Consider the following 72,089-nt stretch of genomic DNA (forward strand, 5'->3'; position numbering starts at 1 on the left):
TTTAGTCTCAATATTTTTTTTAATTTTTATAGTTTTTTCTGAGATAATAAAAAAAAATCATGAGAATCACCAATTATGCTGAGCCAGCATAGTTAGCTTGGTTGGTAGCGGGTCTGCCCTGTAATCGCTAGGCCGCGGGTTCGATTCCCGCCTTATATCAAATATCTTGGAAAAAAAAACTTGTAAGATAGGTACATTACCAGAAGAATATTCAAGCCCACATAAATGACAGAAAACAGGAGGGACTTGGAGGTGTCCAGAGACAAAATGGAGAACAGCCAGTCGAACGAGAAAAGAAACGGTAACCCTAGGGAGGAAATTTTGAGCGATGTCACCACACACAGCACAGTGTTTACCTGGAACCACAAACAGGGGAAGCAAATAATAGTACAAACGTAAATAACAGGAGCTCCAACTTACTTTACTTTCCGTGTACTCTTCCCTCTCAATAGATCTTGCTTCTCCAGAAGTTGAAGACGTAGATCGCTTTCTCATTTGCCTCAAGATACATAATTATGCATAACTCATACGTACTAAACGCATTGGTTTTATTTGGTAGGTTCGTGGAATCTTGGTAGGTTCCTACATTGGTAGGTTCGAGAAATCTTTTAATCAACCATTTCTTAAATTCGGAAGTTACAATTCACACATCTACTGATGCCCGATAGCAAAGTATCGTAAGTTCGAGTATATTTATTGTTCTTTGAGGGCAATATTGTCCACCATCCTTTTAATTAGTTTTATATTAATATGTATGTATAGGAAAAGAACAAAAGATAAATTACCTATACACCCCAATGACTTATAGTAACCGTGAAACCGAAAATTAGTCTTGAAATCAGTGTACAACCTACACGTATCGTTCTAACCAACGAGTGTACCTACATCCTACTAATCAACTTACTATTAGCAAAATGGTGACAGGACAAAAGAAAGTGAAGAACAATCCTCTTTGAATATTTAGAAAACAAAAGTGGCGCGTTTCATACATGCTTTTGTCCCACAAGTACAACGTCTGAAAAGAAATAGAAACATAACATTAGACAGAATATTTGGCAGGATATGAGGAGTTACTACGTGACCTATTGCAGATTAATACTGATTTGTAAATATTGAGAACAAAGTTCTGAGGGACCACAATCAATCTTTAGTTAGAAGTAGCAAAGTTGGATCGTCTTTTCCTTTCGCAAATTTCAGGTGGTAATGGGGAAACGGTACAATGCCAGGCAATGTTCTATTTCCCACCCTTCCCAACATGAAAATTGCGAAAACGCGACTTTATTCGAGCATTCTACACATTACAACATTACATATCAGTAGAAATGGTTCTTGAAGGTCGTACAAAGGGTAAAGTTATTTCAATTGTTTGACCTGCTATCTAACAAAATGAGCTAAAAAGTTTATGTCAAAATACCCGCCCACTCGCTAGAAAAAAAATAAAAGGCCCTTATCAAGGAACAAAAAGTTTGACAACTAGGGTGAAAGTTTCAGTCCTAGAAAATAAAATAGTTACAACAAAAAAGTGGAAAACTTTTTATCGCAAGCCTTTGTATTGTTGTTCTTAGTTTTCGACTTTTATTACTTGTAAAAAAAAGAGTTTTTTTTTATAGTAAATATAAAATAAATAAATAACCTGACTGACCGAATAGATGATATGATGATAGATTATCACATTGCGTACCAAGCCCATTTCACGAAAATTCCCCAAAATCCCAAGTATATTTTGAAAAAATCACCTTTTCTTTCCTGAAGAACCACGTCTAGCAGATATGGTAGACAGTTCTGAATTGGTATTCATTTTAGTTATTCAGATTTATTAATACTACGGAAGTGTGACTATCTAGCAAATTTGCTAGACATGGTATGTGATACCTTTAAATGTCGCCGATACGACGAGGCAGGATTATTGAAATCCTTCAACACTACCATCAATGACAATGTAATTTATGTATATTTATGTCATTAATGTAGTCTTTGAAATCTAATCCCCATGGGGAAGACTCTGTTGACTTTGTGACATCTAATAGTTATGTACCTACATACATACAATGTACATTGTACATGTATGAAGGGTTGAATGGTAGAGATTATTCTAGGCCACCTAGGCAATAATTTAACCCTTTGTTTGTAATTTCTTGCGTGTGTTTGTGTACATAGAATTATACCTAACCAATAAAAAGTCGTAAATAAATAATTATGTTGTATAATGAGTTATTTTTAGTCAGCTGTCTGATGTTGGATCCTAGGAGCTCATCGAGTATACGGCTATACGGTCTATTACAGACCACTACACACTTCCGTTCCGTTTTAATGGATAATAAAGCTTCCTATGTATAGGACAACTCTGCTCGTGTTCTTTTGTCTGACGTTTTATTTCGAACAAATTCTCGCTTATCTTATTAGCTCGAAAAGGTTGGTTAGGAAGGTACTCCTATCTGCTAAACCTTACGTATACATATCTTCATACTCTTCATAGGCATTATTATTTATATTTTTCTTCGCTGAAGAAGGAGAAGGAAGGAACCTTCTCCTTCTTCAGCGTTTCAAACCATCAGGCTATTACGGTCTATTACAGACCACTACACACTTCCGTTCCGTTTTAATGGATAATAAAGCTTTCTATGTATAGGACAACTCTGCTCGTGTTCTTTTGTCTGACGTTTTATTTCGAACAAATTCTCGCTTATCTTATTAGCTTGAAAAGGTTGGTTAGGTACCTTCCTATCTGCTAAACCTTACGTATACATATCTTCATACTCTTCATAGGCATTATTTTATTATATTTTTCTTCGCTGAAGAAGGAGAAGGAAGAACCTTCTCCTTCTTCAGCGTTTCAAGCCATCAGTTTCAAACAGAACACTCCGGTTAAGCAAACATCGGGTTTGGTACTGTAAACTTTGGGGTCGAGTGGATTGGAACATATCACATGCCTTCAGGCACACTATGTTTCAAGGGTCTAGGTTTTCCTTGCCGTTGGGATCAATTTACTTTTAGGTGAGAGGAGCTAGTGGCATCAGCCAATTGGTGTTCCATCCTGCAAGGTACAGTAGTCATTGAAGAATTTAATTTGAAGAAACTTACCAAATGGAATTTTAATTGTGTTAAGCATAAATACTTGTCACAAATGTCGTTTCCTGCTTAACGCACTACGCTAAACTTTATGACTTGACTTGGACTTGAACCACCAACCTCCAGGTTCCGAAGTCCAACGCGCTAACGACTACACCACAGAGGTTGGCGAAGAAACTTACCAATGTAAAAGGCAACGGTGAAAGCCAAGTGAACAACGTATAATGGATAGGAGGTCTCTGTTTGGAAGAGAAGTAGGTGTAGAAGAGAAGCCAGACCCCCGTCACGATGTGCAGGTAGTGAAGACTTAGCGCCACGGCTGAGCAAGAGTCTGTACTGCGGGTTGACTGGAAGAAGAAATAACGAGGGGCATCGTGAGTAAGGAATATATTACTGGCGCAGTCAAGTAGGAGGAAAAACCTACATCACATGATAGAAAATAACCGAGACCCCGCAGAAACGACATTATTTATTCACATTTTACAGCGCCTTATCGGAAAAAAATCTGGTGTGAACATCGCACGACTTTCTATTACATTTGCGGAATACGTATTGGGACAAAAAAAGTCCCCAGCCGCCTATGGCGATTGAATTTTGGTGTAAAAAAAAACTATATGAGATGAGAAAAAATAATACATTCAAACAGAGCCAGCGAACAATTTCGGAGCAAATATCCAAATATCTACAAGGGAGAGAAGGTCGCTTTCCTCTAAATAGGAACCGTATTTCCTGCACGTATGGTCACCCACTATACTCGACAAATAAAGATAAAAGTAACAGAATGGGAGCAACAGGAAAGTACCTTGGCACTCGAAAGATGGCGAGGGGAAGCAAATAATAGTACAAATATAAATGATAGTAGCTCCAACTTTACTTTCCGTGTACTCCTCCCTCTCAATAGTCTCAATAGATCTTGCTTCTCCAGAAGTTGGAGACGTAGATCGCTTTCTCATTTGCCTCAAAATACATACTTAATTATGTATAACTCATACGTACTAAACACAATGGTGTTATTTGGTAGGTTCGAGGAATCTTGGTAGGTTCCTACATTGGTAGATTATGTATAACTCATACGTACTAAACACAATGGTGTTATTTGGTAGGTTCGAGGAATCTTGGTAGGTTCCTACATTGGTAGGTTCGAGAAATCTTTTAATCAACCATTTGTTAAATTAGGAATTTACAATTCACACATCTACTGATGCCCAATAGCTAAGTATCGTAAGTTCGAGTATATTTATTGTTCTTTGAGGGCAATATTGTCCACCATCCTTTTAATTAGTTTTATATTAATATGTATAGGAAAAGAACAAAAGGATAAATTACCCATACACCCCAATGACTTATAGTGCTTAGTGCTTATTTATACTGCTCGAATAGGACTGAAAAGTCCCTTTACTCCAGCAGTGGGCTACTACTATTACTGTGGTCAAATTCTCAAATTATATTGAGGATAAAATTCCATACCTCGGCTGGGATTGAACCCACGCCCTCCTGTTTACCAGGCGAGCGCCTTGACCACTACACCACCGAACAATAGAGGATAAGGAAAGTAAAAAGTGGCGTGGCGTGTTTCATCAATGACCGAATGGGAGATTTTTAATCCCCTAAACCGTGAAACCGAAAATTAGTCTTGAAATCAGTGTACAACCTACACGTATCGGTCTAACCAACGAGTGTACCTACATCCTACTAATCAACTTACTATTAGCAAAATGGTGACAGGACAAAAGAAAGTGAAGAACAATCCTCTTTGAATATTTAGAAAACAAAAGTGGCGCGTTTCATACATGCTTTTGTCCCACAAGTACAACGTCTGAAAAGAAATAGAAACATAACATTAGACAGAATATTTGGCAGGATATGAGGAGTTACTACGTGACCTATTGCAGATTAATACTGATTTGTAAATATTGAGAACAAAGTTCTGAGGGACCACAATCAATCTTTAGTTAGAAGTAGCAAAGTTGGATCGTCTTTTCCTTTCGCAAATTTCAGGTGGTAATGGGGAAACGGTACAATGCCAGGCAATGTTCTATTTCCCACCCTTCCCAACATGAAAAGCGTCTGGAAAGAAAAGAAATACAAACATATCATTAGACATAATATTTGGCAGGATATGAGGATCTACTACGTGACCTATTTAATTGCAGATTAATACTGTAAATAGTGTATATAACATTTTATGTTTATGTTAGCACACTTTAATAAATGTTAATAAAAAAAAAAAAAAAATACTGTAAATATTGAGAACAAAGTTCTGACGGACCAAAATCTTTAGTTATAAGTAGCAAAGTTGGATCATCTTTTCCTTTTGCAAATTTCAGGTGGTACATAATAGGGAAACGGTACAATGCCAGGCAATGTTCTATTTCCCACTCTTACCACCATGAAAATCGCGAAAGGGAAATGCGACTTTATTCGAGCATTCTACACATTACAACATTACATATCAGTAGAAATGGTTCTTGAAGGTCGTACAAAGGGTAAAGTTATTTCAATTGTTTGACCTGCTATCTAACAAAATGAGCTAAAAAGTTCATGTCAAAATACCCGCCCACTTGCTAGAAAAAAAGGCCCTTATCAAGGAACAAAAAGTTTGACAACTAGGGTGAAAGTTTCAGTCCTAGAAAATAAAATAGTTACAACAAAAAAGTGGAAAACTTTTTATCGCAAGCCTTTGTATTGTTGTTCTTAGTTTTCGACTTTTATTACTTGTAAAAAAAAGAGTTTTTTTTTATAGTAAATATAAAATAAATAAATAACCTGACTGACCGAATAGATGATATGATGATAGATTATCACATTGCGTACCAAGCCCATTTCACGAAAATTCCCCAAAATCCCAAGTATATTTTGAAAAAATCACCTTTTCTTTCCTGAAGAACCACGTCTAGCAGATATGGTAGACAGTTCTGAATTGGTATTCATTTTAGTTATTCAGATTTATTAATACTACGGAAGTGTGACTATCTAGCAAATTTGCTAGACATGGTATGTGATACCTTTAAATGTCGCCGATACGACGAGGCAGGATTATTGAAATCCTTCAACACTACCATCAATGACAATGTAATTTATGTATATTTATGTCATTAATGTAGTCTTTGAAATCTTTGCATATTACATGGGACGTAAACATTTCCAATTAAAATCGCTAGGCGGTAAAAAAAAAAAGTCAATATTGCACATTAGGTACTTGTTCGTCTGAGATTCCGTTTGTCTGCACACCTCAGCCTCTACATTATATCCGAAATTGAATACCCTGAATAAATTAAATCAGTTAAATGACGTATTCTCTCATAAAGTCTCTCGAAAAGTACTATCGTGCTCTATCAGCACCGCCTTGGAAAACGAAAACTTTATTTACCTTTGAATTCTTTATCGCATAGTTTCCGAAAATTCTCCCTCTTTTTTTGTCTTTCCTTTTTCTTGTTCAAGAGTGAAAGTTTTTCCAAGAGGGTAATAGAAAGATAAAGGAGTTTATATGAGTTTTCTTTTCCCCTTCTTTCGGGTGTGTTTTGCTGTTTGGTGAGAAAACAAACATTTTCCGAAGGAATTTTGTTTTCCGGTGAATCGTAAATTTAACTGGAAAACACACACAGGTATTATCTTGTTCTCTTTATTTATGCCTTGTATTATCTGATGTTGGATCCTAGGAGCTCATCGAGTATACAACTATACGGTCTATTACAGACCACTATACACACTTCAGTTCCGTTTTAATGGATAATAAAGCTTTCTATGTATAGGACAACTCTGCTCGTGTTCTTTTGTTTGACGTTTTATTTCGAACAAATTCTCGCTTATCTTATTAGCTTGAAAAGGTTGGTTAGGAAGGGTTTACTCCTATCTGCTAAACCTTACGTATACATATCTCTTCATAGGCATTATTATTTATATTTTTCTTCGCTGAAGAAGGAGAAGGAAGGAACCTTCTCCTTCTTCAGCGTTTCAAACCATCAGTTTCAAACAGAACACTCCGGTTAAGCAAATATCGGGTTTGGTACATAAACTTTGGGGTCGAGTGGATTTGAACATATCACATGCCTTCAGGCACACTATGTTTCAAGGGTCTAGGTTTTCCTTGCCGTTGGGATCAACTTACTTATAGGTGAGAGGAGCTAGTGGCATCAGCCAATTGGTGCTCCATCCTGCAAGGTACAGTAGTCATTGAGGAATTGAATTTGAAGGAACTTACCAAATGGAATTTTAATTGTGTTAAGCATAAATGCTTGTCACAAATGTCGTTTCCTGCTTAACGCACTACGCTAAACTTTATAGGTGAGAGGAGCTAGTGGCATCAGCCAATTGGTGCTCCATCCTGTAAGGTACAGTAGTCATTGAGGAATTTAATTTGAAGAAACTTACCAAATGGAATTTTAATTGTGTTAAGCATAAATGCTTGTCACAAATGTCGTTTCCTGCTTAACGCACTACGCTAAACTTTATGACTTGACTTGGACTTGAACCACCAACCTCCAGGTTCCGAAGTCCAACGCGCTAACGACTACACCACAGAGGTTGGCGAAGAAACTTACCAATGTAAAAGGCAACGGTGAAAGCCAAGTGAACAACGTATAATGGATAGGAGGTCTCTGTTTGGAAGAGAAGTAGGTGTAGAAGAGAAGCCAGACCCCCGTCACGATGTGCAGGTAGTGAAGACTTAGCGCCACGGCTGAGCAAGAGTCTGTACTGCGGGTTGACTGGAAGAAGAAATAACGAGGGGCATCGTGAGTAAGGAATATATTACTGGCGCAGTCAAGTAGGAGGAAAAACCTACATCACATGATAGAAAATAACCGAGACCCCGCAGAAACGACATTATTTATTCACATTTTACAGCGCCTTATCGGAAAAAAATCTGGTGTGAACATCGCACGACTTTCTATTACATTTGCGGAATACGTATTTGGACAAAAAAAAAGTCCCCAGCCGCCTATGGCGGTCGATTTTTGGTGTAAAAAAAAGAAAAAAAAAAACATATGAGATGAGAAAAAAAAAATACATTCAAATAGCGTCAAGGCCTAGACATTTTGTTAACCCAAGATCTAGACTCCTAGACACTTTGTTAATAACCCCAGGCCTAGACCTCGGGACATGCCATTGAAATCTTTATCAAATGAGTTTTAACCGCTAATTTAATTCATACGTCATTTCAGTATCTAACAGGAGATTTAAAATACTATACATAGTTTATTACATAAATAATAGATAATACATAGTAACTACGTGTGCGTTAGAATATAGTATGATTTCGAAACCTCTATAACAATTGTCATTCCGGTAAAGGACATGTCATGTCATGTCCTTTACCATAAAAGAATGAGCAAGTGGAAAAGCTCAAAGACAGATAGGAGAAACAAAAAAGCCTTGTGAAGAGGAGAGAAGTACAAATGTCGAGAATGTGGTAAAGGACATGACATGACATGTCCTTTACCGGAATGACAATTGTTATAGAGGTTTCGAAATCATACTATATTCTAACGCACACGTAGTTACTATGTATTATCTATTATTTATGTAATAAACTATGTATAGTATTTTAAATCTCCTGTTAGATACTGAAATGACGTATGAATTAAATTAGCGGTTAAAACTCATTTGATAAAGATTTCAATGGCATGTCCCGAGGTCTAGGCCTGGGGTTATTAACAAAGTGTCTAGGAGTCTAGATCTTGGGTTAACAAAATGTCTAGGCCTTGGGTTAACAGAATGTCTAGGCCTGGGATTAACAGAGGGTTTACGTGGTTAATAAACAAGTTCTCAAGTTTAGCAAGACGATAGAGACGGCAGAGTAATATCTTTCTTGTCTTTCCGCTACGTCACAAAATCTTTTGGTTTCAGATTTCTCCCATTTATCTCTTTTCCTTTTCCCTTCTCTATTACACCCATCAGCACATTTCAGTCAAAAATCTAAATTATGAGACTCGGGCTTTTATCATTTCTTTCTACGCTAATTTTAATTTAAACTTTTTGTGGTGAAGCCAAAGGAGACGCTTCATAATTTTGAAATTAGCAGGTGTGGCGCTACAGAATATAATGCCTTCTGTAATTGTAGGTAATACAGTCGAACCTGTCTAAGTGGGAAACTCTAAGTGGGAATTACTTTTTCTAGATACTTGGTCCGGAGCCTCTGTAAGTGGGAAAGGTTGCCATTTTCCTAGTTCCGGAGCCTTCTGCGGACCTCTGTAAGTGGGAATTTGTAGGAAACTAGTAACCCTGAATGACATATTCCTCTTCCTCCAAACCAGTGTTCACATTTACCTCTATAAGTGGGAATAGGAAAATGGCAATCTCCGTAAGTAGGACACTTTTTAACTGGGAAACCTGGATAAGTGGGAAAAAATTGTTTGTCCCTTGGATTCCCACTTAGGCAGGATCGACTGTATGTAAGTATTATCATCAACTTTCATGACCACAATTAATACCAAAATATTGCAAAAAAAAAAAAAAAAAAAAAAAATTGACACTTGGCACAAATCATTTGTTCTTCTTTTCTCTCTGTAAGTTCTTCCAAACATCAGTACCTATATCTGACCTTCCTGAGCAATAACTGCAATACAATATGCTGGAGTGAATGGACACCAACGCAAATACACCTTCTAGTCTTTCTAGTGCCTCAAGATTTCTTGTGTACCTCTTATGACAGCTTGGTTAGATTTCTTTTATTTCTTCCTTTTCCTTATTTGTTTTTTTTTTTTTATTATTTATTTATTTATTTATTTACGACGTGTACTTTATTGATCCTTTATGCATAAAAAGAAAACATCATCACAATCACCATCAACACATTAGGGATAGGGAACCCCTGCCCCATCTTCCATGTTCAAGCTTCTAGTCTTGTAACGGCTCCCACACAGGCTATTACAAATGTTTCAATTACCAACTTTCTTCACATGAAAATTTTCATTATTGCATAAAACCAATTGAATATGTAATTATTATTATATTTCGCACGGCTCTGATTTCTGCCAAACCCAGAGAGGAAGCAAGGTCTTCTGATGCGACGAAAAAAAGTATGATGAATGACAAAATGAAAATTCCAAGACTGTTTTTTTTTTTTTTTTTTTTTTTTGTTATTATTTCATGAGTTATCATTTCATTGCCAGAGTTATCATTTCATGAGAATACAATGTTGCCAATGCTCCAGCATCCCAGGAGCCTCAACACCGGATGTCTGTCGGGTTGCTCTCCATTCCTTTTAGAATCCATTTTGTTTCCAGGTGAATTTGTATGACGTCATTCCTAGCACAGATGGAAGACCGGGCAGAGTCGTAGTAGTACATATTTTATGAGATTGCAACTTGCAACGGACAGTGGCGGCTTGAGTGGAATTAGAGGAAAAGCTTTGGTTCGATGAAAGGATTTTTTAAGTGACACTAGAAATACTAGGATTCCAAATAATCTTTCTCACTATAGGATAAAAATTGGTTGTGTATTAAGCAAAAGTTGCAAAGTACCAAAGGCAATTCAGTGCTACATACATAATAACGAATGAAAGTAAGCTCACTAGAAGTCGTAAAGATGTAACCAACTGAAATGAAAGTATGGAATATTATCCTCAAACCCCAGGCGTCTGAAATAAAGTAAGCTACGTCTCCTTCAATTAGTAAATATTACCTTTTAATCCACTAACTTGCTATTTTTTCTTACTTTTTTTCAGCAAATGTTTTTATCGTTAAACTTTTCCGAGGAAAAATTTGAGTCTGTCTTGGATTTTAGTTATACTTACAGAACTAGGTAATACGAGCATACAATTTTGTTTGTTTGTTTGTTTGTTTGTTTGTTTTTTTTTTTTTTTTTTTCTCACAAACTTGAGCTTGGAGTAAAAGAAAACCAGGATCGGCAAAGGTGCGAGAGGGAGGAAGGGTATAAATGAAAATTTAGCAAAATATCTTCTCCTTTTTCAAGTTTTAAGTACTTAATACTTTTGTTTTTCCAGACATAAGACTACCATTAGCAAGAAGACAATTTCCATTTTGTTTAGAACATACCTAATATCCGTTTACTCGTACATACTTAAATGTACAAAAATGCTCTGTACGACGGTTCGAGTATCTTCCTGAAATATAGCTTAAAAAGTGTAATAATATTACTTTTAGAAACTGGGAAACTTTTTTCACAACTCCAGCTACCTCTCCTTATTACAAAAAATAAAGAACGAGAAAGAAGAGCTTCAATCTATTCCTCACTGAATAAACTTTATGCAATACTAACAAGACTTATGTAGTCTCCAGTTATTTTAATTTATAGCCAAAACAAATGGGTTCGAGTATATTATACGGTGTTTGCTCGGTGTGGTTTTTGGGGAGGCCGTACAAAGTACAAACCTAAGTCCTGTGTGAACCTAATGGAAGGGCTATATAGCTCAAATTCGCATTCCAAAAAGCTTTGAATGAGGCAGGTTCGAGTTCAAACCCTAAACGGGACATTTTTTTCCATGTTGTGTGATGTGTTTTGTTGTCACTCTATAGTGAAAGCTTCTGCATATCACAATGAGGTTAAATACCATAGTGTTGAAACGAAAGTTTTACACGTGATTGTCTTTTTTCAGAAATGACCTTGTTTTTAAAATAAGAGCTTCGTATGGAAATCCATTTCGCAGGTTCCAAAGTTTAATTCGAAAACTTTCCAGTTTCAATGTGCACTTCATACAAGGTGGTGCTTATGCCATTTGAACTTCTGATCTCTGTATTTTCACTTTCTTTTTTTTTCTTGAACATTTATCAGGCCGATTTTTTTCTTACAATGTTATAACATGTTTTAGCTTCTCAAAATGTGACCCTTCGTATAATCTTTCTCAATTAAGTGAGATTTTTTTTTTACTTTCTATTATAAAGTAATTATTTTTCATCAGTGAAAAAGCAAGTGATACAGTTTTTTGGAACACCCTGTTGGATAAAACTTGAACATTTATCAGGCCGATTTTTTTCTTACAATGTTTTAACATGTTTTAGCTTCTCAAAATGTGACCCTTCGTATAATCTTTCTCAATTAAGTGAGATTTTTTTTACTTTCTATTATAAAGTAATTATTTTTCATCAGTGAAAAAGCAAGTGATACAGTTTTTTGGAACACCCTGTTGGATAAAACGTATGGGTTTGCAATATGACAAAAATGAAATGTAATAACCGATTTAATTAAAATTGCAACGGTTTCACACCATTACAGAGCAGGGGTGAAATCAAAAGTTTATGCTGAAAGCACATTAGCTTTGGGACATTGAATTTAGTGCGAGAAACTTTCAAACTCGTAGGTACTTCTGTAGAATAGTATTTATTTACTCCTAGAATTCAGAGCACTATTCAAGAAATTGAGCTCTTGAGCTCAGGATCAAGACTAAAAAACATCAAGCAATTGGGAATACTAAAATAGATAATATCAAAATTTTCTGACAAAAACACAGCACCAAAAGATTTCTCAAGGAGCTTATTCGCTCAGTGTTCAATTCTCGGTAATCCAGAACTTTTAACCGGGATTGTAAAGGTTGGTGTGAAAAAGAAACACATCTATCATTCGACCAATGGCACAGGATACCTCATATAAATAATTGGGAGTCATGAAAGCACAGAGACGGTCAGGAGGAAAGTAAAGACCCGGATTGAAAACAAATCCACCTAATACTAAAGGTGACATTTTGAAAGCATTAGAAGATTTACGTACTCTCCTTATCTGTCCCAAGTTATCTTTTATCCTGGACACATGCCCTCATTCTGTTTTCCTTGTTTATGCTGGTGTGATAACACTGGCATCTTTTTTTCGTATGTGTAGATTTTCTCCTTCTTTTACCTTCGTTTGCTACTTCCTCTAATGTTCTCCTTAGGGAGAGACAGCTTTACTAATGTATTGTTTTTTCTTTTAACTTTGACTGAGTAGGTATACACCTCCATAGGTATATACCGACATAGGTGAAGGTAGGTTTCTTTCGTACTTTATTGGCATTTTGTCCTTTTCCGATAATATTGCTCAACTTGGAACTCTGCAAATCAAAAAAAAATTTCAAATGATGCTTATGCTCGAAACATTCAAAAGACAAGGTTCACATTTATATGTCATAAAGCTCGGAATAAAATTGGTGCGACAAGAGTATGATTTTTTTTTATTTTTATTTATTTTTTTGCGTGTGTGTTGTTTTTCTTATTCCTAGGTATACGGTGGGAAATGTGTGATAAGACCATTTCATTCATGGAAACATTTTCTGATTCGGTCCTTAAAGTCACACGGTTCTGAGACTTCTGAGTTTAGTTTTATGAGCAAGGCGAATACACCTTCTTTATAGTGCCAGTATAGGACTTAATGAGTACCTTTACTATAGGCATGGGCCATGGCGCCATGGCGCCTATCTAACGAACACGGAAAGTAAAGTGCAGTCTAAACAAGGGTTATTTACAGAGAGGAAAAAAATAGCCAATCCCAAAAGGGAATTTAGCTACAAAGGCTTTTGGAACTCTGCTGATTTCGACATGTCTTCCCAGGACTTATGCACTTGATCTACGCGTCTGGTATTGTGACTAGTTCTCGAGTGACTTGTTTCCACCATGTCCACACCGAAAGTTTATTAAAACTTTGGGGGCTTTCCTTCTTGTTTGAACCTCCTTCCTCTTCTTCATTGTTAACATGGGTAATAAATTTTCCTCCACACTTGACTTCTCTTGTTTCTTCTTACGAGCCGTGTGAGCGAAGAACAACAACTTGTGTTATAATCTCCTCTTCCTAATGAAATTCCGCTTGAAATAATGTACAGCGTGGTAGCTTCAGGCTAGCTTCGTGTTGTCTTGTTCACATCTCTGGAATTTCATTATGTTGTATGGGAAACTGAGGACATTATGTAGGCATGGGATTATTGTATTATGAAGGAGACATAGGAGCTTTCTCCTCAAGTAAAGAACTGCTACATTAGCAGTTATGGGGATTAGAAGAATTCACCCAAGATATAATCTCGGCTTGCGTCAACAACATCCCTCGTTCAAATCCACAAAACGCTAAACCTCGAGTACCTTGGTGGAATGAGGACTGTTATAAAGCAATCAAAGAGAAGAATAAATGCTATAGAAGATATAAACGGACCTTATCAGCTGAAGATTCTATCTCCTTCAAGAGAGGAGGACATTATGTAGGCATGGGATTATTGTATTATGAAGGAGACATAGGAGCTTTCTCCTCAAGTAAAGAACTGCTACATTAGCAGTTATGGGGATTAGAAGAATTCACCCAAGATATAATCTCCGCTTGCGTCAACAACATCCCTCGTTCAAATCCACAAAACGCTAAACCTCGAGTACCTTGGTGGAATGAGGAATGTTATAAAGCAATCAAAGAGAAGAATAAATGCTATAGAAGATATAAACGGACCTTATCAGCTGAAGATTCTATCTCCTTCAAGAGAGCTCGTGCAATATGCAGAAAAACAGTTTGGAAGGCCAAGAAAGAATCATGGCGAAACTTTATTGGATCTATAAACATGAATACATCAAGTAAAGAAGCATGGTGCAAAGTTAAAAGAATCCTTGGCAAGAAATCAGAACAGATCGGCATCCCTTCCCTGTGTATTGGCTCGGCCCATATCACAGATAAGAAACAGATAGCAGACATATTAGTGGAAAAATTTCACAGTAATTCCGACCTCTCTCAACACGGTGAAGTTTTTCGTTCAAATAAAGAGGAAGCCGAAAACCACCCGTTTGAGATCTCAACTGATAATTCTGCTCCTTATAATGCTCCTATCACTCTAAAAGAAATTGAACGTGTGCTGTTAAAAAGGAAAAATTCAGCCCCAGGAATGGATCAGATCTCCTACGTAATGTTAAAAAAGTTACCTAAATCTTCACTGTTAATATTAAATAGAATATACAATCGAATCTGGTACAAGGGACAGATTCCGCAGAGATGGAAACAATTTGTTTTATCTCCCATTCCTAAGCCAAACAGAAACTTGGAATCCCCCGACAACTACAGACCGATTACATTAGCCTCCTGTCTATTTAAAATTCTGGAAAAAATAGTTAATGATCGTCTGTATTGTACGCTGGACAGTCGGAACTTCTTCAACAAAATTCAGTGCGGCTTCCGAAAGCAACATAATACAACTGATGCCCTGGTCCACCTGGAAAACAACATTCGAGATGCACTCATAAACAATGAACATTGTGTTGCTGTAAGTCTAGATTTATTACGTGCTTACGAAACCACCTGGATATACCGAGTATTAAAAATCCTTCAGGATCAAAACCTCCACGGAAATCTCGTCAGAGAACGAACCTTTTCCGATTAGGATAAAGTTCGCCTCGGGCAGGAATCAAATAAGCGACCTCACTTTTACAAGACAGGCGTGCTGTAAATCTCCCTTGTCATCTTTCTCTTTATATATCTATATCTTTATATCTCTATACCCCCAAAAAGTTAGAGAAAACCCCCAAAAAGTTAGAGAAATAGCTTAGGGGATGAAACCATGACTGTATAGTTTTTTAAGAAAAATAAATGAACAATTCAATTCAATTCAATTCTCTCTCCACATTAAAGTAATCGTGAAACTTGCTTTTACCAGACCTTGATAGAGAAGGAGCTGAAGAGGAAAGAGAGAGAGAGAAGGAGGGACATAGGAGAGAGAGAAAGATAAGGAGGGACATAGGAAAGAGAGGGAGGGAGGGAGAGAGAAGGAGGGACATAGGAGAGAGAGAGAGGGAGAGAGATAGAAAAAGAGAGAGATAAGGAGGGACATAGGAGAGAGAGAAAGATAAGGAGGGACATAGGAGAGAGGGAGAGAGATAGAAAAAAGGAGAGATAAGGAGGGACATAGGAGAGAGGTGGAGATAAACGAAACAAAAACTTGATTCGTATCAACATGATACATAGAAAAGATACATACATTTTACATACCTATGTACATAGACAAACGTACATACATACAATACTTTTCTTTTTTCCACCTAAGGGAGAAAAAAACCCATGGCGGTTACAGTATATGTTATTAGAGAAAAAGGTTTCTATTTGGTTTTAATGAAGAGAGAGAAAGAAAGAGAGAGAGAGAGAGAGAGAGAGAGAGAAAGAGAGAGAAAGAGAGAGAGATGATGGAGTCCTGGGTTCGGGGTACGAAGGGGACAAAACTTTTTCCCATCAACTTTATGCCCCCCCCCCCCCATTTGTGCTCTTTCACTCAACCAAAAAAGCTTTGTTCCTTTTTTTTAGTGGATAACCCCCCCCCCCTCATTTGTCCTCTTTCACTCAACCAAAAAAGCTTTGTTCCTTTTTTTTAGTGGATGTGGCAACGTGCTCTTTCAATCTCTCTCTCTCTCTCCCTCTGATGACCAAACCCCCTCTTTGTCTCTCTCTCTCTCACCTCTCTTTCTTCCTCTTCCTCTCTCTCTCTCACTCTCTCTCTCACTGATTGGTTATTTCAGTTGTATGTGACAGGTACTGTACATAACAGTACACCAATATTAAATTATCAAACTGTCGAAAGTTGTTGAGGTTACAAAATGCGTGTACCAGATTGAGATGGAAATTTGTTATACATATGTTAGCATCCATATATTTGCTGTACCTACATATGTTGTTACACTTATACATAATATGTCATCCAAATGAACATTCTTACAATCTAACAGCGATACACGCAGGTAGGTGTATAACTTTTTTTTGACAATATTAGCATCAGGACGAAAACTTTTGCAAGAGGTAACAGAGATGGTTAAACATGAATGACTTGACCTGGACTCGAACCACAAACTCCTGATTCGAAGTTCACCACGTCATTAATTCTGGAAACTAACCTTAACTTTGAGAGCCGCAATCCCATGAAGCCGATTCGGGGCGAACCACGCCGCAGGCGAATTTTCGAAAATTTTGGTCTACACTCCTCAGATTTCGGTCTCATGGAAATTCTGATATTCAGAAGAAAAAGATCAACAAGTATGAACCATGGTTGGAGAGCCGCACAAAATAATTTTGTGCGGTTATTGTCTCACGAGCCACGTTACGGCCACCCCTAGATCAAAGTAACGCAGAAAAAGTCGAGACAAATAAAATTACGGAATGCCTTTGGCAAGTTGAATATAATAATGAAAAATGATAAAGACAAAAGTAGATGAACGTTTCCAAATCGTTTGCTCTCTGTAATAATGCGAATACTCTTCGTAATTAATTAGATATTCTATAAAGATTCTGCGCCATAGCAGGGCCGTATACGTATCCTTGCGTTCCTGGAATATCGCTCCCTACCCCCTCTGGGCCCCCAGGGGCAAACTAATGGAAAATCGAACTCGTGGAAAAACAAACTACGCCAACAAAACAAAATGGTTAAACAATTAGTACGAAAGGAAAAGACAAACGACCGTCTCAAGAGAAGATTTACTTTGAAAGCCCCCGTATAGTTCTTGTACTTTCCATTTCGACACTACAAATAAATAATAGATGATGAGCCATGACTTTTCCGAAATATCTTTTCGCTTTCAGCAATTCACATCTAATTTTAGCCCAAACAAAATGTGTCGTTGGCAATTTAAAAGGTTCAAGGCAACGTGTACCTGAAGACCTAAGGTTTGATTCTTACTGGAGATGTGTAAAGAGTGAGCGAATTATGTATTCGCTCACTCTCTGATATAGGAAGTTGGGTGTAGATAGCACACGACTTTCTATATTGGCTTTAGAATACATTAGGTACATATTTGAAGATTTTATCCTACAATCCTACATACATTACATGCATTGAGAATCACAGTCAAATGCCATCTATCCCTCCCTCTTTGTTTCCATTTCTTCCTGTCTTCGTCTCTCTCCCCTGACACTGAAGAGGTTGTAAGGACAGAGATAATGAATCCATCTTTTCATATTTTTTTGTCGAGGAAAACCCGTTGATAAAGAACTTCTCTCTTCAGTGAACTACTAAGTCAACGAGTCAGATCCTAAAACATGAAACTCACTCTTCAACTCCCTAAGTATGATATCTAAGTCAACGAGTCAGATCCTAAAACATGAAACTCACTCTTCAACTCCCTAAGTATGATATAGATAGAGAGTTGAGATCTGACTCATTGACTGAGTAGTCCATTGAAAAGGTAGTTCTTTTTTTATCGCTCACTCTTTACACATGTCTAATTGAGGAGTTTGACGCAAAAACGACTTATAAACCATGTAAGTCTTATGACCTAAAAGTCGTTTTTCTGACTCCTCAATGCTTACCTGTACGCCCAGCATGTACAGCAGGTTAGAAGCGACCAGGGCCACTTCTAGGTTGATGAGGACAAAACAGGACTGATGTGACTTGAGCTTACATATGATGCCAGACAGCACGAGGAGTTGTGCGACCAAACCACCGACAGCGCCTACTATCACTATCTGACGACCTGGAGGAATAAGGAAAGCGGTCAGGTAGGTATGTAGGGAATTTGGTATTTTTCAACAAAATCTTCTAGTTTTGAGTATGCCACATATGTGCCTTCAAATTCACGCAGGTTTGACAGACCTTCTTACAGGACCCATAGTTAGGTACTTATTTAGTATTGAGGTTGGAAGTGTATTTTGACCAAACTTTACTGAAAAAGCCAACTCTTTTAGAGTCAGTGGTACCCAAACTTGTAAAGAGGTTTGACCAAACTTTACTGAAAAAGCCAACTCTTTTAGAGTCAGTGGTACCCAAACTTGTAAAATTATTTCGGGTTCAAAACTCAAGGGCAGTGCCCACCATACCTGCATCAGGTTGGTCTGGTTGTGACGGCCCAAAGTAGACATACATGACGTTATCAATGAGGTCGTGATCATGCAAGTCAGGGTCTGCCAAAATGGTGTCCGGTATGGGGAAGTTGTCGTAGATGGTCTCACTGGCGAAATCTGAAACCAAGAAAAAAGTATAGGGGATTTCACAACACACGGAGAGAAAAACTAGGGAGCCGGAAGCCTAACCGAGTGACTGGGTGCCGGCACTCTAATATTGAACTCTACATATAGGTACCTAAAGTGAGGGACACACCACCCCATTAACTCCATTTTTTTGACTTGCACATTGCATACATCAGTAAATACACGGCGTTCATTAAAAAAAAATCACTATTTTACAATAATAAATGGAGAGAAAAACTAGGGAGTCGGAAGCCTAACCGAGTGACTGGGTGCCGGCACTCTAATATTGAACTTTACATATAGGTACCTTAAGTGAGGGACACACCACCCCTTTAACTCCATTTTTTTGACTTGCACATTGCATACATCAGTAAATACACGGCGTTCATTAAAAAAAAATCACTATTTTAACAAATAATAAAGGCCAGGGGAAAATAAAAAAGTCCAACAAAAATCAATGACCTGTAACTTTTCGGAAAAAAATCTCCCAATATTTCACCGGATATGTCAAAGTCCTGTATCCTAGTGCGTTCAATCATGTCCATCAAACTTTTATACTCCCTGATCGAACACAAAGGTGTTGAAATCCAACAACTTGCCCTAATGCACTTTCCATGTCACTATATTTAAACGTCATCTGCGTTGTGACACCTTGCTTCCCATTCATTACCTATGATTATCTGTATACCTACTTCCTATGTACCTATATTACCTGTCTGGCTCCTATCTATTCATTATGTGAGGGCGTAGACCCTAGGAGTTCCCTTTCTCCAACGTACATAAAGTTCGTATTCAGACTCTCTAGTCTCTACCTCTTTGAATGAAAAAAAAAGTAAAAATAATAATAAAAATTAACTTTCGTTTTCAGAGGACTGACTACTCAGTCAATGAACTCTCTAAAGAGTCAACTTTTCATCTTTTCAACAACTCTCTAAAGAGTCTGAAGGTAAAAGGAGTTGCCATAGTGTCTTAGCTTGAGCTGACAAGCTTGGCGGGCCGCAAGTTGAGTGCTGCACTGAAGGCCTTGTTTTGTGGTTAACTTCAGGAGCCTTTTATTTTATTATGAGTGTCCTCCAACGCTTCAGACTTCATCTTGTGATTAGCCTGCAACTTCCAATCAAGAGCCTTCTACTGGTCCTCCAGAATAAGATATTTCATTAGAACTTGGAATTAAAAAAAGTCATTTCAATTTCAAAAGAGCCCATCTCTGTGGCCGGGGGGTCACTGACTTTCAACCTGGAGGTGCGGGGTTCGAATCCCGACAAGTTTCTGACCTATCTTTTTCGTTCTTGGATAGGCATGTATGTAAAGAATGTGCTTTGAAGTAATGCGAAAGCGGTGAGGTATTTTTTGTGGTTGAAGAGGAATTTTTACTGACAAGACTTGCAATGCTCATATTGCCTATTTTCCTTGACAAGCAATGTTGCATATTATCTAAACATACCCAAGTCGTCCCAGAGCATGCAGCGTAACCTAATGTAGTTTCAATAATGTCTCCCGGTGAGGTATTTTTTGTTGTTGAAGAGGAATTTTTACTGACAAGACTTGCAATGCTCATATTGCCTATTTTCTTTGACAAGCAATGTTGCATATTATCTAAACATACCCAAGTCGTCCCAGAGCATGCAGCGTAACCTAATGTAGTTTCAATAATGTCTCCTTCCAGAATAAGATATTTCATTAGAACTTGGAATTAAAAAAAGTCATTTCAATTTCAAAAGAGCCCATCTCTGTGGCCGAGGGGTCACTGACTTTCAACCTGGAGGTGCGGGGTTCGAATCCCGACAAGTTTCTGACCTATCTTTTCCGTTCTTGGATAAGCATGTATGTAAAGAATGTGCCTTGAAGTAATGCGAAAGCGGTGAGGTATTTATTATTATTATTATTTTTTGTGGTAGAAGAGGAATTTTTACTGACAAGACTTGCAATGCTCATATTGCCTATTTTCTTTGACAAGCAATGTTGCATATTATCTAAACATACCCAAGTCGTCCCAGAGCATGCAGCGTAACCTAATGTAGTTTCAATAATGTCTCCTGCCTCGAGTCATTTCGCATATCTGTCTTCCTACATTATTTGCACCTTTCATTGTTTAGACACACTATCGCCAAGTTCATGCTCTGACGTGAAATTACAAAAGAAAAAAGAGAGTGGGAGAAGGAAAAAAATCGTATAGAAAATTCCATGCATTTTTAGCTTGTCATGTAGAAGAGATAGGAGCAGAAGGCTATACATTTTACACGAGAGAAAAAAATCATGTTCGAGATGAATGCATAGTATACAGGGTGAACTTCAAGTGTACGAACACCTCTGGTGTACCACGCCTTCTAAAAGGAGCTCAAATGTTGAAGAAATGTAGAAGTACACAACTCTCGTAAGTGTACATAGGTATACAGGTTTGGGAACTATAGCGATGAAGGCCTTATCGTCCCGAAATCAAAGAGAGGAGGACATGATAGGAAAAAGTCAGCCAGGAGGAGGAGGAGGAAGAGAAGACGGAGAAAGAAGGATGGGGAGAAGAAGGAGGGAGATAATGATGAAGGAGAAGGAGGAAGAAGAATGAGAAGGAGGAAACGAAGGAGAAGAAGCAAGAGGAGGAAGTAAATGATGGACGAGAAGAAGAAGAAAAACAAAGTGGAGGAGGAGGAGGAGGAGGAGAATAAACTTTTAATAAGCTTACAATACAAACCGGAGAGTGTTCGATTTTTTTTTCTTTTTTTTAAGAAAAAGAGTTTCTTTTCACTGACTTCCCACACCTCAATCATCCTCTTTAAAATCTTCTTCTTCTTCTTCTTCTTCTTGTTCAGAGAACGAACCTTATCCGATTAGGATAAAGTTCGCCTCGGGCAGGAATCAAACAAGCGACCTCACTTTTACAAGACAGACGTGCTGTAAATCTCCCTTGTCAGCTACATATTTTTCGCTGGTATTGAGCACTGAATTTGTTCATTCCTAAAAAGCTATCTTTCAACCAAGGTATATTTATTTGTCCCAGTGACGTTTTATTCCGACCAAGCCTATCCTGTACGTTACACAATGTACCATCACAAAAGATTTATACAAAGTTTTACGCCTCTCCCTTTGTCCTATCTCCTCCTCACTCAGCCTTTGAGCCGTGAGCAGAATCGAAAATGTTCTCACTTGGGGATTTTCTTTCATATTCATATCAGACCTTTGTTAACACCAGCACACATACCTTTTGCGAAGGCCTTTCCTCTCGTTCATTTCAAGACGGGGAAAAGTACACAACAAAATTCTAATGTATCACCATAAACGTATACCTATAGCTATCATGTATGTATCTACATTGGTTAGTGCTTTAGGCCTCACTAAAAAGGCCTCCCAGGGCCCAGAAGCTAGGTATTGCGAAATCATTGGGCTCTTGGCAATAGCCAAATCTTCAGACAAGGAAACATGGAGGCCCCCTTGGAAAAAAACTAACAGCAAGCATACTTTATGAACAACTAATACCTAATTAATTAGTTGGTTACTCTCTGTAAACCATATATACTCCCTACATCGACTTTTCTAAACGTCGAAAGACGTAAACGAAGAAGAACATTAATTAGTTGGTTACTCTCTGTAAACCATATATACTCCCTACATCGAATTTTCTAAACGTCGAAAGACGTAAACGAAGAAGAACAAAAAAAGATCAACCCTGTTTATCCTTTATGTTTTTTTACATTTTCCTGTGCGGTTTTTAAGCATAAGAAAATGCTTTCTTTCTCTGATAAACCCCCCGAGGATTTATAATATCTTAAAAATTTCCTAAGCTTCAAACATGAAAAATTTCAAACAACTTTTCTTCTCTCTAGAAGAAAAAAAATCAGAAAAACATCTCACACTTTCACCGCGGGGGATTATTAGAAAATCTCTGCCGGATTTAAATATAATGGAAATCAGGTTGGAGTAGGCGGATATCGGTTTGAATTTCATGAAAATCAGATTTGTGTTGGTGGAAAGGTACATCACATTGGTAGACGTGGGTTAAATACAATAGTGATTCTTAGAAATGAAGCTAATTTGTTTTAATTCCTAAAAGACAGAGGAAACCAAAACGTCAGTAGGTTTTAATTCAAATATTGTGGCTTCAGATATTCAGAAATATCTTAATTAAAGTTACTCACCCAAAGACTCAATTAAAATGTAAGTCATTATGTGGACATTTATTTCGAGGTCAGACAAACATAGATCCATAGATGGGACATTTTGAATTATGGTGTCAAACATGTTGTGCTCTGGGCCCCTAGGGGCAAACTAATGGAAAATCGAACTCGTGGAAAAACAAACTACGCCAACAAAACAAAATGGTTAAACAATTAGTACGAAAGGAAAAGGAGGAGGAAGAGAAGACGGAGAAAGAAGGATGGGGAGAAGAAGGAGGGAGATAATGATGAAGGAGAAGGAGGAAACGAAGGAGAAGAAGCAAGAGGAGGAAGTAAATGATGGACGAGAAGAAGAAGAAAAACAAAGTGGAGGAGGAGGAGGAGGAGAATAAACTTTTAATAAGCTTACAATACAAACCGGAGAGAGTTCGATTTTTTTTTTTCTTTTTTTTTAAGAAAAAGAGTTTCTTTTCACTGACTTCCCACACCTCAATCATCCTCTTTAAAATCTTCTTCTTCTTCTTCTTCTTCTTCTTCTTCTTCTTCTTCTTCTTCTCGCCGCTTTTCTTTTATTTATTTTTACTTAAAAATAATACCACAGTTTCGTTTACAAATTTATTTAAATTCCCCTGAAGAGTTGAGAAGAAGCTAATATTTTCCTTCCATTTATTTTAATAAATACTAATAATAATTTATCCAATTATATTCAGTCTGCCTTACAATATTCTATGTGTTTACTTTTGAAATGGAATGAACGTAGCTTTGAATAAAATATATTGCTTCCCTTCTTTTACATCTACTTTCTACTGTTAAAGAGTAAGACTATTAAACATGAGGAGATGTATTATGGAAATAATTATAATAATCATGTTAATACCATCTAGAGTAAGTTAGTATTTAGGTACCTATTACAAATTACAATTTTCTAATCTGCTGTAATATAAAATTCCATAGATTTAATTGTGTAATAACAAGACTACTTGTAACATAATTATGTACATGAGTGAAGGGGTAAAGTTATTAAAATGTAATTCCAGTCATCTCTTTAGTAAATCGTCTAGTTTAAGCTACAAATGTCATTGAGGTTAACATTGGATTTCTAGTTATTCATGTTAGCAGCACCTATAGGCTGTGATTTTTGTCTAAATCTGGGCGAAAAGATCAAAATGGGATGACACTTGGTAAGTTATTATATCACTTGAAGCACTGATGTTATCAAGTTTAACATAGAGCTCGTCAAAGATAAATCGTTTCTATTCACAATTCCAGTCATCTCTTTAGTAAATCGTCTAGTTTAAGCTACAAATGTCACTGGGGTTAACATTGGATTTCTAGTTATTAATGTTAGCAGCACCTATAGGCTGTGACTTTTGTCTAAATCTGGGCGAAAAGATCAAAATGGGCTGACACTTGGTAAGTTATTATATCACTTGAAGCACTGATGTTATCAAGTTTAACATAGAGCTCGTCAAAGATAAATCGTTTCTATTCATATATTTTAGTATCTATGGGATGGGCTTTTTTTTTAAGAGTTTGACAGAGGGAACTGTAACTGCTATGGTCTTATCGTCCCGAAATCGATTTCTATTCAACCTCAAACTTTCAATTGAGGCCATATTTGAGATAATCTTCTCGACTTTCCATTTTGGACGTCTTTGAAGTTAAAAGCTTTCCAAGAGAGCTTTTTCGAGTTTATTTCGTAATTTATTATCATCTAGCGTCTTCTTTTGAATGAAAACTTGCTGAATTAGAGAAGAGGGGAAACGTGAGTGTGTGTGTAAAAAGCTTGAATTTTTAACACAGGTACTTTTTACATAAGCAAAGACAGCTGATACTTTTTTTCATGTTGCCTTCTTTTGCGCCCCGGGCGGGAATCGAACCCGCGGCCTAGCGCTTACAAGGCAGACGCACTACCAACTAAGCTAAGTAGGCTGGCTCCCAACATTTGTACGAGTAAAATTACCAACCTCAGGAGTGCCCGGTGGTCTTTGGATCTGATGGTTTGTCGTTTGAATCCAAATCAAGCCAAAGAAATCCAGCGAGTTGTATTAATCAGGAAACGACATTTTGTGACAAACACATATGTGTAGCCCAATTAAAATTCCTTCCATACAATGGAGGAGTTGCAATTGGGAAAATATTATTAATAAAAGGTGGATTCCTACGTAAAAAGTTGTGAAAAATCCGAATCTGAGGTCAAAACTCCGAAAAAGTAACTTTAGAAGGTCGAAAATTCAATTTTTAATTGCCGTTCTAATGAAAAAGTTCAAAGAGTTGTGACGTCAGATTTCACGTCAAAATGCGCAGAAACGCTTGCGCACAAACAAAAGAAGCGGGAGTCATGAATTATGACGTCATCGCCTACGGGAGCGTATGCCGTGACGTCAAACTTCACGATTTACCGGTATTTTTTAAATCGATTTATCTCGGTATCTGGAAGTCGTAGAAGGAAAAGAAAAATTCCGTTGGTCCTCATTTTTCCTGCTCTATGACTTTGAAACATCACCCAAGTAAGCGCGACTGATTATAAACCGTATGAAGAGGTCCCAAAGTTTAATATCATTATAGTTAGTGGAGATGCCAAAACTCCCAACAAAAACAATCCTGCTAAATGTAATGTATTTATATTTACTTGCAACCCCACCCTGTATATTGAGTACAAAACCCTAATAATTTGGACAGGAGGATATCAACTTGACGAGAGAAAGACAACAGGTTGATGTGTGTGTAAAAAGCTTGAATTTTTAACACAGGTACTTTTTACATAAGCAAAGACAGCTGATACTTTTTTTCATGTTGCCTTCTTTTTCGAGAACAAACGACCGTCTCAAGAGAAGATTTACTTTGAAAGCCCCCGTATAGTTCTTCTACTTTCCATTTCGACACTACAAATAAATAATAGATGAGCTATGACTTTTCCGAAATATCTTTTCGCTTTCAGAAATTCACATCTAAATTTTAGCCGAAATGTGTCTTTGGCAATTTAAAAGGTTCAAGGCAACACGTGGACCTGAAGACCTGAGGTTTGATTCTTACTGGAGATGTGTAAAGAGTGAGCGAATTATGTATTCGCTCACTCTCTGATATAGGAAGTTGGGATCACACTCTGCACTCAAAAGAACATGAAACTCACTCTTCAACTCCCTAAGTATGATATATAGAGAGTTGAGATCTGACTCATTGACTGAGTAGTCCATTGAAAAGGTATACTAAGTCAACGAGTCAGATCCTAAAACATGAAACTCACTCTTCAACTCCCTAAGTATGATATATAGAGAGTTGAGATCTGACTCATTGACTGAGTAGTCCATTGAAAAGGTAGTTCTTTTTTTATCGCTCACTCTTTACACATGTCTAATTGAGGAGTTTGACGCAAAAACGATTTATAAACCATGTAAGTCTTACGACTCCTCAATGCTTACCTGTACGCCCAGCATGTACAGCAGGTTAGAAGCGACCAGGGCCACTTCTAGGTTGATGAGGACAAAACAGGACTGATGTGACTTGAGCTTACATATGATGCCAGACAGCACGAGGAGTTGTGCGACCAAACCACCGACAGCGCCTACTATCACTATCTGACGACCTGGAGGAATAAGGAAAGCGGTCATGTAGGTATGTAGGGAATTTGGTATATTTCAACAAAATCTTCTAGTTTTGAGTATGCCACATATGTGCCTTCAAATTCACGCAGGTTTGACAGACCTTCTTACAGGACCCATAGATGTACTGAGTCCTTGAGATCAGCATAACACTTTGGTGCCATTCAAAAGAAAAGCTCATTTTCAAGGGTCAGACGATGAGGGAAATAGAAGAGTAGGAGAGCGCGTGGGTTAAACAAGAAATAGAAAGGTATAACTTGTTGCGTGTACGTTTTTCATTCAAAATTTCAATAAATTGTTAAGGGTCTGAAACTCTGAACCCGAAACCCATTGAGTAAATGGCCTGTGAAAAATCGCCAAATTGTAATAGGTGTGGTCAGAGGATTTCACATGAAACTCGTGTGGGAAATTTGAGGTGGTCAATTTGTTGGTGCACATTTGCATAACGCCCATATATTGGAAATTGGTCTAGTAACTCAATCATCTCTCACTCATGCAGTTTATTATACACGTAACACCTACTCATGTATTAGTAACACTTTGCCATACAAATTTAGACAAAAGCATCATTTTCCCCCCTTGCTGATGTCTTTCCATCTCTTCTTCTAACCTCTCTCTTTCTTTTCTCTCTCTCTCCTCCCAGCATCTTCGGAAAGGGGGAATTTGAGACTTAAACTAAAATAAATATTTGGTCTCTCACTTTTTTTTCCTTCTAGAGAAAATTTAAAGAAATTACAAAAGAAAAAAAGTCACAAAAAATGCAAATTTCGTCAAGTGTCTTTAGTTGTTTTCCTGAGTGTGCTTGAGCGAACCATTTTGATGCTGTTAGAGTCACAAAAAATGCAAATTTCGTCAAGTGTCTTTAGTTGTTTTCCTGAGTGTGCTTGAGCGAACCATTTTGATGCTGTTAGATGTACCCCCTCTGCTGTTAGAGGTACCTCTCTGCTAACAGCATGAGGTAGGAAACGTCGTATTACTTAGAACAACGTGTCAAAGAGACCAACTGTGAAGTTTGAAAAAAAAAAACTAGAAAAGGTATTTTTGAAGTACCGAAGTTTTGCCTGAAAGCTCCAGTGTCGAGAGTCCCAATGCAGTGAGATTAATATTTTGGAAAGTACCTACCTGTGTTCCTGTGTATGAGTATGGACAAAACTGTTAGAAATATGACCAAGTGTTTTTATCCTATCTAGGGGTCGAAGCAATTTACTCCTAAATTACTATTAATTATATTCCTTCTCGGGTAATTCACGAAGCATACGTTGTCAAAACGGTATCTAGATCTAGACATGCTACAGCAGAGGCAGAATAATAACCTAAAGTACTGTCATCTGTTATGAAGCTCCTCACCCATGACGGCCTCAGCTCGTCTGAATAACATTTATTAAAAATCATTTCATAATTATAATATGCTAATTAATCATTTGAAGAGCGGCAGGCAATGAGAGGAGGAGGGAAAAAAGAAAAAAAAAAAATATATCCCAAGACAGATATTATGAACGCTTTTAAAAAATGGAAGGGAAGGGAAGAAAGAATGAGGGCTGGAAAGAACAAGAACAATATAAGAGAAGGGAGAAAAAGATTAATTAAAAATTAATTAAAAAAATTAATATCTTGAATTTTGAGAGCGCGTGTGCCTTGGTATAGAAACTTCTTGAAAAAATTGTGGTTTTTCTAAAACAACAGTTGTGGGAGGTCAGAACAACTTCCCTTGAGAAGAATTAAGGGGAGGAAGGACATTATGTAGGCATGGGATTATTGTATTATGAAGGAGACATAGGAGCTTTCTCCTCAAGTAAAAAGCTGCTACATTAGCAGTTATGGGGATTTTCAGAGAGCTGCTAGGCTAGGTTTAGTTAGAATACCACGTGCATTACCATAATACAAGTTGTTAGTATAGTCTCTCTGGACACGTAAATTAAGTAAGTATATATTGTCAGGTAGTGCAGATGCCTGAGCTACCATGTCCGCTACACCCGTAGTTTCATAGCGAAAACTACCTGCTAGAGTAGATTTTTTTTCTGCACTTTTTTGTAGCAGTTCTGATAATCCTTCTGGATTCCGGATGACATCTTGACTTATTTAGCATTCAAAGATGTTTACAGGCTAGGATTGATGACGCGACGGACGGATGAAACGATCACATTGATAGGAGCCGAAATCAATCAACAAATTTCCTTTATAAATATTATGCTGAACATGGTTAGCAAATTTTATCAAAATCGGACAAACAGCACAAGAGTTGTAAGGGATCTGACGGACCAATTACATAATACAAGAAAAATCGTCGTGTTAAAGTTATTTCGTCCTTTGGACGAATGACTGCATCTTACATGCCACTGTGAAAAGAACTGAATATAGCTTAAAAAGTGTAATAATATTACTTTTAGAAACTGGGAAACTTTTTTCCCAACTCCAGCTACCTCTCCTTATTACAAAAAAATAAAGAACGAGAAAGAAGAGCTCCAATCTATTCCTCACTGAATAAACTTTATGCAATACTAACAAGACTTATGTAGTCTCCAGTTATTTTAATTTATAGCCAAAACAAATGAAATCTTTCCCTTTCTTAATGAACAGGTAAAAGGAAATCAAGTCATTCGATAGATGATGATAAATGGGAGTTTATTTCTCATATTGTCAAGGGAAGTAAAAGGAAGAAAACTTATCCAGACACATGCTCATTGACTTATTTATTACTCTACGGGATGGTTCACTATTGCGTCACGTAAATTGGCCTTTTTTGCAATCTCTAATTTTTTTGTTGCATCATAAAATGGGACACACTATACCTACCCTTCGTGAAAGCATGAAATATGCACACCACTGTTGAGGCCAGATTCATTACAAATTACAAAGCACTACCAATAATAGGGGCCAAAAAACAACATTGGCAATGATTACAAATTCTCATCTCTGGTACAGTACCTACTGCACAGTATCATCTCTACTACATATTACAGTACAGTAGTTGTGCAGCCTCGGCCGGGAAATAACTTTTGATCGAAACTATCGTACACCTCTATCGAAACCACATTATTATACCCATTGAACTCATTGTTTGTATTATTATCGGGAATAAACATATTCGCAACAAAGAACACCACAATGACTCCCAACTTCCATTCTAATAGGTTTTATTGCTTATTGGGAAAATGCCGCCCCTCCACGAGATTATTCAAAATAGCTTTCTCTCTCTCTCTATCTCTCTCTCTCTCTCTCTCTCTCTCTCTCTCTTTCCCTCTTTCTCTCTCTCTCTCCCTCTCGTTTTCAAATCAAAAAAATTCAAATGATGCTTATCCTCGAAATATTCAAAACCAAGGTTCACATTTATATGACGTCATAAAGCTCGGAATAAAATTGGTGCGACAAGAGTACATAGGTACGATTTTTTTTTCTTTTTTGTGACGAGCGTGTGTTGTTCTTATTCATTCCTATACGGTGGGAAATGTGCGATAAGACCATTTCATTCATGGAAAGAAATATTTTCAGAGTTGGTCCCTAAGCCATAAGACTACGGTTCTCAGACTTTCCGAGTTTGCTTTTATGAAGGCTAAAAGATATGAGCATACCAATCTTCTAAAAAAAAAAAAAAAAAAAAAAAAAAAAAAACGATTTCCTCGTAAAAAGTGAGTAGGTATGAAGAATACATACTTTCTTGCCCTCAAAAAATCAATATTGGAGACTTCTATTGGGTCAGAAACTGATTTTACAAGCGAATTTTCCATGTTGTAGTTTCAGGTTGGACACCCTGTATATCTACTTGAAATGCTGAGATAATAACATGAACGAAGTACACGGAAGTGGTTCACGAAATGTATTGTGTTAACAATTTTCGCATTACCATATCCAAGTTTAACTTTTGCGATTCCTACCAAACTAGGTATTAAAACTCTAAAGTCCAATTATTGGATATGATTAACTTCTTTACACTGAGGAAGTAAGGGTACCTACTTTTGTAGTTTAGGTACTGTGCAGCTGAATCTCTCATCTCTTTCTCTTTGATTGAACGAATGAATGAAGTTCCAAGTTTTTCCTAGTTTGTCGAGGGATTGTTTCTAGTTTGTCTGATGCAGGTACAATGGTACATACACGTAATTCGTAATGTCTGTTTGTTCCACTGTAATTTCCGAACGGTTAGTCCGATTTTGATAAAACTTGGGAAATTTTCTCCTCGTTCTTCTTCGCAATTAATGATCCCACATTGTGTGAGCTGATTTAGATGATATTCAGGATTTTCCCGGAGTGAAATTCCATGACTTTTCCAGAGAATTTTCATGAGTTTTCCCGAAAATTAGGGGGCGAAGGTACTTAAAAATCAGTAAGATTACCCCTTCATTTAGATAAAATATGCAATATGCAGAACGTCAAGGAATATGAGGAGGAATGCGCCGCAGGCCGTTTTTCGAAAAAAACGTGACATTTAATTTGAACATTTTTAATTTTTGATCGGGGTGGCAAATTCTATGACTTTTCCAGGTTTTCTTAAAATTTTCACGATTTTCCATGACTTTTTGGCCGATTTTCAGATTCCATGACTTTTCCAGTTTTTCCAGGTCGCGTATATATAAACCCTGCTATAAGAACTACGGATATAGGGTGAATCAATTGCGAAGCATTGTAAAGACAACCTAGTAAGGGAAGTGAGAGGTGAAAGAAAGAGAGAGGGAGAAAAAGAAAGTGAGAAAGAGGGAGAATGGGGGAAGAAGGGGAAGAACTACGGAGATAGGGTGAATCAATTGCGAAGCATTGTAGAGACAACCTAGTAAGGGAAGTGAGAGGTGAAAGAAAGAGAGAGGGAGAAAAAGAAAGTGAGAAAGAGGGAGAATGGGGGAAGAAGGGGGTGAGGAGAGAGAGAGAGAGAGAGAGGAAGAACAGGAAGGCTATCTCCTCCTAGTATTGTACATGGTAATACATAGTTGTTCTCTACACAGAGTATACTCTAAAAAGAAAAAGAAAACAAGAGAGGAAAAAAAAAAAAGTTTGGTATACCTACTCAAGGAACATGAGCAAGAGCCATAAATCGTTCCAGATAAGAAGCAATATGACTTGCTGAAGGTATAAGAAGCGGGAATAATACCTAAGTAGAATAAGAAGTAAATAATAGATGAGGCACTCAAAAAAATGCAAGAAGTCCTGACAAGGATATACATAGTGAACTTCATTGATAAGAAAGACAAATGCCCTGCCTTGTGGGTCGAATAAAACCGACATATTTCAAACCTCGCAAATGTACAAAGTCTTTAAAAGATGATTTTCGTTTTATTATTTTAAAAGATTCTCTTGCTTGCTGTCATACTTTAACTTGAGATTAAGAAAGAATCATTTTGGCGTCGGCGCCAGCGTCGCGTCTCGTGCATTGATGGGATCAAATTAGTTTGAACAAACTACATACCTAATATTTACCATTTGCAGTAAAATTCGTAATGAAAAATTTTCCGTGATTATCTATACTTCCATGTGCAAAAAAGTCCCCCCTCGACATTTTGACTGATAAAACAACAAGAAGCATTACTTCTCTCCTTATTGTTCGTTTTTGTGCCCTTCTTCTCCTCCTCAGTAAGAATACCCCAAAAAAGGCTTTACGGAGCGGCGCGGCGTCATTATTTCAACATTAACTTAAATTTAAGACCCTCATTATTGAGAACACAAAATTTTCTCTCGTAGATATAAAATTTCCTCCTCTCACATCACCCTCCCTATTCTTTCTCCAGGTATCTTTTACTTTTTTGGGGGAAAAATAAAGGCCCTTCTATACTGCCCCGCCCACACTGTCAACAATACATCAATCAATGACCTATTTCCGAAGAAATTCCTAATGACTACTATTATAGTTTAATATTATAACAGGAAAAAATAAAGAGTCTTTTTACTTTCCACTCTTATTTTTATCCGTATCAAACCAACTCAAGTGTAAACCTGATGAAACCTTTGCCAAAATCTCGTGAAAACTGAAACCCACGAAAATCAGCACTCTTCTCGTTCACAAAATTGCGCTCAACATAGAACGTTCCTAATGACTACTATTATAGTTTAATATTATAACAGGAAAAAATAAAGAGTCTTTTTACTTTCCACTCTTATTTTTATCCGTATCAAACCAACTCAAGTGTAAACCTGATGAAACCTTTGCCAAAATCTCGTGAAAACTGAAACCCACGAAAATCAGCACTCTTCTCGTTCACAAAATTGCGCTCAAAATAGAACGTAAAAATGCTGTCTCCAGTGTTTTAGGTACTTTTCAATCCCCCTCCACTTTTCCCCTTGTTTCTTACTCTTCCTTTCTTCGAAAGCTCCCTGATAAATGATTTATTTCGAGTAATGCGTTCAGTACAAAGGATATAGGTAGAGTTTCCTCAGACCAAGGCTATATTTTTTGTCAAGTTAGTAATACGTCCCACAGGGACTAAACCTTTGTGCTTTTATCCCTGTGACTTTGAAAAGAATTAGTGCGGGGGAAGAAGAAATGTTCACCATCTTTATTAAGAAACCCGATCCAACCTTTGTCGAAAATGGAAGATGTTTGGAATAAGATTTTCGGATGTCTTTGAGAAAAGAGTGGACAAATGGGTACAGGGAGAATGGAGAAACTCGGACAGAAATCTTGGAAAAACAATCCCTGTTTGGCCCTTGGCAAATAGATTATCCCAATTAGAGTGAAATTGAACCCAATTGGCATTTACTTGTTTTGGAGTACTTCAATCAGGGGGGATTTTTTCGGTTAATATTTTATTTTTATAAATAAAATTAAATTAAAGAAGATGATGGATGAAAACTGATAGTGACTCTGAAGATAACTGAGGCTACACAGGACCCTGGTAAACCTCGCCCCACCTGGATATTGGGAGACAAAAGTACAAAATTATGAAAAACACGGGCAGGACATTATGTGCAATGATAAAATATCAGGTTGCCTTTATCGATTAAGAAAATAGGAGCCAAGACTTCGGGGGTAGCGTCGTTAGAGTTGGATTTGGGCCAGAACCTCTTTATAATAAATTATATGTTGTATGAAGCGAACGGAAAAACGGGAGAAAAAAGTACAAGCTTTTCGTCCTGGCATACCGGATGGTTCAGGAGATTTAGCGCTCTAACTTCATTGTATCCATTGTAAAAACACAGCTATAAGATTGTGCTGGTTGAGAACTGACTTACCCTTCATAAATTACAATGGGGTTCGAATTTCAAAGCATCGACTTACCTGAAAGCAGTTATGTGTTGTATGAAGCGAACGGGAAAACGGGAGAAAAAAGTACAAGCTTTTCGTCCTGGCATACCGGATGGTTCAGGAGATTTAGCGCTCTAACTTCATAAACACAGGTATAAGATTGTGCTGGTTGAGAACTGACTTACCCTTCATAAATTACAATGGGGTTCGAATTTCAAAGCATCGACTTACCTGAAAGCAGAAAACAGAATAAATCATTAATAAAATGGCATTATTAGTTCAGTCTCTGTGGACTGAATCACAAGATTCACAAGGAATCGGGAACGGGATCGGAGTCACCCTGTATTTTTCATTTTTTACTTTTTTAAAGCAATACAACATTTTTTATTTGTACGTCTCTGTATTCCTTGACATTATTAGTTCAGTCTCTGTGGACTGAATCACAAGATTCACAAGGAACGGGATCGGAGTCACCCTGTATTTTTCATTTTTTACTTTTTTAAAGCAATACAACATTTTTTATTTGTACGTCTCTGTATTCCTCACAATGGGGTTCGAATTTCAAAGCATCGACTTACCTGAAAGCAGAAAACAGAATAAATCATTAATAAAATGGCATTATAGTTCAGTCTCTGTGGACTGAATCACAAGATTCACAAGGAACGGGATCGGAGTCACCCTGTATTTTTCATTTTTTACTTTTTTAAAGCAATACAACATTTTTTATTTGTACGTCTCTGTATTCCTCGGTGTGCAATCCGTTTGTTGTGATTTTCTTCCGCCGAAAGGAGAGGAAGAAATGCCGCTATTTCAATGTCTCCCCGAAGCGGGAGGCGGCATGTTTAATTTATAGTCCCGAGGGAGAAGTATAATTCAATACGCTGGGAAACATTATCCCGAAGTAACCGTTCAAAAATCACGCAGAAAAAAATAAACTGTGATCCCCCCTCCTATTTCCCTATTGAAATTTGGCGTTGGGGGCACATTGATAGAGAACGGGGAGACGAAGATGGGGAGGAGAGAAACCGATAAATGGAGGGGAGAGAAGAGAAATGGGGAAACCCAAAAATCAAGGGGGGACAAAAGCTCAGAGACGGAAGGGGGAAGAGGAATACCAACTCTTATTCCCCTATTGAAATTTGGCGTTGGGGGCACAGAGATAGAGAACGGGGAGACGAAGATGGGGAGGAGAGAAACCGATAAATGGAGGGGAGAGAAAAGAAATGGGGAAACCCAAAAATCAAGGGGGGGACAGAAGTTCAGAGACGGAAGGGGGAAGAAGTATACCCTTCAAAGGAGGAGGGATGGAAACCCAGAAAAGTAAGAGGGAAAAGAAACACAAGGAGGGATGGCATATTGGAAGATGAAATCGCGGATAAGGAGTTTTGAGTTGGGGGGAGAGAAAAGAAATGGGGAAACCCAAAAATCAAGGGGGGACAAAAGCTCAGAGACGGAAGGGGGAAGAGGAATACCAAGATGTAGAGAGGGGACAGGAAGGAGGGGGAAGAAGTATACCCTTCACCCTTCAACGAAGGAGGGAGGGAAACCCAGAAAAGTAAGAGGGAAAAGAAACACAAGGAGGGATGGCATATTGGAAGATGAAATCGCGGATAAGGAGTTTTGAGTTGGCTGAGATTATGGCTGGTAGGAGTGGGAGAGGGAGGGACAGGAGCAGTCGGATTACAAAGTAGAATGTACCTGGTATATATAAATGTACATTATACAGTTTGTCTGAGAATACATAAACAGTTCTGCTTGTTTTTATTTTAATTAAAATTCTGTTACGCGTGTTCCGAGTTCACAATACATATCATTATTTTCTCGTTTGATTCGATGGGAAAGAGAAAGCTTATAGGCTGCGTGGGTAATATACAAAGTGGAGAGGGGGACAAGGACAGAGTGGGGAGGGGAGGTAAAGACAGAGTGGAGAGGGGGTGTAAAGGCAGAGTGGAGATATAAAGACAGAGGGATACAGACAGGGTCCATAGACATAGACAGTAGAGGGATAAAGACAGAGAGGAGGGATAAAGATAGAGCGGAGGGATATAGGCAGAGAGGAGATTGAGGGATAAAGAAAGAGTGGAGAAATAAAGAGTGAAAAAAGACAGAGCAGAGGGATAAACAGGGACGATAGATAAAGACAGAGTGGAGAGGTAACGACTGCATCGGTGATAAAGATCAATGTACACTATACAGTTTGTCTGAGTATACATAAACAGTTCTGCTTGTTTTCATTTTAATTGAAATTCTGTTACGCGTGTTCCGAGTTCACAATACATATCATTATTCTCTCGTTTGATTCGATGGGAAAGAGAAAGCGTATAGGCTGCGTGGCGTGGGTAATATACAAAGTGGAGAGGGGGATAAGGACAGAGTGGGGAGGGGAGGTAAAGACAGAGTGGAGAGGGGGTGTAAAGGCAGAGTGGAGATATAAAGACAGAGGGATACAGACAGGGTCCATAGACATAGACAGTAGAGGGATAAAGACAGAGAGGAGGGATAAAGATAGAGCGGAGGGATATAGGCAGAGAGGAGATTGAGGGATAAAGAAAGAGTGGAGAAATAAAGAGTGAAAAAAGACAGAGCAGAGGGATAAACAGGGACGATAGATAAAGACAGAGTGGAGAGGTAACGACTGCATCGGTGATAAAGATCGGTGATAAAGACAGATCAGAGGGAAAAATAAAGAATGGAGAGGTGCAGGTTGATCAAGGACTATAAAACCATTATATGAACTTGTTTTGCTGAGGGAACTTTCAAGTGAAAACACCGTGTGACCCTGTATACCTACAAGTACTTATGTACAATACATAATTTCCTTCGTACTTCTACATATTGATACATGTAAACCTATTTGTTTGTGTTCCATTCAGAATATCGCGTATCGTCCTGCTAGCTGCTAGTAGTTAGTGGTAGGTTACTCAATAAATTATGCATTCATTTCTGGCTGAGTGCGTTCACATAGTCTTGTAGTCACATTTATCAAATTATATCACCATAACAGGGAATTTATTAGTGTGGGTTACACATGAGTGTAGGACGGAATTTTTTAGGTTGTAATACAACACGGAACTGTTTTCTTGTGGTTCTTTCCAATACAATAGATTCGAGCTTGCTTGAATTCCAACTTCATTTTCTGTGAGATGTTTTACTCAAAGCTCAAAGGATGTAACCATAATTATTATTTAGGTAACCTTTTGGTAGTGAAGTTTCCCTTGTTCTTCCCTCTGTTCTCTCAATGCTGCAGGCTTATAGGATTGATGACGCGACGGACGGATGAAACGATCACATTAATAGGAGCCGAAATCAATCAACAAATTTCCTTTATAAATATTATGCTGAACATGGTTAGCAAATTTTATTAAAATCGGACAAACAGCACAAGAGTTGTAAGGGATCCGACGGACCAATTACATAATACAAGAAAAATCGTCGTGTTAAAGTTATTTCGTCCTTTGGACGAATGACTGCATCTTACATGCCACTGTAATTCGAGCTTGCTTGAATTCCAACTTCATTTTCTGTGAGATGTTTTACTCAAAGCTCAAAGGATGTAACCATAATTATTATTTAGGTATGTAAAACCTGTTGTACTCACCTGAGGAATTGGCAATAGAGTTGTAGATGGTGTCAATAAACGAGGAAGTATTTTGGGTCTCATGCCACTGTGAGCTTCCATTGATTTATTTTTAGATATTTTATGTAGCACACGAGTTTCCTAATTGAAAAAAAAACGGTGATTTCACTTTGTTTAATTTAATTAAAAATTTGAAATCAAATTTATTTAGGGTAGGTAGTGTTTTGCTTTGATGTTTAAAAATATAAAAAATCCGCGTAGTTTTTCCGAAAACATGAGGAGAATTTTCAAGCTCTAAAAAATAAAAAAACGTGCCATCAGCCATCGGACATGGTTGTCCTCGTATCTGAGCGCACGGCAGTGCGCCAGGCCAAGTTCCAGCAAGCACGCCTGTGTATCTTTACACGAACCGATTCGGCAGGTTTTTCTCAAGACCTGGCAGAATACTATGCCCAAAACAACCTAAGGCCAAACCCAAGTAAATCATGCGTACAAGCCTTCCACCTGAAAAACCTCATCGGACATGGTTGTCCTCGTATACACGTATACCTATAGCTGTCATGTATGTATCTACATTGGTTAGTGCTTTAGGCCTCACTAAAAAGGCCTCCCAGGGACCAGAAGCTAGGTATTGCGAAATCATTGGGCTCTTGGCAATAGCCAAATCTTCAGACAAGGAAACATGGAGGCCCCCTTGGAAAAAAACTAACAGCAAGCATACTTTATGAACAACTAATACCTAATTAATTAGTTGGTTACTCTCTGTAAACCATATATACTCCCTACATCGACTTTTCTAAACGTCGAAAGACGTAAACGAAGAAGAACAAAAAAAGATCAACCCTGTTTATCCTTTATGTTTTTTTACATTTTCCTGTGCGGTTTTTAAGCATAAGAAAATGCTTTCTTTCTCTGATAAACCCCCCGAGGATTTATAATATCTTAAAAATTTCCTAAGCTTCAAACATGAAAAATTTCAAACAACTTTTCTTCTCTCTAGAAGAAAAAAAATCAGAAAAACATCTCACACTTTCACCGCGGGGGATTATTAGAAAATCTCTGTGATTATGTTTCACTGGCCTGACACTTGGCCAGTTTTTGAACCAGCTGTGTCAGTCTTAGCCGCATCAGATTAGATTACAAGTCTGATCACTGAGTTGTCCCAAGGCCCAGGCCTCACTTCTCTCCCTCTTCCATGAGAAACACTGTGATTATGTTTCACTGGCCTGACACTTGGCCAGTTTTTGAACCAGCTGTGTCAGTCTTAGCCGCATCAGATTAGATTACAAAAGACAAATATGAAGGCTTACAAATATGAAGTGATACCTGACGTTTCACAAACCTGATCTTGACGAGTAAGTAACGTGATTGGTCAGTAGTTTGGGATGGACAGTTCGTCAAAAATCAAAGTTATTGGTAAACAAAGTTATGTATGTATAATACTGACACTTGTGTTTTAAAATTTCCAGTAGGTTATGTATCTGAGCGCACGGCAGTGCGCCAGGCCAAGTTCCAGCAAGCACGCCTGTGTATCTTTACACGAACCGATTCGGCAGGTTTTTCTCACCTTCATAGATCGGTTTCCTCTAAAGATAAACTTTTGAAATTTAGGGCACATATTTAGGTAAGGTATATAAACATACCTGGAAAATTTGAGCTCTTAATAACAAGTAGTTCCGGAGATATAGAGGCGGAAAAATCGCATTTTTTTTACTCATTCACTCACTCACTCACTCACTCACTCATCAAAATGTTGAGGCACTTCCCGATGTCGTAGAAACTTGAAATTTGGCAGGATGGTAGGTCTTAATGAGTAAGTAAAGGGAAAAATCTGAAACTCGGCAAAAGTTGCATCGGGCTCCGCCCACAGGCGGAAATAACCGCTTTTTGGCGGTTTTCACTAAACGGTTAGAGATATCGAAAATGTTATGAGAGTAGACCCCCCCAAAACCATACCTAAAAACCCCTTTACAGTAGTTTTCATTAACATGAGAAGAACGGTTAGTGTTTTATCGTATATTTATGCAATTCCACCGCTTTTTTACTGACTAAAGGCTTAGTTAAATAACTGAAATATGGTAGTAGACTTTCCCCATGCCCTATATCATATTGAAGTCCCCAAACAAAGTACTCCGAGTGATTTCACTCGAAAATGATTCCTACTTACCAATACTTACTACTCAAATAAATAAATAACTATACATATAAAACATAACCAATTAGCCAATTTTTTCCCGTCATCCGACCTAAAAATGCCGACACATTTGACGGGCAATTTGTCTGGCAACACTGCCACTGTGGCAGCTTGAGGGGGAGGGGGTTCGCTTCAAATCACGGGAAAATGGCCAGTTAGCTTTTGACCGAGTGATAGATAGGAAGTGTCACATGAGGATGGATGGGAGATTATCACTTGCTTCAAGTGTTCCACTAGAAAAGGTATTTTTGAAGTACCGAAGTTTTGCCTGAAAGCTCCAGTGTCGAGAGTCCCAATGCAGTGAGATTAATATTTTGGAAACTACCTACCTGTGTATGAGTATGGACAAAACTGTTAGAAATATGACCGAGTGTTTTTATCCTATCTAGGGGTCGAAGCAATTTACTCCTGAATTACTATTAATTATACTATTACGGGTATACATTGTCAAAACGGTATCTAGATCTAGACATGCTACAGCAGAGGCAGAATAATAACCTAAAGTACTGTCATCTGTTATGAAGCTCCTCACGGTATGTAAAACCTGTTGTACTCACCTGAGGAATTGGCAATAGAGTTGTAGATGGTGTCAATAAACGAGGAAGTATTTTGGGTCTCTGTAACAGAAGAAAAAATTCACATAAGATAAGGAAAGTAATAAAAAGGCAGCACCAAAAAGGCAGAAGTAGTTAAAATGCAATTGAGCTAAATGAAGTTTTGTAAATTAAGAGTAATTTAATTTGAGCGTTCACTCATTGGATTTAATGATGATTGTGGATGGAAATAAAACAAAGAAAAGGAAGTTCACTTTTACCACCAAAAACGCAGAAGTAGTTAAAATGCAATTGAGCTGAATGAAGTTTTGTACATAAGAGTAATTTAATTTGAGCGTTCACTCATTGGATTTAATGATGATTGTGGATGGAAATAAAACAAAGAAAAGGAAGTTCACTTTTATCATTTGAAGAAGTCAACAAGAAGCAAAACTCTACAAGAATCATCACTATGACCAACATTATCATCTCTTCTCAATTTCCATATTTCAGAACTTCTAAGAGCCGAAATTTGAAGTCGTTATGAGCCTCTTTCCCATCGACAGTTAGTCAATTTTATTATTTATGTTTAATTCAATAAATAAAAATCCTCTCTGCTCTTCAACATTTTATGCTCCGCTCCCTTTATTTCCCTCTTGTCTTCTGCTTCTTTTTAAATGAAATTATTTTTCCTTTTCACAGTGCTTGTGCTTACTCTTTTTCACTTCCTCCAAGGTAGTTACTCCAAGGTCCTTGAATCAGGTAAAAGAGGGATATATTTTTTTTTATATATATAAGAGGTTTGACAGAGGAAACTGTAACTGCTATGGTCTTATCGTCCCGAAATCGAAGAGAGAAGGAAGACAGGATAGGAAAAAGCCAACATAATATTCTCTCGCTGTGGGCATACCGGTAATTGAAAAGTAAAACAATTACTCAGTCTAATAAACAAGGTAAAAACCTTTTGCTATAAACCCAAACAAAAAGTAATTAAAATTCCGAAGACTTTCCGAAATGATGGGCTGAAAAAATGATGACCAAACGAACCTTCCTTTAATTCTTCTTTGAAAGAGCTACGGCTGTGAATCAGAAGGTTTCCTCTCCAGAGAATACAATATTCAGTATTCATAATATGTATGTATAGTGTATCTGTATAGGTAGGCTTGCCAAACGTCCCGAATTGGCCGGGACAGTCCCGAATTTCAGGGGGTGTCCCGGCGTCCCGTTCAGTTTTTCTTCACCATAACAGGGAATTTATTAGTGTGGATTACACATGAGTGTAGGACGGAATTTTTTAGGTTGTAATACAACACGGAACTGTTTTCTTGTGGTTCTTTCCAATACAATAGATTCGAGCTTGCTTAAATTCCAACTTCATTTTCTGTGAGATGTTTTACTCAAAGCTCAAAGGATGTAACCATAATAAAATTATTATTTAGGTAGGGTAAGTGTACCATTTATTCGCCCACCTAAAAAACGTACCATTTATTGGCCCACCAGTCCACATTTATTTTTCTAATTTTTGTTTTTATGACTACAATTTTGAAATACCACTGGTTCGATAGCAGTCTTTAAGCCCTTACTTTTGATGAAATTGGATCTTGAAAAAGTTCGTCCAGTTCAGACTTATGTGGCGTAGACCCACAGGTGGGCCAATAAATGGTACGTTTTTTAGGTGGGCGAATAAATGGTACACTTACCCTATGTAGAACCTGTTGTACTCACCTGAGGAATTGGCAATAGAGTTGTAGATGGTGTCAATAAACGAGGAAGTATTTTGGGTCTCTTAACAGAAGATGGAAATAACCGCTTTTTGGCGGTTTTCACTAAACAGTTAGAGATATCGAAAATGTTATGAGAGTAGACCCCCCCCAAAACCATACCTAAAAACCCCTTTAAAGTATTTTTCGTAACATGAGAAGAACGGTTAGTGCTTTATCGTATATTTATGCAATTCCACCGCTTTTTTACTGACTAAAGGCTTAGTTAAATAACTGAAATATGGTAGTAGACTTTCCCCATGCCCTATAATCCTATATCATATTGAAGTCCCCAAACAAAGTACTCCGAGTGATTTCACTCGAAAATGATTCCTACTTACCAATACTTACTACTCAAATAAATAACTATACATATAAAACACTAGCTGAATTCCGTCGCTTCGCTCCGGAATCCCGCTAGTTCATCCCGAGGCATGGCCAAACTTGTGGACTCTCCAGAGTATTCAATATTCAGTATTCATATGTATGTATAGTGTATCTGTATAGGTATACTCTTTACAGGATGTTTGATACAAAATTTCTCGACGGTTTTGCAACATACAGGTGGGAAAAACAGACTGGAAAAGACTCTTTACAGGATGTTTGATACAAAATTTCTCGACGGTTTTGCAACATACAGGTGGGAAAAACAGACTGGAAAAGACCATTTGATAGACTTTGGGAACACCCTGTATTCGGTACATATAAAAGTGTCCAAGTGAAGTAAATGGTTATTAAAAAGGATTTTCCATAAAGTTGAATATTTCTCCACTGGCAGGTCTTGTACCTTTCATTACTTTAGAATAGAATAGAATAGAATATACCTTGTTTATCCTGCTCGAATGAGACTAAAAAGTCCCTTTGCCCCAGCAGTCTAAACAAGGTCTACTCTTGAGATAAATGTAAATGATCTACCTGACACCACCCCGTATACATAAATTTTACAATGAAAAATGGCCTGTTAAAAAAATAACAAGTTCATTTTAAACAATTAAACTCGATCCTAAGTACTCTAAGTATCCTAGTACCTATCTTTTACAGTCCTCATTCGCTGAAGACGTAATGATTTAAGGTGAAGACAGTGAGCAAAATATAGTGGGGGAACACGTTAGAATCCTTCTGATATTATAATTTTTTTATGGAGTACACTAAAGGGAAAAATCTCCAAGAGAAGGCTTGTTATTTTTTTAACAGGCCATTTTTCATTGTAAAATTTATGTATACGGGGTGGTGTCAGGTAGATCATTTACATTTATCTCAAGAGCACCTACCTGCCTACCCGTCATGTCAATTGGAGAATAATACAGAAACCACTAACCACATAGGATTCATATGATTTAGTAATGCATCTTGAATCTTAATGTACGAGTGCTAACTCTAATAAGAAAATATCAAATAGGGCTCAATATTCTATCCGGATTTGAGACTTATGGACAAATCCGGATAGTATTTTGTTTTAAACTAACACTAATAACTCTAATAAGAAAATATCAAATAGGGCTCAATATTCTATCCGGATTTGAGACTTATGGACAAATCCGGATAGTATTTTGTTTTAACTCTCTCCATAAGAGATATACAAAGGTGTTTCTCCAGTCAAAATCCAATTTCTAAAGGTGTGTCCACACATAGTCGACCGACCGTCGTTCGATGTCAACTGAACCGTCCACACTGCCTCGAAAACATAGATTCACCCCGTCGATCGACGGCCGGTCGACTATGTTTGGACACAAACTTTGTGAAACACGAGGTTTCTCCCTTTGTCCAAACCCTCATCACTGATTTAATGGTCCTGAAACTCAACTCCTGGAGCAAAGGAAACTACAACGTGCCTCCTCTTTTCTCCCAACGAGAAATGATAAATTTTTATCCCACCCCAAAAAAGATTAGAAATCAATTTTGTACCCCGCCTTTTGTTCACTTCATAATTTGTGTGCTCCTCCTTCACGTAGTACCGATTTCTAAAGGTGTGTCCACACATAGTCGACCGACCGTCGATCGATGTCGACTGAACCGTCCACACTGCCTCGACAACATAGATTCACCCCGTCGATCGACGGCCGGTCGACTATGTTTGGACACAAACTTTGTGCTTTGAAACACGAGGTTTCTCCCTTTGTCCAAACCCTCGACTCATCACTGATTTAATGGTCCTGAAACTCAACTCCTGGAGCAAAGGAAACTAGAACGTGCCTCCTCTTTTCTCCCAACGAGAAATGATAAATTTTTATTTTCAGAAAATAATGAAGAAATTTATTTTACAACCAAGTTGAGAACCTGTAAAATAAACCGTCGCCATTTCTGCCATCGCCGTCGTAATAAATACGTTCATAATTTTTCTGACGTTTGCTTTTTCTTTGACAATAAATTGCGACTTTTATCGCCCCCAAGTCATAAATAAGAAGGGCTAATAGACAAGCACTACAGATCTATTCTCAAATTCAAGTTAAACTTGGAGTATTTAGACATTTGTGACTTGTATTTTTGTTGAGATCATAGAGTGAGATGAGATGCTAAGGAAACAATAACATCAAGCGATTAACCTATGATCAAAATGATGTGAAAAGTTGTAATTTCTACATTATGTTAACATTGTGAAGGGTACCTCAAAGAGGGGAGACAAGCACTATCCAGATTGACAAAAACAAGGACAAAAATTAATGCCCTCTTCCCCTACTAAACACATACACATGTACATTTGTACATAATTAAGTCCAAAATCCTGGCTTTTGCGTGAAAAAGTTGTAATTTCTACATTATGTTAACATTGTGAAGGGTACCTCCAAGAGGGGAGACAAACACTATCTAGATTCTAGATTGATAGAAAGATTGTCCCCTACCCCCAAACACAAGGACAAAAATTAATGCCCTCTTCCCCTACTAAACACATACACATGTACATTTGTACATAATTAAGTCCAAAATCCTGGCTTTTGAAACATCGTGAACGTGTTATTACACAAAGGCCTATATGCCCCACTTTCCTCGTTCGCCAACCTAATTTCAATTCTAGAAGATGAGTTTAACTAGCATTTAGCAGAAATCCCGGTATTAATTTCGTGCTCTAATACCATAATTCGTTTTACTTTGACCTCTTTCGTCCCGAGGATGATTTTTCTGATCCCATATTTGTGCTTCATAATTGCATAACAAACATCCTGAATGGTCCTCGGTTATTTATTTTCAAGAGAAGAAACCCTTGTTCCATGCTTTCCAAATCCCTGCCTCTTGCTGTATCTCTTTTTTCCTCTAGATTTTAGTATATCAAAATTCTCTCATACCCAAGTACCATATTTCTCCATGAAACGTTAAAAGGAGTTATGAGGCAAAGGGCCCAAAGAAGATAATCTACGCAGATTTTTTACTTGCGAAAAAAAAGCTGTTTCTTTAATGTAACAAGGATTTATGTCGCCATGCCAAGAGTATTTAAACATGACATCCTGGAGGATTAAAATATGGACCCCTTCTTCCATGCTTTCCAAATCCCTGCCTCTTGCTGTATCTCTTCTTTCCTCTAGATTTTAGTATATCCCTCATACCCAAGTACCAATATTTCTCCATGGAACGTTAAAAGGAGTTATGAGGCAAAGGGCCCAAAGAAGATAATCTACGCAGATTTTTTACTTGCGAAAAAAAAAAAGCTGTTTCTTTAATGTAACAAGGATTTATGTCGCCATGCCAAGAGTATTTAAACATGACATCCTGGAGGATTAAAATATGCGACAAAAAGTGAAAAAAGAGACGAAAAAAAGTGAAACAAAATTAAATAAATGTACACCTCGTTCGGACTGCACAGTGCTTTGAACTTCTTTAGAGCATTGTTCCTACGAACAGAACAAAACGATACATATGAGTAGATTTCATAGTTCAAAATACTACTTGGCCAAATCAATACCAAGTTTTTTTCCCAAGATCTCTGAGGTTGATCTTTAATTATTTATCATTGGTTTATGCGAGTTTGATTTCTTATGTTCCCAGCACGTTTGACATTTATTGATCCTTGATCATGTTTGTTATGTCAATTGTCATGCCAGGCCAATATACCACTTCTTTTGCACGTCGAAAACTCACATCCAATCCAAAGTGACCAATATGAATTTTATTTAACAGGTCAGATCTCAATGTTCTAGGAATAATTATCTGATCCTTCTTGAACAAGATATTGGACGCAACATAAATCTCAATGTGCTGTCGTATCTTACACATAAAAGACGCGAATCAAAATATTTTAACTCGGATAAAAAATAATTTTTAGTCCAGGACCAATCGTTAGGAAATTAAAATCCACCTAGTTGATTCTATTATAATTATGCAAGCAACGTTTTTGTATGTTCTTACACAGTGCTGGAGTGTAAGTCTCCAGCAGCGCAACGGTGGATTCAGTTTACAAAGGAAAAATGAAAATGTGTACTTGAAAATTACAAGTTGTAATGTTGTAAAGGTGAAGGATAAAGCGACCAATCGTTAGGAAATTAAAATCCACCTCGTTGATTCTATTATATGCAACATTTTTGTATGTACTCACACAGTGCTCGAGTTTAAGTCTCCAGCAACGCAACGGTGGATTCAGTTTACAAAGGAAAAATGAAAATGTGTACTTGAAAATTACAAGTTGTAATGTTGTAAAGGTGAAGGATAAAGGCAGTACATAATTTCCTTCGTACTTCTACATATTGATACTACTTGACTTGGTTTATCATATTCTCGTCATTATAGGCTGAGTATTCTGAGTACTTTGCATTCCCAATGCAATACATAATAAATTATTATGAGGGGGAAAGAGGTCAATTGTTTCAAGTTGTTTAACAACAAAATCCATTCAACTAATTACCTATACAGTATAGCACACCAAATCGCACAAATCCAACACTATGACATTTTCTATGGCCAGCCTAATAGTTAGCTTTATTCGCTTTGCAGGCGCTAGGTCGCGGGTTCGATTCCCTCCCTTCCCTAGGAAAAACATTAAAACATCTTGCTCCTAAAGACCTGGGTCCACAAAGCACTAAAAACGGTGATTCATTCCCGCCAGTTCTCTTGCCCATTTCTCAATATTGACTGAATGATAGCTTCCGGCCGGGGTGGATTTAATCCTAAAGTGTCCTAAACAGATAAAGTTTCGCTCTCAGAAAGGCTGGATTTCCGAGAACGCTCCCTCTGTTGTTGCAGCTCAATTTTTCATGCAATGCAATGTGCAATAAAAATGTGCAATGTGCAATAAAGCAATAAGCAAGAATGCAATCCCATTTAAAAGCCAGTACAGAAAAATGGGGGAGCTCTGCAGAGCGTTGAGCGTAAAATGAGGGAGAAACATTGAAACATCTTGCTCCTAAAGACCTGGGTCCACAAAGCACTAAAAAACGGTGATTCATTCCCGCCAGTTCTCTTGCCCATTTCTCAATATTGACTGAATGATATCTTCCGGCCGGGGCGGATTTAATCCTAAAGTGTCCTAATCCTAAACAGGTAAGGTTTCGCTCTCAGAAAGGCTGGATTTCCGAGAACGCTCCCTCTGTTGTTGCAGCTCAATTTTTCATGCAATGCAATGTGCAATACAATAAAGCAATAAGCAAGAATGCAATCCCATTTAAAAGCCAGTACAGAAAAATGGGGGAGCTCTGCAGAGCGTTGAGCGTAAAATGATGTTCAATATCATTCTCTTGAAAAATCGTCGGGATTTGAGACAGAACATTCGGTGCTTATAATCCGAATTTATTTCCTTTTGGATTTAAGTATTTGGGGAAAATCAGTGGTAAAGAAAGAAAGAAAACAGAATTCAGTAGAAAATGAATCGCTTTCTTTCTCTTATCACAGGTCTGCATTCCCATTTCACTGTCTATTTTTCACTCTAACTTCCTGGTTTGCTCTGATTGTTACCTAATATTTATCATCATTCCCCAGTTTGTCCTAAAGCCGATAAAAACAAATATGAAACCATAACTCTTTTTTTGTTCCATATTCCATTATTGAATTGGATTGACCCTGAAGCTGTAAAAATGGGTAAGGATAAAGATCATGTTATTATGATTAAAAACAAAGATTTAAATAGGTAGTGAGAGTGATAAAATTAAAAATTTAATAAAAACAAGGAGTAGCTACTTGAAAAGGAAATTAAGACGAGACTGTGTTATTTACATTAAAGTGGAGATCTTTTTCAGCACGTTTAGAAATACAGGTGTTAAATTTTATACAATAAAAATGTAAACGAGTATTTAATTTGAACTAATTAATTTATAACCCTACCAGGTTAGTTGTTTAACATTTACGTTCGTTGAATCTTGAAGAGCAAGAAAAGAGTTTCCAGAATTGGAGTCAAAGAAAGTTTAGATTACAATTGGTAGAAGTTAATAATTAGATTTTATTACGTTTTCTTATCTTTTTTTAATGTACGAATATATTTAACGACAAAATTTAATGCACTTGTAGGTGTATACTTGAGCTTTCTCAATTATAAAATAATGTGCCGACCTGCTGACGGAATATCTTCAAAGGAAAAACAATCAATAGAACAAGGATAAATAGAGAACATGCAACTTGATCAGCAAATATTCTCAGAACACTCGAAATTTGGGAAAGTACATATTTCATACCAGATGGATTACTCAGACATTTAACATTAACATATTTCAAGCTTTAAAGAGGGGAAAAAAAGCATGGGGAATTTAGTCTTCTCAAATCTCCTAAATTAGTCAAAATGTAACATAACCCTACTATATCCCAGGCAAGGCTGGATTACTCAGACATTTAACATTAACATATTTCAAACTTTAAAGAGGGGGAAAAAAAGCATGGGGAATTTAGTCTTCTCAAATCTCCTAAATTAGTCAAAATGTAACATAACCCTACTATATCCCAGGCAAGGCAACAAACAAAATTAATTATAACAATTACTTTTGTTACCTCTTTGCCTTGATGATTATTTTTAACCTCCTGATTTAAATAATGGGTTGAAATAATTATTTAAAGTCATGTTTTTTTAATTAATTTAATTATTAGCTCACTGAAATTTTTAATGAGACGGAAGATTGTTCTTTTTGAAATGGATGTAATTTTATTTCCTTTTTGCGGGTAGGATACCTTCCATCCCGTTGATGAAAGTCAATGAATTCAGACAATCCAGCAACTTTGGGAGAAATATTGCGGACTTTTGATTTACTGTTTGGTACACGCTCCTATTTATTACCTATCTTTTAATAGGGTTATTAGCTCACTGAAATTTTTAATGAGACGCAAGATTGTTCTTTTTGAAATGGATGTATACGTAATTTTATTTCCTTTTTGCGGGTAGGATACCTTCCATCCCTTTGATAAAAGTCAATGAATTCATACAATCCAGCAACTTTGGGAGAAATATTGCGGACTTTTGATTTACTGTTTGGTACACGCTCCTATTTATTACCTATCTTTTAATAGGGTACTTACTGTAAAACTAGCTTGCTGGAAATTACCGTATAGCATAGAAGCTGCTGGCTCATATCCAGATCATTATTTTTTACTGCACAAATATTCTGGGAAAGCATAAAGTTTCTATTCTTATTACACCAATAACTGATAACGCAAATTACTTAATAAACTGTAAACAACTTAATTTCCAACATCCATAACAAAAGAATCATTTATTATTTTACTAGGAAGAATAGGTAACCGGAAGGTTTTTTTTCTCGAGAAATATTACAACACACTAAAATCTAAATAAAAAATATGAAAAAACACACTCACTCCCGCATCTTCTTCCGAAAGCCAAAGTTTCTATTAAGGAGCGCGGTAGCGCTCCGCCCCGCCAAGTCAAGAAAGTTTGACCGCGCTACTAGAGATATTATACGCGACAGGGAATTATTACACCAATAACTGATAACGCAAATTACTTAATAAACTGTAAACAACTTAATTTCCAACATCCATAACAAAAGAATCATTTATTATTTTACTAGGAAGAATAGGTAACCGGAAGGTTTTTTCTCGAGAAATATTATAACACACTAAAATCTAAATAAAAAACATGAAAAAACACACTCACTCCCGCATCTTCTTCCGAAAGCTGAAAATTTGAAACTAAATTATTTATTTTGCGCTCCAGTAAAAATTTCTCAGATGAAAGAGATAAACTAAATTAGAATTTTTGTCAAAGCTACGAACATAATATCTCCATGCGATGATGCGACTATCTTATGGGTTTCATAATATGAAAACGAATTTGTTCGGTTTATTTTCAAAGGTCTTCTTCAGTCCAAAATGGATTTGGTAGACAAGTTTATTATCTCCATGCGATGATGCGACTATCTTCTGGGTTTCATAATATGAAAACGAATTTGTTCGGTTTATTTTCAAAGGTCTTCTTCAGTCCAAAATGGATTTGGTAGACAAGTTTATTACTAAGATAAATAGATAGAGTCGCTGTAAAAAATGTGGAGAACACTTGTGTGAGAAAGAAAATAATATTGAGAAGTATACCCAGAAGAGGACAATATTGAAAGAATACAACATAGTATCCGGAAAATACGGAAGAAATAGTAAGAGAGAATGATGATAACTACAATGAGAGATAAACAGAACACTTGTGTAAGAAAGAAAATAATATTGAGAAGTATACCCAGAAGAAGACAATATTGAAAGAATACAACATACGTATAGTATCCGGAAAATACGGAAGAAATAGTAAGAGAGAATGATGATAACTACAATGAGAGATAAACCCATCAAAGCACCCAGGAAAGAAAATCGAGATAATGAATGGACAGAAATAGATATCCAATCGAATAAGACAAAAGAAAAATCAGGTGAACAGAGGAAAAAGTTGGACTGAAAATAGTTAAATAGTTACCTATCGACAATTTTTGATGTACAGATACATGACAATGGGAGATTATTGATAGATTTGGTTCAAATTTGAATAGCAGTAAAAGAAACAGTCCGAACACAACAAAGTATGTAAAAATTAGAAACCTGAGTCTTGGACTTGGACGGAGGAAAAGTTGGACTGAAAATAGTTACCTATCGACAATTTTGGAAACATGAATTTGATTGATGTACAGTTACATGACAATGGGAGATTATTGACAGATTTGGTTCAAATTTGAATAGCAGTAAAAGAAACAGTCCGAACACAACAAAGTATGTAAAAATTAGAAACCTGAGTCTTGGACTTGATAACCAGGACCCTTTAAAGTGGAGCGGAGGGTCTTCAAAGACATTTCGTTTTAAGGGTTTCTGAACTTTTTGAGACAAAAATAATAACCCACAAATTTATCAGGGGTCCGAAGAGGAGGAATTTTGGAAAACAATGTTGGCGTCAGAGATCTAGGCGCCAGTCGAAATATTTTATATTCTCCTCTCTCTACCGTCCCTCCAGTTCTGGCGAAGGATAAGGCAAGGAGAGAGGTTTAATTGACTCCTTCCATTAGGACCTGAACGATTCCTTTGAAACTTTTCTTGACGTCAGCAAAGATTATGACCTTGAACTATCCGAGAGAGGAACGCAGGGAAAGGGGGAGGGAAAAGTCAGGAATATGCGACGGTATTAGGAGGGAACGAGGAGAATTGGCGTCATTTATATTGGGAAAACGGGATTACGGGACAGAACTGTGGAGACATACGACTAGAGAAGAAGATACAGGGCTTATTCAAGAGAACAGAAAGAGAACTGAGTTGAATTTGTACACCGTAAACGTAGACATGTAGCATTTGTGACACATTTGATGAGACAGTGGATAGTAGAAAGACTTTAATTGTCAGAATGCTCACAAATGTAGGTAGTTGCGTAGCATAAATTTAGGTTTAGGACATAATAGATCTCGGATGTCCATTGTACAATGACCAAAGCTTTCCAATTCGTGACAGGTGGGTAGACAGGTGGATTATGATGTCAATCTTGATTTGAAAACTCGGGTCTCTCTGTTGGGCAGCTCGAACTCAAACCCTCCGTCAGAGATCTAGGCGCCAGTCGAAATATTTTATATTCTCCTCTCTCTACCGTCCCTCCAGTCCTGGCGAAGGATAAGGCAAGGAGAGAGGTTTAATTGACTCCTTCCATTAGGACCTGAACGATTCCTTTGAAACTTTTCTTGACGTCAGCAAAGATTATGACCTTGAACTATCCGAGAGAGGAAGGCAGGGAAAGGGGGAGGGAAAAGTCAGGAATATGCGACGGTATTAGGAGGGAACGAGGAAAATTGGCGTCATTTATATTGGGAAAACGGGATTACGGGACAGAACTGTGGAGACATACGACTAGAGAAGAAGATACAGGGCTTATTCAGTGTGTACCCAATTTCCTATTGACAAAAGGAACACAAAAGTTTTATAGAAAAGATCGGAATGAATAAAAATTGATTAAAGTACAAGCGAGGAAAGGAATTAACGTCCGATTTAGATGAAATTTGTTGATTGAAGAAATTTTTTCGCCATAATTCTTGGACGCAGTAGGTTAGAATAGAAATTTTCGAACAGTTTTAAGAATTCTCTTTGCTTTCTTGGAAAAAAAAAAAATAATTAAAATAGGCGCCTTGTCAGCATATTGTTTGACATAGGGTGACCTAACACAAGCTTTTTAATACGGATAGGATATACTACGCTGCAAGCTCGTTTCACTCCTAAACTTCTGACCTACAAATGCTCGGTCAGGATTACTCTATAATGGATTAGCTACCACACTTTGAATTGAAGGTAGAATCGTCAGATGTGGTTATTATTTTTATCAATGTTGGAATCCCATTTTTTCTCCACCCTTTTGTCTTGTTTTATTTGTTTTCTTCAAGACAATATTTCTCAGCATGTTCATCATCATCATTTATTTTTCCAACCCTTCTTGTTCTTTTTTTCTTTGTTTCATCTTTTATGCTATCTAATTTTTTCCCGGCACGAACATTTTCGTCTAGGGTTTTGTGTTTTGCTTTATCTTTGACGTGATGTTTGTGTCATAGAACAAGTGTCATTGATAATTTAAATGTAAAGCATTCTAGAAACGTCCAACCCCCCAAAACAGGTTACATTATGATTGGCAATATATGAGTAAAATTAAACCATATGAGCACTCAAGCCACACTCCACTGTGCAGCTCCCACTACAGCCAACAAGTCCGAGCCCATGAGACTCCGCCCCGTGGATATCCAAAGCAGAATCCCACCGGCCCAGCCACGTCGACCACAAGGAAAACCACACAATGAAACCTGGCTTTGATCACTTACCCTCTAATAGATAATAAACAAAATACATGCATACATACAGGGTGTCCCGCGAATGACCGCACACGTCCGAGGGCCGACACAGGATCCAAAGGGCTACCAGAAAAACCCATTTGGTTAGACCAAATTCATAGTATCTATTTTTATTGATCTATCAATCAACAATAATTGTTACCTCCATTCTGTTTATCGAAATAGATACCTGTAGCCTTTTTGGTACTATACATACGGTTGTCCGATTTAGATGAAATTTGTTGATTGAAGAAATTTTTCGCCATAATGCTTGGACGCAGTAGGTTAGAATAGAAGTTTTCGAACAGTTTTAAGAATTCTCTTTGCTTTCTTGGAAGAAAAAATAATTAAAACAGGCGCCTTGTCAGCATATTGTTTGACATAGGGTGACCTAACACAAGCTTTTTAATACGGATAGGATATACTACGCTGCAAACTCGTTTCACTCCTAAACTTCTGACCTACAAATGCTCGGTCAGGATTTCTCTATAAAGGATTAGCTACCACACTTTGAATTGAAGGTAGAATCGTCAGATGTGGTTATTATTTTTTATCAATGTTGAAATCCCATTTTTTCTCCTCCCTTTTGTCTTGTTTTATTTGTTTTCTTCAAGACAATATTTCTCAGCATGTTTATCATCATCATTTATTTTTCCAACCCTTCTTGTTCTTTTTTTCTTTGTTTCATCTTTTATGCTATCCAATTTTTTCCCGCACGAACATTTTCGTCTAGGGTTTTTTGTTTTGCTTCATCTTTGGCGTGATGTTTGTGTCATAGAACAAGTGTCATTGATAATTTAAATGCTTTAATCTAGAAACGTCCAACCCCCCAAAACAGGTTACATTATGATTGGCAATATATGAGTAAAATTAAGCCATATGAGCACTCGAGCCACATTCCACTGTGCAGCTCCCACTACAGCCAAAAAGTCCGAGCCCATGAGACTCCGCCCCGTGGATGTCCAAAGCAGAATCCCACCGGCCCAGCCACGTCGACCACAAGGAAAACCACACAATGAAACCTGGCTTTGATCACTTACCCTGTCATAGATAATAAACAAAATACATGCATACATACATACATACAGGGTGTCCCGCGAATGACCGCACACACCCGAGGGCCGACACAGGATCCAAAGGACCACCAGAAAAACCCATTTGGTTAGACCAAATTCATAGGTACCTATCTATTTTTATTGATCTATCAATCAACAATATTTGTTACCTCCATTCTGTTTATCGAAATAGATACCTGTAGCCTTTTTGGTACTATACATACGGTAACACAGGTATAAGTGTGTATTGATCTATCAATCAACAATAATTGTTACCTCCATTCTGTTTATCGAAATAGATACCTGTAGCCTTTTTGGTACTATACATACGGTAACACAGGTATAAGTGTGTATTATTTAACGGTTCGCATTTTTGTACACATAGGCTTTGCCGCCATTGTCAATGTTCCCCATTCATTTACTTCCTCTATTCCTTCTCATCTTTCTCGTTATCATCATCAAATTTACACATAGGCTTTGCCGCCATTGTCAATGTTCCCCATTCCTTTACCTCCTCTATTCCTTCTCATCTTTCTCGTTATCATCATCAAATTTATTATTTATTTTTGTTTCAACATTATTGTTATTTCATTTCGTAATAGTTTTCCTTTCTTCCTCCATCGCATTCTCTTTTGAACTTATTTCTTTGTTTATTTTGTTTGTGTTTTCTTTTTCCGTATTGTTCTTGTTATTTATGCGAAGTATAAATTGGTTTTCTTGAACATGAAGATGTTTCCTTGTTACTGCACTCGAAGTTCATGTCATTAGAAACAATTCAATTACAGTACACCACACTACTACTTATATGAATTTCAACTCATTCAACAATTCTGAGACACTGAGAACTTTCAAAACTAAAAATAGAAAAAGACATATAGGAACGTCCTACTCATATATGAATTTCAACTCATTCAACAATTCTGAGACACTGAGAACTTTCAAAACTAAAAATAGAAAAAGACATATAGGAACGTCCTACTAAATGTCCTACTCACAATATTGTAAATGAAGCAGAGAAAAAAAGAACATTAGTTACATATTGGTATATTACAATGGTGAAAGTTTAAGAACTCAGGAAATATTGTGACACATTTCACATAGGGGAGCATTGAAAACAATGAACGCTGAAAATAGAAAATTTTGAATGCGACATTTGAAATCAAAAGCTTTTGCTTTATGGACACAATATCTCTGAATTAAAAAGCATTTTTAAACCACGGAAAATGGTAGGTACAACTTGCACTTGAAATGTTATTTATTTTGTTTGACACAACTAGCCTATCTCCCTCGTATCTATTCCCGTTACAGTCACATCCAGTAGAATCATTTGCATTAAATTTAACGATTGTCTCTTGCAGAACATTAGTTACATATTGGTATATTACAATGGTGAAAGTTTAAGAACTCAGGAAATATTGTGACACATTTCATAAGGGTAGCATTAAAAACAATGAACGCTGAAAATAGAAAAGTTCGGAATACGACATTTGACATCAAAAGCTTTTGCTTTATGGACACAATAACTCTGAATTAAAAAGCATTTTTGAACCACGGAAAATGGTAGGTACAACTTGCACTTGAAATGTTATTTATTTTGTTTGATACAACTAGCCTATCTCCCTCGTATCTATTCCCGTTACAGTCACATCCAGTAGAATCATTTGCATTAAATTTAACGATTGTCTCTTGCAATACTCGGAAGAGCATTTTAAAACACTCGAAACCAGGAACAAAAAGTGCACCAGGAAATAAAAAGCACATAAAAGAAAATTACAACAGTTTTCTGCAAAACCTTGGTTTGTTTCTTTTATTATCCTCCTCGTTTATTTACAAAAATTGTACAATATGTATATATACATTGTATATGCACGTAAATTGAACAGAACAGTTTTTTCAATAGTCACAAGAGCCTTAGGTTGCAATGAGAGAAACAGCATAGCATAGAATCCAAGTAGTCGTTTTATATGACTTTATTTTGGGTAAACTTTCTATTTAAAACAATAAGGTAATGTAATTTCCGACACAATCTAATTTAAAGGTAACCTAACAAAAAACATCTTTATTCTTTTGCCCTTCTCGTATACATAAAAACTAGTTTGAATTTCCACAAATCTTATATGACTTTATTTTGGGTAAACTTTCTATTTAAAACGGTAAGGTAATGTAATTTCCGACAAAATCTAATTTAAAGGTAACCTAACAAAAAACATCTTTATTCTTTTGCCCTTCTCGTATACATAAAAACTAGTTTGAATTTCCACAAATGAACAAATCTAGAAACATTTATGTAAATCCGAAAGCTCATAAACACGTAATGCATGAATAATATTCATTATCATTATCTGTCTGTAGTCTGTTCTCTGTTCCACAAATGACACAATTAGGTAATATTGTACATTGCTACATTGGCATACGATTCCTATCTGGCATATCTACGGTACATGGTACAAAACGTAGTTATTATTAGTTTGTATAAACGCCGTGTAATGCTTTAGGTATGCAATATGCACATTTTTATACGTTTTAGTGGAGATGCATGGAATACCGCATGAATAATATTCATTATCATTATCTGTCTGTAGTCTGTTCTCTGTTCCACAAATGACACAATTAGGTAGATAATAATACATTGTACATTGCTACATTGGCATACGATTCCTATCTGGCATATCTACGGTACATGGTACGGTATTATTAGTTTGTATAAACGCCGTGTAATGCTTTAGGTATGCAATATGCACATTTTTATACGTTTTAGTGGAGATGCATGGAATACCATTTAATCCATTGATAGATTGATACCCACATAAGAGAATTTTGATATGATCTCCAGACCTTCAGTGGTCAAGGATTTTATGTCGATCCCTAAGTCCAATTTACGATTTGATGGAAAATATGGTGAATAAAAGTTGCTAGAGAATCTTGACGATTCTTTCCTATGTACTCGTACTGTGTTAACTGTTGATGTGGCTTTTAATATTACAAAACAATGACCTATTAATGCTTTTGGTTAGAGTAAAAGGTAAAAGCAACATGGGACACAGATTCACACGTAGCATCTGATATTCACCTAAAACCTATTAGAAAATTGATGAAGGAGAGGAGGAGAGAAAAAAAAGACAAAAGGAACACAAAAGTTTTATAGAAAAGATCGGAATGAATAAAAATTGATTAAAGTACAAGCGGGGAAAGGAATTAATGTTTTTTTTTAATTGAGATTAATTAAGAGTAGGTTTTTCTGAATAGCAAAAAAAGCGATAAAGAAGGAAAAAAGTGCAAGCGCTGTTTAAAACTTTCAACCAACTCTTTTTTCTTTCGTTTGAATCTTTTGATTCAATACGGCTTCAATGGCAACACAATACTCCAAATAAAATAAAAAGTAAAGCTCTACCAAGCAACACAATAATACCTATTCTATTCATTAGAAACGGCATTGAATCTGTATGCTAAGCAGGGGCAAATACATCTATGAGTACCTATACTCAGCACGGTTTGGCTTCAATGGCAACACAATACTCCAAATAAAAAAGTAATAAAAAGAAAAGCTCTACCAAGCAACACAATAATACGTATACCTATTCTATTCATTAGAAACGGCATTGAATCTGTATGCTAAGCAGGGGCAAATACATCTATGAGTACCTATACTCAGCACGGTTTCATAAAAGCTAAAATAATATTTAATGTTTTTTCCCCAATTTCCAGGACCTTTTTTTTCTGCGATCAGTTTTCAAGACAAACAATAAAATGAGCTAAATAATCAATTACTTGAGACACATGCTAGAGAGAAAAAAAGGGTAGTATAAAAGTAATTTTCTAATATTAGAAGAAAAAAAACTTCTGACAAACTTATTTCGACGGGGAAAAAAGGACAAAGGATACTTAAATACAAATATATAAGTTTTTCCTCCAGGTAAATGTTTTATGCTGACGGAATATAAAGTAGATCACGTTGAAATCGTGACTAGAACCGCAATAGTGGTAATGACTAAGGAGTAGGGGAGGGGGCTAAAATAATGACTCACCAGGGACAAGTGCGGTCCCTCTCTTGTCCTCCAGAACATAAAAGAAGAGTATCTTTAATTTACATAATGTTCCTGAAGACAAGAAAGTGCACAGACAAAGGGTGTCTAAAATATTTCTTAAAACATGTAGTAGAAATTAAAAATCTATGAGTTTCATTGTTTGGGTTAATTTGATTGTTTGATTGTCTTGACACAAAGGAGAAAGTGCTTTTTATATAATTGAATATTAAATTTAATAAAAATATTAGATAAGAATAATTTATTCTTCGGATAACTTGATTTGACAAATTTTGAATCCCTCATTATTTATTCCGGGAATCTCACTAGATGTTACTTTTGTTTTAGAGATGATTCTTTTGGTCCTCAGGAATCACCAATAGTCCTCCCAATTTTGAAAAACAGTAGCGCAACTTACCAAACATCCAGTCTTTTTTTTTCTCAAAGAAGAGAGCAGAAAAAAGGAACAAGAAAATCTAATTAAGAAAATTTCATTCAACTCATTGTCACGTCTTAAAACAAGGATTTTTTTCTCCTTATTCAGAAGTTCCAATTATACATCAGAATTCACAGAAGTCGAGAAACTGGCGGGAAGAGAGAGGTGGAGAGGAGATACGTATCGGCAGCGTATTGTGTAACGCAGTGGAAGATTTATGCTATCTAGAACGTGGAATCAGTAGAGAAGAGAATGAGGGAGGAAGAATAAGGACTAGGAAGAGAAAAGGAGGGATGAAAGATGATGGAGAGGGATGAGGAAGATCAGGAAGAATAAGAGGGAAAATGAGGAATAGAGAGAAAAGGAGAATCTTTAATAGCTTTTGGCTTTTTGGTTTACTGGACAAAATTTGCACCACCATTTTCGTGTTCCTGGTAAAAACAACTTTAATTTGATATATAGGTCGACCAGGTTTGGATAAGTCCTTCTATGGGGACAGACAGACGAAACCGAAGCGAATACAATAGCCCGTCCCTTATACCTTTTTTTATTACTATCGTAATAATAAAGGACGGGCTAAAAAATGAGGAAGGAGAGAAGGTTCAAAAGAGGCAAAGAGGGGATAACGATGGAGAGGGAGGAGGAAGAATAAGGACTAGGAAGAGAAAAGGAGGGATGAAAGATGATGGAGAGGAATGAGGAAGATCAGGAAGAATAAGAGGGAAAATGAATAGAGAGAAAAGGAGAATCTTTAATAGGAGTGAATAGGAAGGAGTGGATGATGAGATAGAGAGGAGAGAGAGATCAGGAACACGAAAAAAGAAATTTTGAGGCAATGGAGGACCCTGTTGAAGCTACAGTGTGTAGCTTCCCGTCAGCTACGTATTTCGTTGTCCCAGAAAGAAAACGTAAAGGAAAGATAAAAGATTCCGGAACTGTCATTAAAACAAGCTGTCTCTACTTTTTCCTTCACCTGACTTTTATAAAATAATAATTCTCAAAGAAAGCCCCCGCCCCTCCTTCCTTTGGTCCTTTTCTCTTTCAGGAAAAGAATAACCATCTCTGCTCTATCAGCTCTTTTGAACAAAAACGTCCCCGGTTAATTTAGGTCCGTGAGTTTTGGGCTTTTTTACCCGATTCAACCACATACTTTTTCTTCCAACTTCCGCCAAAGTTAGATCTTATGTTTGAGTATTGCCTACTGTGCTTTTCGAAAGTACAGTCTTTAAGCTACACACTGTAGCTTCAACAGGGTCCTCCATTGCCTCAAAATTTCTTTTTTCGTGTTCCTGATCTCTCTCTCTCCTCTCTATCTCATCATCCACTCCTTCCTATTCACTCCTATTAAAGATTCTCCTTTTCTCTCTATTCCTCATTTTCCCTCTTATTCTTCCTGATCTTCCTCATCCCTCTCCATCATCTTTCATCCCTCCTTTTCTTATCCACTCCTTCCTATTCACTCCTATTAAAGGTTCTCCTTTTCTCTCTATTCCTCATTTTCCCTCTTATTCTTCCTGATCTTCCTCATCCCTCTCCATCATCTTTCATCCCTCCTTTTCTCTTCCTAGTCCTTATTCTTCCTCCCTCATTCTCTTCTCTACTGATTCCACGTTCTAGATAGCATAAATCTTCCACTGCGTTACACAATACGCTGCCGATACGTATCTCCTCTCCACCTCTCTCTTCCCGCCAGTTTCTCGACTTATGTGAATTCTGATGTATAATTGGAACTTCTGAATAAGGAGAAAAAAATCCTTGTTTTAAGACGTGACAATGAGTTGAATGAAATTTTCTTAATTAGATTTTCTTGTTCCTTTTTTCTGCTCTCTTCTTTGAGAAAAAAAAAGACTGGATGTTTGGTAAGTTGCGCTACTGTTTTTCAAAATTGGGAGGACTATTGGTGATTCCTGAGGACCAAAAGAATCATCTCTAAAACAAAAGTAACATCTAGTGAGATTCCCGGAATAAATAATGAGGGATTCAAAATTTGTCAAATCAAGTTATCCGGGGAATAAATTATTCTTATCTAATATTTTTATTAAATTTAATATTCAATTATATAAAAAGCACTTTCTTCTTTGTGTCAAGACAATCAAACAATCAAATTAACCCAAACAATGAAACTCATAGATTTTTAATTTCTACTACATGTTTTAAGAAATATTTTAGACACCCTTTGTCTGTGCACTTTTTGTAAAAAGAAAAATCTTTTACAGGGAGAAAAACTTGTGTTTTATGAAATTAAAATTCATGCCTATGAGGAATTTTTCATCCTCTTCCCCATGATCTTATAAAAATATTTTTCCACCCAAAATGAACAAATGATAAAATAATGAAGAAGATGCAAAAGAACTTTAGAAGCCCATCTTTAGAGAGAAAGAAAATAATCCACCCAAAATGAACAAATGATAAAATAATGAAGAAGATGCAAAAGAACTTTAGAAGCCCATCTTTAGAGAGAAAGAAAATAATAATAAGGAAGCCCTCATTATTACGAGTATTTCATTACTATCGATGATTATTTTTTTCTTATGATGACATCTTTTTGAAAGTCACTTTTAATTCATTGACAACAGGTCAATCACTTGACGATTTCGGAATGTACCTACATGGCAACATAACGGTTCGCGATTTGATATAATGAAACTGTACGGGTTATTCCTTTGAATCGTAATTACATAACCCAAGTGACTCATAATTTCAAAGGCCCAACTCATAAACAATAGAAATAGAATCACCTATTCGGTAAAGCTCCAGAGAAGCACGTCTGATGTATTCGCACCTATATACTTATACAACATAATATCTACTTGTACCTACATAATGTATGTCTGAGAAATCGTAGGTAGTGAGAAAAATAAAAAACGTCTTTTTTTCAAGCGGTATTTTTCTTTTCCTCCCTATAAACTTTCGTTTTTCAGCTCTTCCTTTTGATAATTCATTGACAACAGGTCAATCACTTGACGATTTCGGAATGTACATGGCAACATAACGGTTCGCGATTTGATATAATGAAACTGTACGGGTTATTCCTTTGGTTCGTAATTACATAACCCAAGTGACTCATAATTTCAAAGGCCCAACTCATAAACAATAGAAATAGAATTACCTATTCGGTAAAGCTCCAGAGAAGCACGTCTGATGTATTCGCACCTATATACTTATACAACATAATATCTACTTGTACCTACATATGTATGTCTGAGAAATCGTAGGCAGTGAGAAAAATAAAAAACGTCTTTTTTTCAAGCGGTATTTTTCTTTTCCTCCCTATAAACTTTCGTTTTTCAGCTCTTCCTTTTGATCCCAGGATTTCCCGACACTACACAAAACGTCCCAGATATAATATACGGGAGAGCTCTAACGCCCGTTTAAAATGATTTACTCCGAGGATAAAATGTAGGTCTATAAAATTTTATGAACGGGACAACGGTGGAAGATAATTGTCGTTATCGTCAAGCTTAGTGGAGACAGAGCCGGGGTCCCGGGGTGGGATTTAAGCTCTCTTATCTATTCCTGGGTACCTACATACGGGGGAATTAATTTGAAAATAACTACACAGGCTACCTTTGCAATGAGCGTTTGGAAATAGTTGGGAGTTGTAGAGGATAAAACTGGATTATGTAGCATGAATTACTTTTATATGGACTTGGTCTGGGTTTTCCATCGCCTTTAAAAAGATCAAACCGTAAGGAGAAGGGAAGGGATTTCAGAGTTTTTATTTCTAATCAGATAAAATCTACATAGAGCACTGAATGTTGAATGGAGCGTTCATGTGAATACGCATTATGCATATTGCACATGCACGGGTCACTATTAAATGTTAATTAATATTTGTTTTGTTAAAACACACACAACTTACAACAAAACAAACACAAAGACAGCTTTTCTCCGCCAAAGTAAACCACAATGTTGAGAAAGGAACTGGTAAAGCGTTTTGACCCTAGGAGACCGTCTTGCCGCAAGCTAAAACGAAAACTAGAACAAAGAACTTTTCTTTTAAATATCCCTCCCTTCCTCTTCTCTTAAAGAAACTTTCTAATTTTCAAAAACGGAGGATTTTTCAATTTTTAAAATTTCCAAGATAAGATATTCATAAGGTTTTTCCTAGAGGCTCCCAAAAGCTTTTTTTGCCTCTCTTAAAAAGCATATCCAGAAGTTGAGTAGAAGGGTAGGATCGTACGGTAAATTTGTTGAAAACTCTGAAGCGCTGGAAGCATAAAGTTAGAAACCTTTTTTTCCGCTGAATTGAACCAAGTGTCGTTCTTTTTTGGGGGCACTTTAGTGAGTTTTGAAAAACTACTTCAATAACCTTCTATGCGTTCTATTTGCCATTGCAATGATTTTACCCGATATTGCAGGCCGCTACTCACACTCAGACCGTCTGAGCGTGTGTGGCGGAAAAACTTCAGACCGTGGTCTCTCAGACGGCCTGACAAACCTAGGTCTCGAGTTTTTTCCACCGCACACGTTTCGACTGGCTGACAGACCTCCGAGGGGGAGTGGCGGTATTAATTTCTTTAGGGTCCCCCTGTTCGTGATTTATCCGTACTGTAAAACAAGCAAGGATTTCCAAAGAGAAATAAGAGGCTGTTTACTTACCTACCAATGATAGAGGGATTACGCTCCTCTTCTCTCTACGAATAAATCTACTTGAGTAATACTTGAAGATATACATACCTATCAGATAATATCGTGAACTCTGTAAAGCATAGAGGCGTAAGTGGGGATCGAATATAGATTGAATACTTTATTATATGTATAGGTAAATAATATTCATGTAGATTCCATGTACCTATAGGAAAATGAGAAATATTCATGTAGTAGTTTATACAGGATGTTCTTCCTATAGTGAAATTGAGATATACTGACATAGAAAATTTTCCCGAAAATTTGTTCGTTTTTTCTCAAACGTGTTTTAAACCTAGATCTTCAAATTGATCAATAGATATTGTACGAAACATGATCTCTCTTTGAGAAAAAACCTGTACTGACATAGAAAATTTTCCCGAAAATTTGTTCGTTTTTTTCTCAAACGTGTTTTAAACCTAGATCTTCAAATTGATCAATAGATATTGTACGAAACATGATCTCTCTTTGAGAAAAAACCTGCGCTATTAGACTACAAATAATTATGTACCTACCCATTTTTGTCGGCAAAAGGCAGCATGTAAAAAAGACGTCCTTTTTAACTCGTTTCTTTCCGATAGACTTAATATGTTGCATTGTTTCTATCCCAAATGGATTTAGACACCCTGTTACCCTGTATATATGAAGCACATCACAAGTACTTTGGTATAACATATGAGTGCACGGAATACATGTTACAGTATTATCCAATACCTATTACATGAAGGTAAGTATAACCCAAGTATGTATCTAGAATCTATAGATAGGTAATAATTCATATTATGTATTACCAGAAATAGAAGAGAGGGTAGAGCGGGGGTAGGGACGCCGTGAAATATCGGGTTTACAAGCTCGAGGCTCGGGTGTTAATGTAAATATCATGTAGTCTAAGTACCTCCGACCATTTTCAATATTAATGCAACATGCGGAAAATTGGCTGGGCTGTTTCATTTAACGATCATCATAAAAAATCCATGATGGGGGATAAATTATTAAAATGTCGATTTGAGAAGGTTTATTATCACAACATACCTAAATACCTAACAATATACAGGGTAGCCTCTCACAATTTTTCACAATGAGCCGTTATTTATTGCCCCGACCGGATGGGTCTCTGATGGTAAAGAAAATTGGCTGGGCTGTTTCATTTTAACGATCATCATAAAAAATCCATGATGGGGGATAAATTATTAAAATGTCGATTTGAGAAGGTTTATTATCACAACATACCTAACAATATACAGGGTAGCCTCTCACAATTTTTCACAATGAGCCGTTATTTATTGCCCCGACCGGATGGGTCTCTGATGGTAAAACGACCACAAATGTGAAAGGTAGCACTACTTAGGCGTGAATAACTTTCGAGTGTCATGATTTGTATGAGTGCCGTGTATCTATTTGAGTATGCAATGTGCAACATAAGATGAATTAGTGGAGATATCATGTTTTCAGTAGGCATTGAAAATATTGAGAAGGTACCTCTATGAGATAGTTAGCTTCTAAGACTTGGGTGCTCCAACACAGTGAGAAGATACCTGAAACGTCAATGCAGAGATTGCTACATACTCTGATGGTAAAACGACCACAAATGTCAAAGGTGAATGATTTGTATGAGTGCCGTGTATCTATTTGAGTATGCAATGTGCAACATAAGATGAATTAGTGGAGATGCCATGTTTTCAGTAGGCATTGAAAATATTGAGAAGGCACCTCTATGAGATAGTTAGCTTCTAAGACTTGGGTGCTCCAACACAGTGAGAAGATACCTGAAACGTCAATGCAGAGATTGCTACATAACAGTTATTGGGAGGTAGCTACAAATTCAATTTGCAGTCAAGTTGTCCGATGATAATGTGATAAGCCAGGTGAGGAAATTAGGGAAAACTTCAACTGGCTCAGGCATGGGCTTATCTAGACGGGCTGTCTAAGAAGTCCCAGAGGACTCGCCCATTTTTCCCTCGCTTTCTTTGTATCAAAATAAATTGATCCCAAGGGCAAGGAAAACCTATACCCTTAACAAATGGAACCCTTAAATGGGAACCCTTAAACATACCCATTTTATCATTCCCTTAAACTCACTCTTCCCAGGACCTTCCCAGTATGTTCTCGGAGTCCGAGCCTGGGTTACACAGATGTTCGCATAAAAGTATACGAAAATATTACAGAAGAAGATGACGTGAATAAAATTTCCTTCCTCCAACAATTCTTCAAAACTGTCCTCACCCTCTTCCTCTCCATGATTTTATTCTTCCACTTCAGGAGTGTCATCTTGTCTCAATTCTCAATACAAGCATACAAACTTTTCCTTCCCTCCCCCTCCGTTCTCCCAAGGTAAAAGGGGAGAAAGTTAGGGAACATTTTTATCTCCTTCTATCTCATCGAATTTCACAGAAAAAAATCATCATGATTTTATTCTTCCATTTCAGGAGTGTCATCTTGTCTCAATTCTCAATACAAGCATACAAACTTTTCCTTCCCTTCCCCTCCGTTCTCCCAAGGTAAAAGGGGAGAAAGTTAGGGAACATTTTTATCTCCTTCTATCTCATCGAATTTCACAGAAAAAAATCAGGGTTTCTTTTTTCTTCTAATCGGTTCTCCTTTTTCCTCTCCCTATAGAAACAACAGCCAATTGTTGTTGCAGGGAAAAAATCAAGGAACATTTGAGGGGAAAATTCATTCAAGGGAAAAGAAAACAAGAGAAGGGAGTGTTTTTTTTTTGAGCTAAATAGAGTAGACAGTGGTGTTGTAAATTGAATAGTTAGATAGTGGAAAGACACTCATAGTTAACAATTTGACATACGGTGTTCTGATTATGAAATCCTGTTAGCTAAATAGAGTAGACAGTGGTGTTCAGTGGTGTTGTAAATTGAATAGTTAGATAGTGGAAAGACACTCATAGTTAACAATTTGACATACGGTGTTCTGATTATGAAATCCTGGTACATGGTCAACTTACCAAGATGTGAACGAGGTGGAGGTTAGAAGATTAAGGATCTTTAGTCATTCACTAGAGGCTCTAGAGAGTGATTTTAAGGGACGATAGGTTCACACACACTTATCCAGAACGTAGACGGACTGTATCCGTACTGTTAATAAGTTTGCGGTCGTCCATTTGGTCCAATCTAAAGTTCTAAAGTAATATGGAACAAGCTAGACGTAAGGTGACGGAACGTATCCTTGACGGATAAGTGTGCTTGGACATTCAGAGTGGAGATGAGAAAATGGTATCTACCTATTTATATTTTATCTTGGAAACGTATAGATGTTACACGTGTGTTCCCAAGTTAAATGATTTCATTTTCACCTCTAGGGTTTGTGTTCATAGTTCACAGGAAGACAAACAGAAATCCAATTTCAAAAGTCCCTCCCCGAAAAGGATGTTTATGTAAAATGATATGGTTATGAAATTACTATTTCATAAAAGCCAAAGGTCTACGAAAATGACCTACATTCCATTAGAAAATATGAAATGAAAACTCAAAAGCCCTTGGGAGAGGGAGAGAATGTTTTTATCTGACCTATGCGATACGTTTTTACTATTTTGTACAATTTTGTTCCATAAAACGTACTGTTATCTTCCATGAAGTTACGAGAGCACTGTGATGACGGATTTATGAAGGTTTCAAGGGTCAGAGTGAAGCACACTGGCAGTACAGATATGGAAATGGACTGAATGCTTTCAAAGGTGGCGAGACTATACTTGTGATTCATTGAATTGTAGAGATTACTTTTAGGTATTAGAGGAAGGGCTCCCCATAGGCCCAGGGCTGTAGTTAGGGGTTGGGAGCGAGGGAGCCCGCTCTTTTACTCTGGGACAGACTACCTGCAATCCCTGCATAGGCCCGATCGAGTCTAAAATCTCATGCATTCAGATTCATCATTGTTTGACATCTGTCTGATTTGTTTTGTTTGACTTTGTTTTATTTGTTTCTATTGTTTGTTTGAATTCTGACATTACTTTGTACACAGTTTGTACCATTGTTTGATATGACTTTGTACAATGTACAGCATTCTTCCTCCATGATTTCCGTATTTCCTTTAACGTCGCTCCTATACGAGTATCTAATCATGTCTCTCTTCCAGCTTCATGTTCAAAATCAGCTCTCTATTCATCACAAAGTTAATTCAGTTTTCCCTTCCAAGTTTTTTTTTCCTAGTTACCTTTCGATATGACTTTGTACAATGTACAGCATTCTTCCTCCATGATTTCCGTATTTCCTTTACCGTCGCTCCTATACGAGTATCTAATCATGTCTCTTTTCCAGCTTCATGTTCAAAATCAGCTCTCTATTCATCACAAAGTTAATTCAGTTTTCCCTTCCAAGTTTTTTTTTCCTCAGTTACCTTTTTTTCTCCTCTGTCCCTTATTATTGTCATCAAAGAGAAAAGGAAAATGAGAAAAGAAATTCTCGGGAAATTTCGAAATTTTTCTCTCAAAGAGAAAATAATATTAGAAGGTAAAAATACATCACTAAGGACGCACGAGGGGGGATTTTAATAGCTAGGTTCGTAGGTATGTAGGTTGATTTTTCTTTCTATTAGATTGTTCAAATTTATCATCTTCCTCTCTTCTAAAATGATAATGAACATCCGTTGTGTGTGTGTGTGTGTGTGTGTGGGGAGGGGGTGTTGGGGGCGTTCAGATGTTTTAGACTTAGCGTGTCCACAATCTAGTTAACAAATAGGACATTAAATTGTATATGAAGAGTCGTGTGATGTTCACACCAGATTTTTGCAAAAGAAAGTTCTTTTCGCGATATAGGACACAGGAAGTTCAGATATCATACGATTTTGAAAGGAAATAATCGTGTAGTATTTGTATTTATGAACGTTTTTAACTTTTCAGATTGAATTCAATTTCATATTTTCTTCTCCCTCCCTCTTTCACTTTTTCCACCCTCTATCCCTCTCCCTGCTTCCCTCTCTTCCTGTCTGATTCGCACTCTGCACATTTGTCTCCTCTCCCTCTCTGCCTATCTCCCTTCCTCCCCGTCTCTTTGCATTTCATTTTATTCTTCACTGAGTTCTTATCATTGGAGGGAATTCCCCCGGGATACATATGCTTTACTCTTTCCGTTTTTTCCTCCCTTCGTCTTTCTCCTTCAATGCTGCAGTTTTCATCATCAGGGTCATAATTTTTGCTTTAGACTTAGGAGAGCTGAGAGAGAGGAAATTCCCCCGGGATACATATGCTTTACTCTTTCCCTTTTTCCCTCCCTTCGTCTTTCTCCTTCAATGCTGCAGTTTTCATCATCAGGGTCATAATTTTTGCTTTAGACTTAGGAGAGCTGAGAGAGAGGGGTGAGAATGAAAGAGGAGTGGGAGAGAGTTTAGAGAGATTTTATTAGCTCTACAACAAGGGCAAGTATCAATTCTCTAAAGAAAACTTGTCCTATTCTATCCTATTCTGTATATTCCATTCTATGCTGGATATTTCATTCTGAATCCTATCCTTTCCTATTCCTCTATGAACATTTGCTGACCATGTACCAGGATTTCATAATCAGAACACCGTATGTCAAATTGTTAACTATGAGTGTCTTTCCACTATCTAACTATTCAATATATTCCATTCTATGCTGGATATTTCATTCTGGATCCTATCCTTTCCTATTCCTCTATAAACGTTTGCTGACCATGTACCAGGATTTCATAATCAGAACACCGTATGTCAAATTGTTAACTATGAGTGTCTTTCCACTATCTAACTATTCACCGCTATAAGCAACGCGTGTTATGAGTCCCCTAGGTGACATACACAAGTGTTATTTTCCGCTGAAAAACTTACCTCACCGGAAACCCTAATCAAAACCAGACAAACATTTTGTATTCTGCACACTAGTTGTGTGTTCTTCAGACTATTTTGGGTTTAAATTATGTGCCATACACTGTGTGCTATACAAAAGTCCGTGCTATACACTGTGTGTATAGCACGGACTTTTATTTTTGCTAAAATAGAAGTGCCGTGTCTTGTATTACACTCTAATCGTGTATGTTTGACATTCGAAGAAATTCAGACATTTGTGTTCTTCTCGGGTATTTCAATTCGAAAGACAAAAAGAAAACAGTAAGAGAGAAAGAGAGGGAGAGAAGTGAGAGAGAGGAGAAATAGTGTTATTTTCCGCTGAAAAACTTACCGCACCGGAAACCCTAATCAAAACCAGACAAACATTTTGTATTCTGCACACTAGTTGTGTGTTCTTCAGACTATTTTGGGTTTAAATTATGGGAAATGGTCTGCAAAATTGAATTTTTATATCTCCTAAAGATATCTTGTTGCTTATGACTTGCTGAATAATTTTCCACGATATAACTTCTAGGTGTCCTCAGGCAAGGTAGAGAAAAAAGACATCATTCTGCAATACATTAACATCCGAGTCGAATGCAGACTTACTTTAATATTTTTCACTTCTTGTATGAAAAAGTAATATCATGTTATTGTTATTTGACATCCATACGTAGGAGGATGAAGTTTTGGAACATGTATACCTACCTAAACATTTTCGAGAAAAACATATGTAATACAATTATGAAATTTCACAAACTTTTGATGTGCTCAGTCAAATACTCAATTCAGAACCAATATTTTAAAAAGCTTGGAGCTGAATTTAGTGAATTCATGACAAAGGAAATGTCTAATCCTAGACGAAGCGTGTATACCATAGGTCTTCCTAATACACAATATTAATGACGTCATCAGGAGATATTCAATGTTTTCCAGCGGGGAAACAGTTTTCCCATAAGTTCAAAGGAAAGTTCCAGTCATATACTCGTACAATGGCAGAATAATTATTATCCTTTAGTATTTCAAATTACAAAAGAGGTAGGGGGTGATGAGCCAGCTTACCTGGATAGTGGATACAGGGTCTGCTTCTACTCATCACCAATTCATAGATACATATGTACTACAAGCATGTTTACATTCCTCCTGTATCTAATTTAAATCTTGAAATTCTTGAAACAATTCACTACAATAGATCAGTTGCGCTTACTTGGGTGATGTGTTTCAAAGTCATAGAGCAGGAAAAATGAGGACCAACGGAATTTTTCATTTTCTTCTACGACTTCTAGATCCCGAGATAAATCGATTCTCATTACGAATTCATAGATATATGTACTACAAGCATGTTTACATTCCTCCTGTATCTAATTTAAATCTTGAACTTCTTGAAACAATTCACTACAATTTATTATATTTTTTATATCTTATGCCAAACAAGAGTGGACATGAAAATGTGATACGAAAATCGTTTCCTTTCCGAACACCTTTCTTCCTACATCAGCTAATGTCCGGAAAATTGATGTTGAAGCTTCAGGTGAAATGTTTTAGTAAACTTTGAGCCCACTTCCTCCCCTCTACATCCGAACTCATGGATTTTTCCCAACTTTTTACATAGTAATCGACCATTTATTTATAATTTTTACCCATTTGCAACTGCTCCATTTATTATATGTAAATATGAAAATATGATACGAAAAACGTTTCCTTTCCGAACACCTTTCTTCCTACATCTGCTAATGTCCGGAAAATTGATGTTGAAGCTTCAGGTGAAATGTTTTAGTAAACTTTGAGCCCACTTCCTCCCCTGTACATCCGAACTCTCATCCCTCACCAAAAGCTTGGTCTGGTCAATTCATCCAGATGAAAAGTTTTTCATTTGATGTGGTCAAGGGGCTTCCTGTCTCCTCACCTTCGTGTATACCTACTCCACCAAAATGTTGCTGGCTTTCAGACAACCTCATCGGACCCTTTTGAACTTGGTTTTTTGCTACATCATTTCCGATGGAAAAAGGATATTCTAGTTTTCTAGTACACCTCGCTCCTGTATTGATTTTATACAGGCAAAATACACACTACACAACATGACTTGGACTAATGAGCACCTGTAGCAAAGTGTCAGATTTCCTCCAAATTAATGCCCCCCCCCCCTTAAAATCCTTTAGCTACCTTATTTTTGACTTTCAGGAAAGGGTTACTCTAAATTATGCTGAAATAATTAATCAGAATTACCATTAGAGGAACAAACACGATTGATTGGCGTTGTTGGATCTAGGTCAGCAAGGTTCAAATTTCTACGTCATGGAAATTCAGGGTTCTGTTCAAAAAGCAATTGACATGCAACTATCCAGTTTTTCTAGTGGATGTTGAAGAGTGACGGCATATTTGAGCAATTATTCAGTTGTCAGAGATAATTGTTTCATTATACGGTGACAGACGTACAATTGTTTTTCAAGTGATGTCTGATGGTGAGGGATTCCCATTTGTGTGCAATAAATTATTCAACACCCATTGAAATCTCATTTGAATTGAACGACGATGAAATTTGCAGACTCCCTTGTGTTTTGTGCAGTTGAGAACGTTTTTTAATTTTGACGTTTCAGAGTTCAGGCGTATGCTGTGACTCACGGGCGAATTATCAAATTCTGCTGTTAATAATTTTGTTTCTCAATAAGTTATTATTAAGAGAAGAAAGTGTATTACTGTCATACTCAAGAGTATAATATATTAGAAATTTCTGCGACACCCAGACTGGGAAGTGTCTAGCAATTCAGACAACTCAATAATGTTTTATTGATCATTGTTCTCGACTACTTTATTATCATTACATAATATTCAGGTATGTACCTACGAACTAGTTCGTATTCTTCATTATCATTTCAGTTTAGTAAATTTCATATCATATCCAGAAAGGTACTCTTCGCCTCTATCTACTATCTACCTATACCTGACATAGCCAAGACAAAGCTGAATCTCTTTCCAGACAATTAACCATAACAGTTGTTATTATAGTAGTTGAAAAATACCGACGTTTCAGAGTTCAGGCGTATGCTGTGACTCACAAGCGAATTATCAAATTCTCCTGTTGGTAATTTTGTTTCTCAATAAGTTATTATTAAGAGAAGAAAGT

General features: G+C 37.0%; 1 protein-coding gene across 1 annotated transcript; it reads right to left on the reverse strand.

Annotated features, from left to right (window-relative positions):
* Nucleotides 1-200: 200 nt before the first annotated feature.
* LOC103511064 lies at nucleotides 201-40,186 on the reverse strand (the record flags this gene model as incomplete). The annotated part of the gene is made up of 9 exons (XM_026824935.1): nucleotides 201-356; nucleotides 905-1,015; nucleotides 3,252-3,489; nucleotides 3,944-3,960; nucleotides 4,775-4,885; nucleotides 7,611-7,775; nucleotides 18,250-18,413; nucleotides 18,757-18,897; nucleotides 40,111-40,186. Coding segments are annotated over 9 exons (1,179 nt in total), but the record flags the coding sequence as incomplete, so codon positions are not given.
* Between the last annotated feature and the right edge of the window lie 31,903 nt (nucleotides 40,187-72,089).

The sequence above is a fragment of the Diaphorina citri genome, unplaced genomic scaffold, assembly GCF_000475195.1.
Source record: "Diaphorina citri unplaced genomic scaffold, Diaci psyllid genome assembly version 1.1 scaffold671, whole genome shotgun sequence".
NCBI lineage: Eukaryota > Metazoa > Arthropoda > Insecta > Hemiptera > Psyllidae > Diaphorina > Diaphorina citri.